At 39.8% G+C, this 72,089-nt stretch overlaps 1 protein-coding gene and 1 long non-coding RNA gene across 8 annotated transcripts; one reads left to right on the top strand and one right to left on the bottom strand.

The window, feature by feature from the left end:
• Nucleotides 1-14,408: 14,408 nt before the first annotated feature.
• On the bottom strand, nucleotides 14,409-66,534 carry BOD1L1 (biorientation of chromosomes in cell division 1 like 1). 7 transcript variants are annotated; one of them, XM_050947223.1, is made up of 28 exons: nucleotides 65,503-66,534; nucleotides 64,636-64,760; nucleotides 63,054-63,244; nucleotides 61,826-62,440; nucleotides 61,179-61,328; nucleotides 58,899-59,068; nucleotides 57,411-57,534; nucleotides 56,954-57,098; nucleotides 54,440-54,502; nucleotides 53,678-53,753; nucleotides 45,953-52,175; nucleotides 43,995-44,062; nucleotides 43,157-43,226; nucleotides 37,839-37,882; nucleotides 36,455-36,542; nucleotides 34,514-34,584; nucleotides 34,225-34,306; nucleotides 32,115-32,188; nucleotides 30,623-30,707; nucleotides 29,469-29,542; nucleotides 27,173-27,245; nucleotides 27,052-27,086; nucleotides 24,621-24,669; nucleotides 21,195-21,229; nucleotides 21,006-21,090; nucleotides 20,413-20,572; nucleotides 16,558-16,701; nucleotides 14,409-15,046 (listed from the first exon to the last, which is right to left on the bottom strand). In XM_050947223.1, exons 1-28 carry the CDS (start codon nucleotides 65,701-65,703, stop codon nucleotides 14,938-14,940), a joined length of 9,429 nt encoding a protein of 3,142 aa, XP_050803180.1. In that variant the 5' UTR covers nucleotides 65,704-66,534; the 3' UTR covers nucleotides 14,409-14,937. The 7 variants fall into 7 exon arrangements, 6 of the variants coding, with proteins under 6 accessions (XP_050803180.1, XP_050803181.1, XP_050803182.1 ...); XM_050947224.1 differs by having other exon boundaries at nucleotides 34,234-34,306; XM_050947225.1 differs by lacking the exon at nucleotides 54,440-54,502.
• A 2,375-nt stretch (nucleotides 66,535-68,909) lies between these two features.
• On the top strand, nucleotides 68,910-70,153 carry LOC127048399 (uncharacterized). Its single transcript, XR_007773645.1, has 2 exons — nucleotides 68,910-69,007; nucleotides 69,263-70,153. It is a non-coding gene; the product is annotated as an uncharacterized LOC127048399 (long non-coding RNA).
• Nucleotides 70,154-72,089: the final 1,936 nt, after the last annotated feature.

Below are 72,089 nucleotides of genomic sequence, written 5' to 3'. Positions count from 1 at the left end.
TCCTGAAATGTAAGTACAATATTTATATTCCAATTGATTTATTTTTATAATTAATGGTAAAAATGAAAATGTAAGCAATTTTTCAGTAATGGTGTGCTATGACACTTATATTTCTATGTCTGATTTTGTAGGCAAGTAGTTTTTAAGTGAGGTAAAACTTGGGGGTATATAGGACAAATCAGACTCCTGAAAGGGGTACAGGAGCCTGGAAAGGTTGAGAGCCACTGACCTATTAGTACATTACTTTTATCATGACTGTGCTCCTTTAAAGTTTTGCAGTATATGCAATGTAAAGGGTTCTGGACAGAACACCAATTTCACAATAAAGCATCAGGTCAGCCTCTTCTAAATAGGATAGGATTACATTTGATAAAAAATCATGTTTCCAGGGGAATCATTCCAGATGAAATGCGTGGTGATTGTAGTATGTATATTGTTTAAGTAAGTTACAAAAAAGATTTCTTACTTGTGTATTAGTGGGTCTTCTTGCATGATTAATGGTTGCAGTACCAACATGCTCAAATTGCTTTTACAAAAGCAAGAACCTTATGTTCCTGCCATTGTTGTCAGTGGTATGTTTTATTTACTTTAGTGGCTGCAGGAAAGGCTCCTTAATATTAATAGAAAGATTGTCATGATTTTTAGAATTACATTTAAACAAAGCAAGTATTTTCCTTTTAATATTAAACTTTAAACACAAATTTAATATTAAAAATTAGAAATTTTAAATTTATCAACCGCTGAGAATATACTTACGAAATTAGCGTTGGTAGGTTTTAATAGCCGGATTATAATCTGCTTCTTTTAGCCTTTTCCCCATATAAGGAAAATGAGATGTTCCTTTAAGACTGGGAGACACAAATGCAAACATTCCTATAGAAGTTTATAACTAAACTGAAAGTAATGTCTGAATCTTGCTGGTTGTTGCAGGGTGACGCTATTTGGCGTGGTTTAAATGCTCATAGCCACTGCTCCTGGAAACAAACTAAAACTCCTATTGTAACCTCATTTTTGGAGTAAAAAGTGGAATCCTGGCATGCAAAATACTGAAAAAACCCACAATGTCAGCACTTTGCAAATGGCTTCACAGTTAATCTCCCTTAACGCACCCCTCCCCCTGTCCACGAAAAGGAGACAAAGAAAATACTTAGTTAAAATTATCTGAATAACTCCCAGGAAAAAATTAGAGATGCACATTTACTTCCACCACTTATACAGTGTCACCGAAAGGCAATGGGATATTGACTCACTAAGGGCCCAATTCTGCATTACATGTTCAGGCAAAACTCTCATTCTAGTCAGCCTTTTCCCTCACTTATTGCCTCTAGTGCTGGAATGAATTGATGTATCTTCTTTATCTTCTGATATATTTGTCTGTTACACTCTGTACATCTTTCAGAAGTTTGGCTAGAATTGTTAATAATAATGACATAGCATGCTAATCCAAAGATCTGGGAGCACCTTGTAAATAGTAATTAAGCTTTATAACCTCTTATGAAATACATATATTACAATACTTTTCTTCTGGACTTAACTTTCCATGTGTAGTCTCAATGCTTTAAAGGAGGGTTAGTATAATTATTCTCATTTTAACAGTAGAGCAACTGAAGCACTGATGGATTAAAGTCCAACATCATATGTCAAGAATAGAATGGCTTCCAGAATCTACTGTACCTATTGGGAAACACCCTCTCTTATATGTTTATTAAGACATTCAAATTTTAATGTATCCCCACTCATTAAAGGAAATTCATTTGTCTTATTCAAGGCTCTTATGCTATCAAATGTTCTTGTTGTCTGATGCTACAATCTTTAATTAGGCAAAACTCACACTGAAGTCAGTCGTCTTTCCTCTTTGTTTCTGTTGCTACAATCAATTAACTCCTCACCTTCATCTTATATTTGTCTTCTATGTTCTGAAGGAGAATTCATCTTTCTCCTATGACAATTAGTTATGTAATTAAAGCCAATGAGAGTTTTTCCCATGGCATAATCACTTACAAGTAAAATAAGGTAAAGACCAGTTAAGTAAAACAAGTAAAATAATACTGGACTTGCCTGCTTCACAAGGTGTTATGAAGTTTAATTAATGTTTGTAAGGGGATTTCAGATTTTTGTATGAAAGATGTCAAGTACTATGGTCAGTTTTGTAATCACCTCAGATTCAGTTTTGCATCATTTTTAATATTCAAATTCAGTAATAAATACATAGACAATAACAACAGAAGAGTCCAAGATCCACCAGTGGCTACCCCTTGTAAGTGCAAGATCGCAAGAAATTATCCAAAAGATCCAGGATCTGGTTACAGTGTGTCACACATTCTTCACCTCTGGGTTTTTCTTTGTTGTGTAGACATACTCTGAGATCTTACTAACAAGGCTCTAGCCTGTTATCGTTTGATCCCCAAAACCTTAAGGATGTCTTGACAAGGGAACAAGACTAACTCAGGGAAAATAGGGTTTTAAAAACCCAGCTCCTAGAACGGAGGAGGTAGCAAACAGGAGCAGCAAAAGGGAATTTTGCAAGGCAGTTTAAAAGGGGAGTATGAGAGGTAGATACACATAACAAACATATTCTTAAAAAAAAGTAGGCCAATAACACCCCTTCCCCCCAAAACAAGCAAACAGACACAAAAAGAACCCTTCAAGAGAAAAATAATGCAGGCAGTAGTCCAGCCGCAGAATAGGGGTTACCCAGTTTATTGCACTGACTGCAGCAGTTACATCACTTGCCCACCAGGCAGGTAATTGTATGTGTGCATTCGATGTGAACAACTCATGGCCCTCAGAGAGAGAGACTGTATGGGCTCTCGACACCAAAGTTGCTGAACTGGCGGAGCTAAGGGAGACAGAGGTACACAGAGGAGACTTTCAGGGACACAATAGAGTGGTTCCACCTCTTGTCTGACAGCCTTTGTGCTGTTGAGAAGGGTGAAAGTCTCTGGGAAGGAGAAGATCAAGCTGGAGTAAAGGGAAACAATCCTGTAGTTCGGACCCTCCTTCCAGGTGATGTCATGGTATCTTCTCACACTGAGAATACTGCTCCTGGGGCATGAATCCTAGTTTCTAGGAAGAGCCAGGTAATAGCAATGGGGGATTTAATTATTAGAAATCTAGATAGTTGGGTTTTTTAAGACTGTGAGAACTGCCTGGTACAAATGTTGTGGATCATTACAAGACATCTAGACAGATGTATGTGCGGTACTGGGGAGGAGCCAATGGTTGTTGCACACGTAGGTACCAATGACATAGCGAAGGATAGAAGAGAGGTTCTGGAGGCCAAATTTAGTCTGCTAGGAAAGAGATTAAAGTCCAAGACCTCCATGGTAGCATTTTCTGAAATGCTCCCAGTTCTGCGTGCAGGGCCAGGAAGACAGGCAGAACTGCAGGGTCTCAATGCATGGATCACCCGATGGTGTAGGAAGGAGGGTTTTAGGTTGATTAGGAACTGGGGAAACTTTTGGGAAAGGAGGAGCCTATAGAGGAAGGCTGGACTCCACCTAAATTAAAATGGAACCAGATTGCTGGCATGTAAAATTTAAAAAGGTTGTAGAAGCATTTTAAGACTAAGGGCTGGGGAAAAGCTGACATGCGTATGAATTTTCTGAAATTCTGTAGTGTGCTACCATGTTATATATTATGGAATGGGATCTCTGACAACCCTAGAAGACCACACTAAATTGAAGCACAAGAAGTAGCAAAAATTGCATGAGGCAGGCCAGACAGGGAGGAAACCAGACCTACCAGAGGAAAAAAATATGAAGTGGTAGGGCTTCCAAACCCCTTATCTAGGCCCTAATGGTTGTGGTGAGCCACCACTGCTAGACCACCCTCAGAGGCCCCTCTCTTCTGCTTTCTCTGTAGGTACTTGCCTCTCCATTCCAATACTGGCTATGATTCAAGAAGGGAACTGGCTCTTCTCCGCAGTATCCAGGAATGCAAGATCTTCACTTTACTTTGATTCAGCCTTAGTAAAGAGTGTTTTGTAAGTATACAAGATTTGGGGCAGAAGAGAGTGCTAAGTTCAAATTCAGTTGAAAGAAGTTTTATCACTAGTTCAATGGATATTTTTTTTAAAATGGCCTTACCTGTTTTGAGAAATCCTTGCAGAATAGAGTTAAACCCATTATTAAGCAAATCTTAGCATTTGTTTATATTAGAAGAATAGAGTGAAACTATCATTGTCTCAAAAGAAAACCACATTCCAGATTTCTGCTTGCTTTGGGCTTTGAACAAGAAACAGGTATTTAATTTTGACATTTTTAAGCTTACACACTGGAAATGGTGACAGATTATTATGATTGTGATTGTTAACCATTTTCCCTTTCTTGTATTTCTTCTTCATTCACTTAATAAACTTTGACATTTAAAGAGAAATTATTGCATATGTATGTGACAGTCATAATAAAAATCTAGAAAAATGGAGGCTGCTCTTTCAGCACTGAACCATCATTAAAGAGTTAAATTACTGCACTGACAATAAAAGCAATACATTTGCCATTCCCCTGCTATGCTTGATTAGATCCCTAACACCTGAAGCAAGAGGAGGGCTGCAGTTCCATCCACTGATTGATGATATGCCCTGACTGTGATAAACTGGACTTCACAGTGTTTTTAGAAATTGTATTTACTGTGGTTCCAGCTAAACCAGTTCTTCCCATGATGTGGCCAGCCAGTGTGGAAGGAGCAAAACTGTGTTAAAACCAAGTGTTAGAACATGTTAAAATGTGGTTCTAATTCAGTTTGGCCCCCATTCCTACTGCTGGGCTGTACCAGGTAAGAACCGCACTTCATACTTGGTTTAGCTGGAGTCATGTATAAATGCTGTTGCTTAGTGTATTAGAAGCCCCAGCCCCTCAGGACTTTAGTCAGCTTTTACAAGGGCAGCACACAGCTCTGAACCTGACTCATGGTTGGTAAAAAGCCTTACAGTGCCCCATTGAAACATATATTGATGTTTTATGTATGTGTAAGCAGCTCTGAATGCACTCTCCTCTGACTTCTAATGATGAACTGGGGGAAAGAGGAGCAGACTGTATTTGCATGAGCACAGCTACTTTGCCTAGATGTTCAACAGATGGAATGGCTTTTGCCAAAATGATCAGTTTTGGCTGGGTTTGGGTTATAATTATTTTTAGTACTGAGTGCAAGGGTAATGAAATGTTGTTATTCTTATTGTGCGAGTAAAGGGCAGCAGAACTGTACTTGCCATGCCCTGATTGAGGGGGTCACCTTAAACTGAACTTCACTTGCTAAGTTGGGGGAAAGGAAGCCAAATCCTAGTGAAGGGGATGAGGGAGAAGGAGATGTTTCTCTCAGAAGTTGTGGAGTGTGTCTGAAGAGCTACTATTTAACCCTTCCCTTTGTTTAAAGATAGAGCTGATGGAACCCAACTGAGAACCCTTGTTTCCTTTCAGTGATTACTAGAGGTAAATTCCCTGATGAGCCGGTCTGTGAGCTAAGGTTTAGCATGCTGTGGGGACAATGTTACAGTGAAGAGGCAGCATCAGAGAAGTTCCCACTACAGAGTGAAATCACTGAGAGCTGGACTAAATGGTGAAACCTCAGAACACAGTATTGCAGAAGTGGCAATGATAGCAGCAGCAGCAGAGGTGGCAGTGAGCAGCCAGTGGTGAGAGAGAATACCACCACCAAGGGGCCAGGGGCAGCAGAGATAGCAGCAGCAATGAGCCAGTTGTAGAGATGGTGGTAGCAGTGGAGTTGTTGCTTGATGCTACCTACCCCTTTTCAGGGGTGGGATGTGAACCCATCAGAATGCACCTCTAAAATCTGGATCTTCACTGACCAAGGACAACCAAGTGCGAGTAGGGTGCAGCAAAGAGAAAAGGAAGTGGTGTGTTAAAGGGCTATTTGTTCAGTAGACTCTCTCACTGTGAAGTGGGAAACTGAGGCAAGGAACACTGCCCAATGTACTGTGGGTTGAGTGTTTGCTGATGGTTACATGACTTTGAATCATGATTGTGGCGTTTTACCATTATGATGATGTAGTCCGATCTCCTGCATAACATAGGCTATAAAATTTCACCCAGTAATTCCTGCATCAAGCCCATAACCTCTGATGGAGCTCGAGCAACGTTACTCAATGGGTAGTTTTGAGATGTTTAAAATGTGTATTACAATGTAAAGCAAAGGAAATCTTTCTCCCTGAACCCTCTTCCCCTGTCCTTACCTTTCAAAGTCAAGAATTTTCTGTCAGCATCTCAAAACCACCATACATTATGTAGACTTTTGTCCTTCTTACTAGAAATGTAAGAGTAACTGTAAGGGGATCACAAAATATTTGACCCCTAATCAAGGGTTGCCCATGTGAACTGAGCTAGAGCTTACCTTTTAGAAAGCCATCTAAGGTAAATTTTTCAAAAGGAGCTAATAAGTCTTTGGCTAAGTGTCTAAATCACATTTGAAAAGGGGACTTAAGACTCCAAAATCACTTAGAAGCTTTTGAAAATGTTACCTCTAATTTTGATTTAAAGACTTCAAGTGATGAGAAATCCATCTCATCCTTAGTTAAGTTGTTTGAAGGGTGAATCTGTATGTGGCTAGAAATGGGAAAAAAATCAGAATGTTATAGGAGTGGATGGAATGTGAAGTGAAAAGATGGGACAAGGACTCCCTTGGTAGGGTGACCAGATGTCCCGATTTTATAGGGACAGTCCTGATTTTTGGGTCTTTTTCTTATATAGGCTCCTATTACCCCCCACCCCCATCCTGATTTTTCACACTTGCTCTCTGGTCACCCTAACCCTAGGACTTGTCAGAGTAAGCAAGCACTAGGACTTCCAAGAGCTGCCATGTTCTGCAGAAACTCAGGTTAGCTGATGGGGATGTTTCCTGTGAATTTAAACTAAAAGCTGATACAATAGACCTGTAAACAGGCCTGGGGGGTTGTCATTAAGGCAGTTGTCTGAAATGTCTCAGTAGTCAGTGTAGAATCAATTAAAATAAGTCCACCTCTAAAACAATGAAGAAATTTGTGGAAAGCTTAGAATGGATGCACAGAGCAGAAGTATGGAAGCCGCATAAGCACTTACTGCAATTATGTCACCCCAGGATGGGATGCAGAAATAAAATTTCTAGACACCATTAATGACTGCTTCTTGGAACAGCTAGTTCTGGAACCCACCAAAGGAGAGGCAATTCTTGATTAAAGTCCTAAATGGAGCTCAGGATTTGGTCCAAGAGGTGAATATAGCTGAGCCGTTCAATAATAGCGACCATAATATGATAAATTTAACACCCTTGGAGGTGGGGAAATATGAAATAAACCCATCACAGTTGCATTTAACTTCCAAAAGCAGAACTCCACAAAAATGAGGAGGCTGGTTAAATGGAAATGAAAAGGAACAGTCACAAGAATGAAATGCCTGCAAACTGCATGAAAGCATTTTAAAAATACCATGCATACCCCAAATAATTTTTTAAAAAGGCAATAAGACCACCAAAGAGGCCATGGTGACATTTTTTAAACAGAGTAAAAGAGACAGCTAGAGACAAAAAAAGACATCTTTTAAAACCTGGAAGCTAAATCCTACTGAGGAAAATAGAAAGGAACATAAATTTTGGCAAGTCAACTGTAAAAGTATAATTAGGCTTTGGACAAAAAAGAATGCGAAGAGCAAATAGCAGAAGAAACACAAATTGAACAGCAATTTTTTTTTAAGTCCATCAGAAGCATGAAGCCTGCCAAACAATCAGTAGGGCCACTGAATGCTCAAGCTGCCACAGGAGCACTCAAGGAAGAAAGGCCATTGCAGAGAAGCTAAATTAATTGTTTGCATTAGTATTCACTGCAGGGGATTGAGGGAGATTCTCATACCTGAGCTATTCTTTTTATGTGACAAATCTGAGGAACTGTCCCATATTGAGATGTCAATAGAGGTGGTTTTGGAACAAATTGCTAAATTAAACCGTAATAAGTCACCAGGACCAGATGGTATTCACCCAAGAGTTCTGAAGGAACTCAAATATGAAATTGTGGTATATAATCTATGGCTTAAATCAGCCTTGGTACAAGATGACTGGTGGATAGCTAATGTGACACCAATTTTTAAAAAAAGTTCTGAAGGCGATCCTGGCAATTACACGCCTGTATGTCTAAGGGTATGGCTACACTTGAAACTTCAAAGCGCTGCCATGGGAGCGCTTTGAAGTGTGAGTGTAGTCGCAGTGCCAGCGCTGGGAGAGAGCTCTCCCAGTGCTGCATGTACTCCACATCCTCATGGGGTTCAGCTTGCAGCGCTGGGAGCTGTGCTCCTAGCGCTGCGGCACTGTTTACACTGGCACTTTGCAGTGCTGTATCTTGCAGCGCTCAGGGGGGTGTTTTTTTCACACTCCTGAGCGAGAAAGTTGCAGCGCTGTAAAGCGCCTGTGTAGCCATGGCCTAACTTCAGTACCAGGCAATTGTTTGAAGCTCATGGGTGCAGTTGGGGAGGGGCAGAGGGGCATTTCCCTCCCCAAACGGAGGAAAGGTATGGCAGGGTGCACATGGGGTCACAGGTCAATGTCCACCCCTACTCCTTGATTTCCGCCAGTGCTGAGCTGCTCTGCTTGGCCTGTTGGGGGTGGGAAGGCTCTGTCTTTTCCATGTTGCACCTCCCCCCAAGCACATTTCCATCTCATTCAGTCCCTCTCCCTAGCAAAACAGAGCCGCTTCTCCTGCTGAGGGTGGCCACTGCAGCTGAATTCCACCTCCCACCAGGTCCTAGTGGCTATTGCTGTCATCTTCTACTGGCACCCTGCCTGGCCACCATCCTGTTTCCTGTACAATGGGGAATGCCCATGGGAGCGGGGACAGGGATAGGGTGGAAGGAGGTGGGGTAGGTGGAAAAGGCAGTAGGGAAGGTGATGGATAGGACAGGGGAAAGGGAAGAGGGGACTGGGGCAGGGGACAGCAGGGAGCTCCACCAGGAAGGCTGCTATAGCGGCAGCACTGGTGCAGCAGAGTGCCACAACTCCGACACTCAGGTTGCTGCAGGAGCTCTCTAGTTAAGCCGGCCCATTCTCCCTCTCCTCCCGCCCCTGGAACCAGCAGTCCAGGTACCACTCCAGGTGGGGGGAGAGAGCCAGTGAAACGGGCTTCAGCATGTGCCCCCTCATCCAGCAGTCAAAACTATGTATATATTGAATCTACAAAACAGAATTATCAGACACACAGATTAACATGACATGATGGATAAGGGTCAACAAGGCTTTTGTAAAGGGATGTTTTTCTACATTTTCAAATATACTGATTTCTATTACAACACCGAATACAAAGTGTACAGTGCTAACTTTTCTATTATTTTTGCTTACAAATATTTGCATTGTAAAAATGATAAAAAATAGTATTTTTCAATTCCCCTCATACAAGTATGGTAGTGCAATCTCTATCATGAAAGTGTAATTTATAAATGTAGATTTTTTTCTACATAGCTGCACTCAAAAACAAAACAATGTAAAACTTGAGCGCCTACAACTCCACTCAGTCTTACTTGTTCAGCCAATCACTAAGACAAACAAGTTTGTTCACATTTACAGGAGATAATGGTGCCTGTTTCTGATTTACAGTGTCACTTGAAAGTGAGAACAGGCGTTTGCATGGCACTTTTGTAGCCGGCGTTGCAAAGTATTTACCTGCCAGATATGCTGAACAGTCATATGCCCCTTCAAGTTTTAGCTACCATTCCAGAGACATGCTTCCATGCTGATGATGTTCATTAAACAAATAAAAAGTGTGTTAATTAAATTTGTGATTGAACTCCTTGGGGAAGAATTGTATGTTCCCTGCTCTGTTTTACCCACATTCTGCCATATTTTATTTTATAGCAGTCTCGGATGATAACCCAGCACATTGTTTGATTTACGAACACTGTCACTGCAGATCTGACAGAATGCAAAGAATGTACTGTAGCAGACCACAGACTCATCAGTGCGGCACCTCCTGCTGGTCATCCTGGGAATTAACTCTTTTTCAGCTCTGGAGTGCCTCCTTCTGGCCAGTGTCTTGCCTGCCTTAGACCCCGTGTCCCTCATGGACCCCAGTGCCCTTTACCTCAGGGTTCTACCCCAACAGTACTCCCACACTCTGGGTCTCCTCTCCGCAGAGAACCCCCAACCCTCTAAACCCACCTTGCTTCAGTGGCTACTGCCAGTTGTCATCTAGCCCCTGCTCACTGGGGCAGACTGCAGGCTGTAATGGTCCAGTCCCCTTGCCAGTGATGAGTGGCCAACAGCCTCTGCCTATCCCCAGGCTATACTTCCATAGCCCCAGTACCTGCTGTGGCCTTACCCAAGGCCTCAGCCTGGGGAGTTGCCAGGCTGGAGCTCCCCAGCTCCCTTTGCCCTTCCCCAGCACTACTCTGCTTAAGGTACCTTGCTCCCAGGCAGCTAGCCCTTCCCATTCCAGGGCTAGAGTGAGACTCCTTCCAGCTCCTGGCTCATCAGCCCTCTTATCAGGGCCAGCTAGGGCGATTGAACTGGCCGCACTTATGGTCAGCTGCGCTCACTGCTTTTCCCAGCCACAGCCCTCTCAAGTGCTGCTTTTAACCCCTGCCTACCAGAGTGGGGCAGCCGCCCCACTACAGGTACCAATGTGAGATTTTTAAAAATAGTTACAGCACTCGACCCAAGGTTTAAGAATCTGAAGTGCCATCCAAAGTCTGAGAGTGATGAGGTGTGGCGCATGCTTTCAGAAGTCTTAAAAGAGCAACACTCTGATGTGGAAACTACAGAACCCAAACCACCAAAAAAGAAAATCAATCTTCTGCTGGTGACATCTGACTCAGATGATGAAAATGAACGTGCATCAGTCTGCTCTGGTTTGGATTGTTATTGAGCAGAACCCATCATCAGCATGGAAGCATATCCTCCGGAATGGTGGTTGAAGCATGAAGACATATGAATCTTTAGCGCATCTGGCATATAAATATCTTCCGACGCCATTTACAACAGTACCATGCAAATGCCTGTTCTCACATTCAGGTGACATTGTAAAGAAGAAGTGGGCAGCATTATCTCCTGCAAATGTAACCAAACTTGTTTTTCTGAGCGATTGGCTGAAGTAGGACTGAGTGGACTTGTAGGCTCTAAGGTTTTACATTGCACTCAAAAACAAGGTTTTTTTGGTGTATATAATTAGACATTTGTAAGTTAAACTTTCCTGATACAGGTTGCACTCCAGTACTTATATTAGACAAATTGAAAATACTATTTCTTGTTTTTTACAGTGCAAATATTTGTAAAAAAATAAAGTGAGCACTGTACACTTTGTATTCTGTGTTGCAGTTGAAATCAATATATTTGAAAATGTAGAAATCTAAAATTTAAATAAATGGCATTCTATTATTGTTTAACAGTGCGCTTAATTTTTTTAATCGCTTGACAGCCCTAATTAGAATACTTCAAGCAAGCCCACGAATGTGCACAAAGGGGGAGCCAAGGGATAATGGTGCACTTAGATTTTCAGAAAGCCTTTGACAAGGTCCCTCACCAAAGGCTCTTAAGCAAAGTAAAGAGTCATGGGCTAAGAGGAAAGGTTCTCTCATGGATCAGTAACTGGTTAAAAGACAGGAAACAAAGGGAAACAAAGAAATTGTCAGTTTTCACAATGGAGAGGGGTAAATAGCAAGGTTCTCCAAGGATCTATACTGGCACCTGTGCTGTTCAACGTTTTCATAAGTGATCTGAAAAAAGTGGTAAATAGCAAAGTGGTAAAATTTGCAGCTAATACAAAATTACTCACAATAGTTATGGCCAAAGCAGACTTCCAAAAGTTACAAAGGGATGGCTCAAAACTGGGTAATTGAGCAACAAAATGTCAAATAAAATCTAGTCTTGATTAATGCAAAGTAATGGACATTGGAAAACAATCCCAATTATACACAGCAACTGATGGAGATCTAAATTAGCTGTTGCCACTCCAGAAAGATCTTGGAGTCCTCATGGATAGTTCTCCGAAAACATCTGCTCTATGTGTAGCAGCAGTCAAAAAAGCTAAAAATGTTAGGAACCATTAGCAAAAGGATAGATAAGACAACAAAATATCATAACACTGTATAAATCTATGGTATGTCCACACCTTGAATACTGTGCAGTCTTTGTTGTCCCATTTCAAAAAAGATGTATTAGAATTGGAAAAGGTGCAGAAAAGGGCAATAAAAATTATTAGGGGTATGGAACAGCTTCCATATGAGGCGAAATTAAAAAGACTGGGACTGTTCAGCTTGGAAAAGATGATTAGAGAGAAGATAGTCTATAAAATCATCAATGGCGTGGAGAAAGTGAATAAGGAAGTGTTATTTACCCCTTCATGTAATACAAGAACAAGATGGTGGTGGTGAGACACCTAATGCAATTACTAGGCAATAGGTTTAAAAAACAAACATATAGAAGTACTTCTTTACTCAACACACAATCAACCCCTGGAACTCATTGCAAGGGGATGTTGTGAAGGCCAAAAGTATAACTGGGTTAAAAAAAGAATTAGATTAAGTTCATGGAGGATAGTTCCATCAATGGCTATCAGCCAAGATGTCAGGGATGCAGCCCCATGCTTTGGGTGTCCTTAACCCTCTGACTGCTAGAAGCTGGGACTGGATCAATAAATTGCCCTGTTCTGTTCACTCCCACTGAAGCATCTGGCACCAGCCACTGCCAAAATTTAGAATACTGGACTGGATGGACCATTGGGGTCTGACTCAAATCTGTTCATTCTTATGTTCACTTAAAGACATGTGCATTGAAAAAACCCAAAGTGGAGACATACTCTCCGATAGGAAGAGAATTAAAAGCTACTAGCCAAATTCAGTCCTGCTGGTATAAGTGGGTATTACTCCATTAAAGTCAATGCAACTAAAGCCACGTGTTGGAAGGAAGACGACAAGCCATACGGTCACCTACATTATCTGTGCTGCTTCCTCCTATGTGGGATCCTGCTCTGCAGGACAGTAGGTTTCATCAGTTGCTGCTCCACCAGCTCATATCGACTTGTTGAAATGGCAGCTTCAAGTGATCTTTTATTGACAGCCCTTTGGAATGTAGGGATTGTTAAAATTGCTCACATAGACAAGGCCTGAATGTTATAAATTGAGGGCAATTAGGGGATCTAAGTATGAATTTAGAAGCTTTTTATTTGTATTACTATCTCCCCCAGCAAATTCCCTTCAGCCCCACTAGGAACTTGTTTTTCCAGAATTGGCAGAGGGTAGTCTTATCTTTGGAACTTGCTTCCTCTGTTGCTGTGCCAGAGCATCACTCCATCAGTCTTTAGGGCACTGTGGCCCTCATTCTGCAGACAGTCAGTCTCTAGTCAGCAAAGCACTTAAGCATGTGCTTAACTTCCAGCATGTGTTCAAGTCTCATTGGCTTCAGTAGGACTTAAGCATCTGCTTTGATGCTTTGCTGAACTGGAGCCTAAGACAGACCTTAAAAAGTTTAAGGATATTCGGTAAGTCTGAATAACATAATCAGTTCACTGGAGGAGTTCTTTAATTTCAGGACATGGATTCACTTAATGAGTTGTCCAAATTATTTTTGTAGTAAATATATGATACCTAGATGGTGTGATACAGAGGCTTTATAAAGGGATTGATTATGCAAATCATTATTCATGTCAGTAAGTCCATCCAAGTCAATTGTAAATACAATACAAACAAATACAGTGACACAATTAAGAAATTTAAAGATATAACAAATATTGCAACTCAGAGTTTGGGAAACATTTTATAATTTATATATAAAATCTCAGTAAGAAATCAAGTAGAATATCTGACAAATATGCGCCTTACAATAAGTAAAAAAAAACAAAAAAACAATGCTAATTTTAATTATAAAACAAGAATATGAACAAAACATTTTAAAATAATCTTGGATTATTTGGCAACTCATCATATCATTGCAAGAGACAGATTTGATCTTAAGAAAAGCTTAACTATGTAAAACTTAACTTGAACATTTGCTCTTACGAGAGTTAATATATATTAAAAAAGATTCTGGTAATAATACCAAGTTCTACTTTTTTAATACCTGTGTATAAAAAGTAACACAAAATGCTGAAGCTCCATAGTTATCTGAAGTTAAATATCACTTCTATGGGTCCCTCTTAATTGAAAGACAAACACTGAAAGAACAGTTAAGTTGTGAAATATAACGTACTTCAGAGTAGTTTTGGCTGAAATGGTCTGAGTAAAGCTAAACTAGTACTATTTACTACTGAGGTTGGTACAAAATTCAGAGATGAAAAGTTAATCTGGAAAGATGCCTATTTTATACATAGTTATGAATGTAAACAGAAAAGGAAGAGAGTCCTCTTTACTATGCTAATCTACTTTAATACATGCAAGAGAATATTTTACCAGCTGTCTGAGAATATTTCAGAGAACTTCGGATTTTAGACAGCCCCCCTGACAGCCCCGCTTCCCCTCCCCCCCCCCCCCGAAAAAAAAAAAGATTTCTACTGATGGCTGCATAGAATTTAAAATATCATTAATAAAACCTAAGGTATATACTAAAGTTTACAGACCAGTCCTCTCCATACAATAAATAAAGCATTCATCATTGATTAGATTCATACACAGTAAAATACAACCTATTTTTACAAGTTTATATACATAGAATATTAGTAGGCCCTTGGTGCCTGGTGGAGTGGAAGCATCTGTATTAGCATGTCACATTGGGAAATTCCAACTTTCTGAGTCAGTGTTAAAATCTGTAATTGTTTTTCTTTCAGATACAAAGTAAACTTATTTTTTAATCTGTATAATATTCTGTATAAACCATAGTTTATAAAACTGTTTAAAATGTAACTTAAGTTCTGCATCTATTAACTTAGAGCTCAGAAACAAGCACATGCAAATACCTTTGCTTTAACACAACAAAACAGAAGCAGAGACCACTCTCTTTTCTTCCAACTTTTCCATGAATATTATCAGATGGTAACAATTATCGCTTTGTTCTCTTTAATGGCGTTTCGTCGACTTTCAGCTGGCCTTTTCTGCGTACCGCTGGTGGGCTGGCTTCCCTTTTACGCTTGCTAGTCTGCATCTTTAACCTAGATGTTATAACAATTATTAATAATACTTAGAATTTTTAGAATTGTTTATATTTTCAAAGGGGTTTTAGGTGCACTTGCTTAGAGGCACACTCCTCCATCCCAGGGTGAGATGCCAGGAGATACTGTCTCAACTCCCCAGCGCACACCACCTCCCTCAGTTGTCCAGCATGTAGGGGGACTATATCCACTCCACCATGCCTTAGAACAGGGGTAGGCAACCTATGGCACAGGTGCCAAAGTCGGCACACGAGCTAATTTTCAGTGGCACTCACAGTGCCTGGGTCCTGGCCACCGGTCCAGAGGGCTCTGCATTTTAAATGAAGCTTCTTAAACATTTTAAAAACCTTATTTACTTTACATACAACAATAGTTCAGTTATATATATATATATTAGACTTATAGACAGAGATCTTCTAAGAACGTTAAAATGTATTACTGCACACGAAACCTTAAATTAGAGTGAATAAATGAAGACTCGGCACAGCACTTCTGAAAGGTTGCTGACCTCTGCCTTAGAAGGATGCTACATATACTTACCCTCAATAGCCAGCCAGTTCCATTGGCTGGTGCAGAGAAGACAGGTGGTGGGACCATGTCCCTTTCTCTTCCCCCTTGTTTGGGGGATGGCTTGTGCCCCAGAAAGACATAAGCAGGGTTCAAGTTCCTTCATTCAAGACAGTAAAAGAACAGCAACTGACTCGTGTCTCTTGTGCAGGAAAGGGCATAATGGAAAGGCATCTTACCCACTCCCCTTTGTGCATGCACGTGTAGGCCAATCGTGCTTTAGCCCTACCCAGACATGACCATGGCCCGAACTACTGGCCATCATAAAGTACTTAATGTAAACTGAAATACAGCCTCTAACTGTCAATATACAATATGTGCTTGTCATTATTGCTGCAAGTTATTTAAGCAGTGTGCGTGCTCCCAATGCCACACACTGGAGGGAGGAATACTGCAGAGGTAAACGATACTGTAGAGGGTTTCTGTGGAGCTAAACAATTATTTGTGCCCTTTATTGCTCCCGTATCATATAGAGAGTTAGCCTCAAACTAAAAATGGAAAAAAATGCTTTCCTTCCCTCTCCTCCCAGTGCCGTTTTTTAAAACTTGAAATACTAAGAATCTCAAAAGGCTCCCTTCCCAAGTTCATCTGACAGAAAGAGGGAATCTCTTTGGAGAATCTGAGTAGGTCACATGCTGCTGAAACCTGAATTGCTGTTCTCCTGGCCTTGTGTGACATTATTAATCAGGCTCTCCCAAGTACTTTCCAAGATCCTCCAGCACAGAATGGGAAGTAAAAACCTGATATTTCAAATGTAAAAGAATACACAGAAAAAAAAATGAGGAAAAGTCCTCTGAAACAGTTTTGGGATATCAGAGAAAGGCAAAACTCACTTTTCTTTTTGCTTTGCAGTTCAGCATTGCAGTAAATTAGATACAGAAAAAAGGACTAATTTAATGACATCCAAAACAAATGGTAAAAGATGCTTCCATTTTCATACTTACTGTGCCAATGGAGGAGACTTGCTAACTTTTGCCTCACTAGGCGACCTCTTTTTTGCTGCTGAATTTTGCTGTTTTTTAGGAGAAACTGGACTTGGGCTGTTGCCTTTAGAAGCAGCACGGGTGGTTGGTTTGCTTGGCTGCTTTCTGAAACGTTAACAGAAAACTTTTTATAGAATGATGAATAAATACAGCAAAATAATCAAATCGTATTCAGCATGCATTTGTAATAAGTACGGAAATTAAAAAACGATATGGCATTTGCCACAAGTGGATCAATACTGTCAATGCAAATGACATCTGCAAATTTGAGAGTAAAGAAGAATACATTTTAAAGAAATCCAGAATTGAGGTTTGTCCTTTATTCTTGTAGTGCTTATCTTTAATTTTAAATTATGCACAGGGTATGGGAGGTGACTCTTCGTCTGACTCGGAAGGGGAACCCTACGTGCAGCCTAAGAGTCCTCCTTCGGTGACCACGGCGTGGGTCGCACCGTGCTGCCTTCCCCATGCTTGTCCTTTTTTTGCACTGGTGAGCACCTGCTGCCAGTGCGCTGCTTTTTGTGCTTCTTCTTTTGCACTGGGAGATGGTGAACGGTGCGGGAAAGAGCGCGGTGCCAGAGGTGCGCTTTGCACTGACGCCGAAGTACTCTGTGCAGAATCGGAGCAGCTTTGCTCAGAGGTTGGTCTGAGAGTAGCTTCCATTAGGATAACCTTGAGTCTTATTTCTCTGTCCTTTTTAGTGAGGGGTCTAAAGTCCTGACAAATCTGGCACTTGTCCCTCATGTGAGTTTCTCATAAGCACTTCAAAGAACTTGAGTGTGGGTCACTCATGGGCGTAGGTTTGCTGCAGGAGACACAAGGTTTGAAGCTCAGGGACTCTACATATCGAGGGACTCTCTTCGTCCCAGGGGATAATTAGTCCCTAGCTACACTATTTACACTACCTCTAAAGTACAATCTCTACATACACTAAAGCTATGCTTAAAACAATAGCTAAGAATCAAAGTCCAAAATCCACTGGGAAGAAGCCTTACTGAAGCAAGAGGGATCGTTCCAGCAACATCATGGGCGGTAGAAGGAAAATTGAGAACACGAGTGGCCTGCGGCGCCCCTATGCCAGCGCAAAAGCACACGACTCCAGAGGGCACTAGAGCTGGCCCAACGGATAACACTGAGGGAAAATCTCTGGCAATGGTGGACACAGTGTGCACACATCTCATGTGCAAGCACCTGAAGAAGAACCTTAATTACGAGCAAGTATCTGGTCTTGGGTGTGTTGATGTTAGCAGTATAGGTAACTCCTCCTGGAGGATTCACAGACAAACAACAATTGTATGACTGTTCTTCTGTTTTGCATATAAGATCTTGAGGGCCAGAGAGTATTGCTGTTAAAGGTGTGGTGTGAACACCAGTTGATTCCCATAAAGGTAAAAATGAGGTCCTCAGAAATGAAGCCAAGATAGTGATTACTAGAATCCCAATGAAGATGGTGGTGTCAAAGTACGTTGTCACTGAAAATGGAACCAAGAAGGATCTTCTGAGTTAGTCAAGCCCTGACATCTGATTCTGTGATTCCATGGGAATCCTATGCTCAACATAATCATCAGGAAGACTAGAAATGAACTTTTGTTGGCTGCACTGAGAATAGCCCTTAGAATTCACCAGATCATCCATCAGCACTGACAGAGATTGAGGTTGGTCTCTCGGGCAGTACTTTTGGTACCATTTAACTTTTGGCATCAGGAAAGAAGAAGATTTCTCTCTAATCTCAAGGGGTCACTAGAATGAAAACTTCTTGCTTTAGCACTGCAGATTGGCGCTGTGCCTCATTTTTTCCTATAATTCTTAGAGAAATGGCAGTTGACAATTGTGGTGCTGTCTCCTTTCCTTCTCATGGTCTCGAGGAACAAAAGAAAAACAGCATGGAACTGAGTCAGAGGCCTCTTGCTTGCCTACTAGATCACCCAGATTCTCCTGGCCTCAAACTTGGGAGAAATCCCTACCAGGAGGGCTATGAAGAAGGGCCTGGAATTAGTTCTTACATGCCTGATACAATAAGTGTCTTTTGGGAATCTTCAGGTCTTCTTGATTCTTGAGTGAGAGAGACTGTCCATCCAAGTTTGCTGATGTCATAAGAGACAGTAGCCTAATTGTCTGCTTGAATCAGAAATACCTTTTGGAATACTCCAATTTTGGACATGACCTCATCTTCAGGACTTTATATAAAGTTGGACTTCTGGAGAAATCAAGTGCCCTTCCCTTTATTTGGGCTCCTCATCCCAAGATGAGGGTTACTACAATTTGGATTGGAGTAGTTTGGCAGGCCTTTCCATACTGAAAATTTTATTTGCACTGCCACAACACAGAACATCTTGAAAGCAGCTAGTTTCTCAATGCAGCAAGAATACCAGTATGGCTGGTGGAACGCTGGTGTGTGTGTGTGGTATTATGACCACTATAGTAGCCATCAATTTCATCATCTAGAGCATGGGCCTTGCAGAAACTTGCTGACTCAGGTGAATTCTTCTTGTCACCTCTGTGATGTCCTGGACTTTTTACAGGGTGAATTAAAGCTTTTAGATGAGCCAAGTTTATCAGTATTCCTATATACTACATTATTACACAAGGATAAAAGGAGATTTTAGATCTATGAACTTATTAACTGCAGCACTCTAAGGTTGGCAAGAACAGATCTTAGGGACATATACTGCATGGGCGCCAGTCCAACAGGCAACAACTCACTCATTACTAGAATCAATTCCTTATCAGGAATCCAAGATTTAACAAGCAGATGGGATGCAGCCATTATGCATGTGAAGCGTTTGTCAACACATATCTAGCTGCCCTCCTCCAGAAGGGGTAGGACTGTACATCTTATGGTGGTTGAACATGTAATTTCTAGATAGTTTCTATCAGATACCACAAATAGAATTCTCTCCCCTATTGCATTTTCTTAACTTGACTACCATTAAGTAATATGACAGCACATGATAGAAAAAAGCCTGGCACTGTGATTCAGAGTCTCCGACTTCATTAAGCAAAAAGTCACTAGATACCATGACAATCTGAGAGAGGGCTAAACTAATGCCAACTTCATTACAACTGCTATAGATAATACCAGAGGCTCACTTTATGATGACATGAGGCACAATATTTACAAGGGACAGGTCCCCACACAACACACACACGACTTTACGTGTTGTAGCTAAAAAGATAACCTTTAAAGTATTAAAATCTCAGCTCTTTATACATGCAACCCACCAACATATTCGTTCCAGTTACTGGTAAACATGCTTTACCATTCCCACCATTCTCCCTGCCAGTTTCATTCCTGTGAGAACTGAAAAGCATGTCAGTTTCCAGGATGAGTGGAGGATGGCACAAAATATTAGCTTTCAATTGCAAAGACATTGCTTTGTGCTTGATCTACACATAAAAGTTGTATTGGCATAGTTACATTGGTCAGGGTGTGAACTGCCAGTGTAGATGCAACTATGCAGATGGAAGACTGCTTCTGTTAACATAACTAATGGTGTTCGGGGAGGTGCAGTTACTACACCAACAGAAAAAACTGTCAGTGTAGGCTGTGTCTATACTGGAGGCAATGCTGGCATAGCAGTGGTGACATAGGTTGTGTAGAATAGACAACCTTAGAGTTGCAATTTGTAGTTCAACCTGTTGAGGAGCTGGGATTTTTAACACTAGTGTTACTGTCCTGTTTTGTAGGGATGACAGATTTTTCAATATCAGACTTATTATTTTATTTTTTTTTTTAAAAGAGGCTAGTTAACTGTACATCTCTCATAGAAAATTGGTGGCAATGTCTTTTAAAAATACTTGCTAGCTGAATATTACTTCTGAGCCTCTAATCTCGTGGCTGATCTAGTTGTGGCTCCAGAGTGTGTTTCATCATCTTCATCATCATCATCTTCATCATCATCTTCCTCCTGTTCTTTCGTTTCCTCTTCAGCAGCAGATGCCAACTTCCGACGTTTTCTTTCCGGCTCCAGCATTTCTGTCCATGACAAATTTTACATGTGTTATAATTTCATGAAAGGCCCTTCAAAAGGATATAGACACTTAGTTTAGAAAAGGCATTTAAAATGGGACTTGTAGTAAAATAAGCAATTTTCCGTTTCCTTCATCCTTCAACACTTTTAATTCACACTTGTTTGACTTAATCTCTCAAACACATTCTCAATAGTTTACTTTGGCAGTTCACAGCCAGAATTCATAGAGAATTCATGGGGGTTTATAGAAGCATCTGGGATGTACCAATTCTGACATGAGATTACAGCAATTTACATAATATTTACACTAGCTGTAACCCAATGATTTTTTCCCAATGAAAGGAAAACACAATAAAGCTGATCTTGTTACAATTTAATGCATACCTAGGCACAGTAAACTCTTCAGTCTGTTAAGAGTAGCACAATTTCATGTCTTACCAGTTTCCTCTGATGGAATCACAGAACATCTGGGCTTTCTTCCTCTTCGACGCACAGTCATCTCTGCTTTTCCCGCCTCACTCTCCTGCGGTAATGAAATGAAAACAAACAGGATTAATGATATGTGAGAAAGTGGGCCATTTTTCAGTATACTGCTTAGAGGCTTTCTGTAAAAACGTCTGCACTTACATTTGCTGTTTCTTTCTTATTAGACGTCTCTTTAGCTAAAAAGAAGAAACACTGTAAGAACTCTACCCAAATGTAAAACTGAACTTCAAATCCCTTTACTAAATCAATCTTTTTAAAAAAGAAGTTTCCAAACTCAGTTTGTTGGCTTTTTATAAACATTACCAAAGTAGTCAGAAACACATTTAAAGGCTCTCTTTCCAGCAGGGATGCCAACCAACTGGAAACAAAAGGCAGGCTTTTTTGTTTTTGAAAAGAGAGATAGCTTATTCATTAACAATATTCAGGTCTTTAAAATTAAGATTTTTAGGTCACATTACACTATTTACTGCATTTATTGATTTAAAATGAGTCATTAATGACATTCCACTTTAATGAAAAAGCAAAGTTATTTAACTATTTCAATTGCTATCTAACAGATGAGGATGGCAGCAACAGAAAAGGACAGAGTTTTAGGGTCTGACTGCAACTCTTGCATGACTCAAAAGGGACTATTCATGTAAAGGTAGACTGGGTCCTTCATTTAATACTCCTGAAGGACCGTGGTGCATGTTTTAAAAATGCATATACAATCTCCACCATGCAAACTATCCTAAGAAGCAGCTCCCAGGCCTGAAAGGGAAACTATATATGTGCTGTCACTGTAGTGGGTGCTTACAACCTTTAATTTTGGCCTACCCAACTCTGTGTTGGAACAAAGTCTACTCCATCCCTGGGAGAGAATTTTGCCATCTGGCACCATCTGCATAATAGTGCAGATAGAAATCCCTCATAACAGAAAGGAGGCTCATGACAAAAGCAAATTGTCTTTTCCCCCCACCTACAGAACTACTAGCTCTCTTTGCTATCTGCAAGGCATGAGAAAATCCTACTCCCAAGCCTCAGCTTTGCCAGTTTGGTTCGACAAAGCTTGATCATCCTATTAGTCCATCTGCTTATCTGTCATAGCATATATAGAAAGGACATTATCCATCCATATTATTAGATTGTATGAGCAGAAACATATACTAAAACTATAAACACACATTTAAGTGCGTTGGAGTTGAGTCAATACATTTAATGAAAAAGCTCGAATTGTGAATGAAATTTATTATTAACATTCAAAGACCTGCATAATTATATTTAATATAGACATGCAACAAAAACCTATGACAATAGGCCTTTAAGAACATAAGAATGGCCATACTGGGTCAGACCAAAGGTCCATCGAGCCCAGTATCCTGTCTACCGACAGTGACCAATGCCAAGTGTTCCAGAGGGAGTGAACCTAACAGCTAATGATCAAGTGATCTCTCTCCTGCCATCCATCTCCACCCTCTGACAAACAGAGGCTAGGGACACCATTCCTTACCCATCCTGGCTAGTAGCCATTAATGAACTTAACCTCCATGAATTTATCTAGTTCTTTTTTAAACCCTGTTATAGTCCTAGCCTTCACAACCTCCTCAAGCAAGGAGTTCCACAGGTTGACTGTGCGCTGTGTGAAGAATTTCTTTTTAAATCTGCTGCCGATTAATTTCATTTGGTGGCCCCTAGTTCTTATATTATAGGAACAAGTAAATAATTTTTCCTTATTCACTTTCTCCAAACCACTCATGATTTTATATACCTCTATCATATCCCCTTAGTCTCCTCTTTTCCAAGCTGAAAAGTCCTAGCATCTTTAATCTCTCCTCATATGGGACCCATTCCAAACCGCTAATTATTTTAGTTGGCCTTCTCTGAACCTTTTCTAATGCCAGTATATCTTTTTTGAGATGAAGAGACCACATCTGTACGCAGTATTCAAGATGTGAGCATAACCATGGATTTATATAAGGGCAATATTCTCCGTCTTATTCTGTATCCCTTTTTAATGATTCCTAACATCTTGTTTGCTTTTTTGACTGCTGTTGCACACTGTGTGGACGTCTTCAGAGAACTATCCACAATGACTCCAAGATCTCTTTCCTGATTAGTTGTAGCTAAATTACCCTCCATCATATTGTATGTATACAATATACCTTGCAAAATAAACCTAATGAATAATAAAACGTGAACAGAGTTCATTCATTTTGCCGTGTTAAACTATGAATACATTAACATTTCAGTACATTTTGTAAAATCTTACAAAACACAGATGTGTTAAAAAGTACCCCAGAAGATAGTACTTTTTCTTTAAAATACAGAGTGGTAGAGTCATAGGACTGGAAGGGACCTCAAGAGGTCATCTAGTCCATATAGTATGGATACTCCAGCTCTGCTATAAAGCTTCAATAAAAGTATATAAACAAATTCTGCCCTGAACCTGTATAATAATCCAAAAAAAATCTTGATCCAGTAACAATCATGATAGTAATTGGTGCAAAACAGTTTCACTTATAAATCCAGTATCATGTGCTCATAACTTTCTGAAAAATTCTTGTGACATTTTCCATGCTTAAAGTTTTGCCCAACGAAGATTATTTTTGGGAAGGTTGTGGGAAATTTGAATCAACTGTTTCTCTCTCTCTGTTATACAGAAAAGCCCCCAAGCCCCATTTCCTATTGTGAACACGAAGTCTCTCCCCACAATGAACCCCCATGCAGATAGCCATTTTTAAGCCAGACTTTGAGGTTTCAAACATAGCATGGAACCAGCCTCACTGAAGTGTAATGCCTTGGTCAGGTTTGAAAAAAACCTGTTTTTATTTAATAGTTATATACATTTGAAAATACTACTTGGGGCATGGGAAGTAGTAGAAACAAAAATCACTTCATAAAAATTCTCCTTGGCTGTGAAGCCTACAAAAAACTAGAGAGTCGTCAGGCTCCTGGTTTGCTGAGACAACAGCCTATCATGCTGACCGATACCGTCCCATTGTTGCTTTTTATACCTCCCTTGGTCTATCTGTACCCACCTTTTGATCCCATTTCCACAGAAAGTGAAGTTATCCTATCTTTTCTCAGCTACGGACTTATTTTTCTATTTTTATTTTAACCTTCTTACCTTATTATTTGCAATTTTGGTATCTGATTCATGGAAAGAGATGGAAGCAAAAGAGGGAAACTGATCACTAGCAGTTGAGAGTCGGTTTTACTATAGCAGCCACTACTTCTGTGTTCTGTCCTGTGCTCCCCAACACAGTGCATATAGCATAACAACATTTTCTGTCGTGTATTATTCCTTACTTAACACCAGGAGCAGCACTGTTGAAGTAAGTCCTACCAGGATCAAAAGAGAATAACCTAATTGCTATCTTTCTATTCTATATAAAACTCATGTAAGGGAGGGACATCATGTTTCTACCAATTCATTTACTTAGTTTCATAGAGAGGAGAGACTCTTGAACGCAGAGGCAAAGCTCGGGAAGGACACTTTAGAACCATCTGGAAGGGTAAGCTTTTATAGGTCTCCCCCTTCTCTTTCCTGTTGATCTGTTAAGGTAGATGGATAATTTACTTGCTTACCTGTTTGAGAAAACTTTCCTCTAGTAGCAAGAATTGGAGACTGTTGAACCTAAAATTAAAAAAAGCCCCAAACATTTCTTAAAATAGAACTAGATAAACCTAGCAATGGATTAGCAAGCACTGAGATTTACTTCTATAGATATAAAAACATGTTTCCAAAACCAGAAACAATAGAAAAGTCTGATTGACATGCGGAACATTTTATATCTAATTTCTTGTAGTGACACTGGTCTGCATTTATTCCATGCATGACTGGACAGAGTTCAGAACAATTTATTTGTCAGGTTAGTCCATGGACAAATCAAATTACATCAATTATTGAAACATGCATTTTACACCTTGGAATGCTACTGCTTACCAAACACTTATTGAAAACAACCGAGATCACACAAGTTTCTGAAAACTAACCTTGCACAGTCAAGGCAATTTAACAGTATGTCATGATATGTAGGAAAGGAAGGTGTGGTACAGCAATTTTATGTAAATCTACACTACTACAGAAACTCACAAAATCACTACAGCCACAAGTTAGTGTTCACTCTGGATAGAGGAAAAACTGCATAACTACAATCTGCTATAAGAATACAAAAAGAGTTGCTTTTACCACTGGATTTAAGAGTCTGCAATAAGGAGTCTAAAGTTGCCTTTGAAGTGTGCATTTATCCCCAGTAGCATTAATGGATCAGAAGCAATCTCCCCTTTCTTATCTCCAATCACTAAGGCTTCACATTATAGGCACACTATTTCTGGTGGAGGGTAGATCCAGCTCCTTCTGGACCCAATGTATGTTGATTGATAAATATGCCAATGTGAGTCACCACACAAAGATGCAGGACATTTCCTTATAAGGGACTGTTAGAAATTGTCAGCTAACAACAAAAGTTGAGTGGGATTAGAACTAGATGAAGAACAGTAATTTTGTTTCACGGAAGATTTCCAAATTTGTTTTCATTCTGATTCGGAACAAAAACAAAATGATGAAAGATGCTCAGCAAAACAAATCCAAAAAGGGCTTTATTGAAAAATTGATTTGGAACAATTGTGCCAGGCAGGTTGAAGGGGATTTGGGAGCCTAGAAACTTTGGCTGAGCAGTGAGCCTCAAAGCTCAGGAGCTGGGGTTCTCAGGTTCTTCAGCAGCCTGCTTGTAGGGTTGCTAAGAAGCCAGGAAGATTGGGATTTTGGTTTTACATGGATCCTGGGCCAACTGACTCCTCAGGCTGCCAGACTCCTGTGGACCATTTCAAATTTCATGACTTGGCATTTACCTTTGGAAAAATGCTGAGCCAGAAAATTTCCAGATCAGCTACACTTGAGGTAAAAGTTCTGATTCAACATCACACCACACTATAAATTTGACTGGACTGTACTGAGCAAAAATGCATTCAACAGAATAGGTATCCTCTTTAGCAGCTGTTGCATGTGTTAGAATATTAATAAAATAGACAGCAAAGGCTCTTAGAAGTTAGAGGGTTACCTGGGGAGCTCTTAATTTACTATTCACATATATCTGTCTTCTGAGTAGGCCTATTAGCTTAAATACAAACTGAAATCCCCCATACTGAAACTCCCGACAACATATAGGGATCACACAACCAGCTTTTTACTAGATCATTTCTTTTACGTATATGAGGCGAGTGATACTTAGATGCACTGAGCTCACTGCTGGAACTAATAGGGTGGAAAAGGAGGCAAAACTAAGTCTTTTCCTCCTTTCCCAATACTTAGGCCAAAATGACCCCACCATAGGTTATAACAGCATACAAATGTCTGCAATCAGTATTTGAGTTGGTGTGTAAAATTATCTGTAAAAAGTTTGATATTTTTATTGCTGCTACAATTTTTGAAAGAGAATTTACATAGAATCATAGAATATCAGGATTGGAAGGGGCCTCAGGAGGTCATCTAGTCCAACGCTCTGTTCAAAGCAGGACCAATCCCCAACTAAATCCTCCCATCAGCATTTACAATGCTGGATTAAAAAAAGTACTGCTAGACTGCTGGACACTACTACTGAGTTCCAATTGGTTAGAATAACTTTTTGCTCACAGAAATCAATTATTATATTGGATTATATTTTCACATCAATACACTCAACCATTAATTTCTAGTTTATATATTTATTGATTTGTTTTTTACATGGTAAATTACATAAAAATAGTTTTAAATGACCAAAATGTGCGTACACTGGAATCGCATCATAGGTGCATTTAACATATGCGATTTTAACTATACGCGCTCGGCAAAACAAAACAAAAACAGAGAAAACCAACAATTTAAATACTGTACCTGCAGTGCGGGTGATTCCGCCCGCCATTCTACTCAATGAATGTTTGACTATATGCGATTTTCGCTTTACGCGCTGAATTCAGAACCTAACCCCCGCGTAAGATGCGACTCCCCTGTATCCAAATAAAATATTCAGACACTTACATTCCCAGTGTTTATGTCAGCTTCTGAATCCACCCCTGAAGAAGAAGAAAAAAAAAAAAGATTCAGAAAAATCATTGTTAACATTTTCATATTTTCTATGAAGGTATCACATAGTACTTACTACTCTGTACTGCTTCAAGAGGGTATTTACGAGGCCTTCCTCTTTTCCGCTTAACTATTACAGGTTGATTTTCCTAAAAAGAGGGGAGAAACAGGCTTTAGTTACTGTAACATCAGATTTTAAATTAGTACAGGTATTCATTCAAACAGTGGGAATAATAAGAATGACCATACTATCCTGGCTTTAAGGGAAATCTGAGACCTTTTCTAGTACAAAGTATCTTTCCAATGACATACAGAACAGCCTTCAAATCATAATAGCCAAAAAGTCTGCAGTCAAACAGCTGAGCCATTCAGATGATCAAAATAAGATTTTTATTTCTATTATTTAAAGACATATGTCCTGAGTAAGAATCGCTGCAGATGTAACTTACACTATATCACTAGTTGAGGTCTACATATTTCAAGGCTTTGGTAAAGAATGCAATCTTTTACCTCACGGTCATTGGCTTGAATCTAGCCCAGGTTGTAAACAACAAAAATCATCATCTGATTGCTTTATTATAGCCTCTGTGAAATAAGTTAGTGGGTGTCAGTCTAATTTTTACTGGACAGATGGCCAGATCCCAAAACCCACCACAACTGGCACCTCATTGGCAGTTCCACGAGAGAGACCAAAGACTGAGGACCTGATCCAAAGCTCACTGAAGCCAAAGGTAGTCTTTCCTCTGATTTCAGTGGACTTTGGATCAAGCTGTGAATGAGGAAGGAAACCTACTTCTCTCTCAGCTCTAGGATATGTCTACATTGCAGCTGAGAGCGTGAATGGAGCTTGTATAGATGTACCCATGCTAGCTATAGTCTAGCTACCTCACTAAAAGGAAAAGAGGATGCTGCAGTGCAAGCTTCATAAGCCCACTTGACATTTTTGCGTACATACTTGCTAATGCAGCCCACACAAGCCCACACTGCAGTTTCCTCACTTTTCCTTTTAGCAAGTTAGCTAGAGTACAGACAGCACAGATGTGTCTACAGAAGCTGCAATTCACATCTCCAGCTGCAATACAGATGTACTCTTAGGCTACATCTATACCACAAGCTAGAGGTGTGATACCCAGCTTGTGCATGCATATGTGCAACTAGTCTGATGAGAGCTAATGCAAATATAAATAGTTTTCTTGCTGCTACTGCGGCTACGCTACTATTTATACTCATGCAAGCTCTTCTCAGGCTAGCACAAATGTATGCACACGAGTTCAGAATCACACCTTTAACTCATAATGTAGACATAGCTTTAGAGATGCTTCTTCCAATTTTGGGTTTTAATACAATAGGAGTATTCTAAGTAAATTTGCACTGTTACTACCTGTGCTATGTCTAGGTAGTGATTGCAGTCTCCGGGACAGTCAATCAATGCACCTTTCACAAACAGTAAATTAACTTACATTTCTAAGCCACATACCTTGCAGACAGAAAACTATTTTAAATTTTTTTGTGGTACTATTTTTCATACCCCTCTGTTTGCAAAGCCAGACTGCTTCCTTAATTAACATAAATTCAACTCTCTCTCTCTAAAGAGGAAAAATACAAATATATTTAAACTTCTGAAAATTGCCTACAATAGCTTTTCCACATATCAATATGGCAAGATATGGTGCCCTGATATCAGAGCTAGAAATAGAGTCCTTATACCATTGGAAAGGGATAGTTATTGGCTTTTAACAGTAAATAGCAACAATTACTGTGATTTATAGTTTTGAAGAGTCATGAGATATCAGATCTCAAACCTGTCAGTGGTTCAGAATTTACTTTTGTATATATTTCAGGCCATTGTAGTTTGGAGGGAGAAATTCAACCTTTGTAAGGCTGGGGTCTGGAAAGTAAAGAAAAATGTTGTGCCAGGTTATGTTTTAAAAAAATTACCTGTGGCTGTTTTGCCTTTTGGGAGTAATCTTGGCAGAGATTAATTGGGAGGAATGCAAATGAAGTGGTCAAAGTTGCAGGTTAAATGCAATTTGTTACATATACAGCACCAGCACATACCGTATCTCTCTTCAGATTACTCTCTTATAAAAATAAAACACCATACAAGTGATATGACTTCTTTCCTGCATTTTTCACTCTGGTTGATGACAGAACTACTCATGGTTTATATTCTGGATTGGACATTATAGCCTGGCTATTTAATTAGTCACTCTACAATGCTCCAGGTGATCAAATCATTGTTTTCTTTTATGGCTGAGGTGAAATCAATATTGTAGTTTTATTGCTGCAGTCAAAGTAAAAGACAAAATATAATTTTGTCTTAATGCTAAACTTTCAAATGGCAATGAATTAAGATGGATAAGACTACTTGCCTCTACAGAACTTAAATTACACTCCAGGCTCTGCTTTGCTTTTTCACAGGTATCCTGCTTGCTGGTTAACTCATCTGCACAAAATACAAAGTCAAAGACACAACTTCACTGCATAGCTTCGCTTTAGAAACAAAAAAAATTGGCCACAGTCTCTGTACTGCTCAAAACTACTTATGTGCCTGGGGGTACTATAACTTAAATGTCAGTACAAATACTATTAATAAATCAGATATTTGTCTTACAATTTTTGCTGTATTATGTTGTCTAATGAAGCAGCCTAAACAAGTAGAAATTACTGTACTGGGTTTTGGATTTTAAAATAATGGAATTCCAAAGTTTGAGAGGGTTACACATTATTATAACAAGAACCCCAAAGTCAAGTTATTTAATGATACTACTATTAATTTTTTTCCCTCGACACCCACCAACCAGAAAGCTAGCGGGGTGAGCTGAATAGGTAGTTAATTGCAAAACAAACTCAGATTTGTCAGTGAGTTTGTTGATATTGAGAATTGAAGCCATTAAACAGATCAATCCTGCGTTAGTGTCTTGACACCATGCAAAGGAAGGTAGATGAGGAAGTCAAAGCCAACATTAATTCATAGGACACTATATAATTCTTTGTTTTTAATACAATGTATAAAATTAATTAATAGGGCTAAGTCATCCATAGTCAATGCAATTTATACACTTTGCTCCTACAGGCAGCTGACTGGAAGGGGGAGTTCCTCTCTGCAAGAGCAGGTTGTGGTTCTGTCAAGGAAAGGCAGCTCTAATTTATGGCCAGAGCTACACAGAGCCTCACTGGTGAAGTGTCCTGACCCTCCCACCTCTCTGGCAAACGGCCCATTTTCTGACTCCAGGTCATGCAATGGAGCAGAAGCAGTGGCTGGCTTACATTCCTGTGCACCTTCTCTGGACAGGCTTTCCAGGGGCCCCGAATCAACTCTTTGGGAATTTCAAAAGCCAACCAAGTGTTTTTCAATGGCTACTACACTTAACATTTTTATAGACATAACACTATTAATGGAGAAGATAAGCAAATATTTAATTATGAAATAAAGATTCTCATTTTGTTATCTCAAATATATATTCTAATTAAAAATAACTGTGTACAGTTTCAGTAAATTGCCCTGAACTTATATTTACATTACCTTTTTCTTCCACAGTATTTGAAAGAGGTGCATGTTTCCTAATGATTTCTTTGGATACCTCAGCTACATCTCCAGAGGTCACATCCTTAATTATTTTGAAAAAATAAAGAGTATTTTATTACAACTATAATGTCACTCCCAGCTACTCTTAAAAAATATGAATGTAAATGCAGGGCCCCCAAAGCCCAGCACCATGCAGCCCCTAAAGCCCCTGCGTTCCAGAGGCAGAGAAGAGGAACTTGTGCAATGCTCCCTTGTAAAGTCAGCCAAACGACATTAAAAGGGAGCATTGCACAACTTTAAAAGAGTACGTTCCCTAATGGAGCAGCGATGTAACTTCGAAACAACGTTAAGCAGGAAGATGGTAAATGAGGAGTTACTGTACCAAGCAGCGGGATAATCTAGTCACACAGAATATACTCAGACACACTCAGATGATGGCTATTTTTCCATCAAATGTAGAGGGAAGAAAAAATAACCTGGTATATTCCCAACTGGATTATACAAATTTCACAGTAACCAGGTGTTGTTCAGCTCTGTGACATACTTTGATTATGAAAAATAGCTACTGGTTTCCCCATCCGGGTCCTCCACAGCCATACATGCAAGGGAGACAGGAGCCTATTCCCATTAAACCTCAAAAGCAGGGGACTGGGGCAACCAATGGAGAATGGGGTGTTGGAAGGAGAGTTTAGAAGGGGTGTTTTCTTCAGGGGGAGAAGTTGAGATAGCCTGGACTATGGATGGGGCTGTAGAAGAGGCTGGCACAACCTAGGAGAGTTGTTGCATAGGAGGAAGATTTTAGGGGGCAGTGAGCCTGGAACACGCTTCACCAAGCCGTCCCTCTCCAGTCATCCCACAGTTGTGCCCCAATCCTCTTTCAGCCTTTGTATCCTGCTCATTTTCAGCTCCTGCCCAATCTCTGTCCCTGCTCCCCATTCTAATCCACTGTTTTGTTGCTCCCTTTCAGTATTCCCCCATTCTGCTCCTTCCCCCTCATTTCCTCACATCTCTGCCTGCAATATATAGCACTAGCCTCCTCCTCTTCCCCCAATTTCAGAGACCCAAGCTGGCAGGGCACCAACAGGGGGAGCAGAGAGAGGAGAAGCAGAATCTTTGGTAGCAGCAGCCTGCAATGGTTGAGAGGGAACTGGTGTTGTATGCCTGCTGTCCAGCCATATGTACAAGATTCTGCTCCAAGCAGATTATACTGAAATGAAGGAAGGTGCGAAGAGCTGCCAAACGTGTGGATGTCCCATCTGATGTGTGACACTTAGCCGCCTCATAACTTTGGAAGAGTTCAAAACTGAGGCTTGAACAGTTTGAATCTTTTCATGGTAACATTTAACAGTTAAAATATTATTGTAAGAATTTACAATTACTGTAATTATGGAAATCATTCCCCAAATCAAAACATATATATCTACAGCATCAGACACCAAAATTCTCTCAATATCTTTTTGACTACAACAGTGAAAATGGACAAAAATACCTTGATCTCTTTTATTTTGGAGCACTGACTCTGTTTGTTTCCTTTTCTCAAATCCTGAGTAATCGGATAATCATCTGTAAAACAGTTTAAATGTTTAACTGAAATGCACCTGTCTATGCTTACGAGAGCCTGATCCTCTTCTCATTTACACCTGTTTTGCATCAGCCAAGTTGTCCCACAAAAATGTAAATGGGGGGGGGGGGGGAAAATCAAGTCCTTTCTCTTTGAAGGAGCAAATACATGAAATAATGAAAAGAGACTTTCAGTTCTATATTACTCATCATAGTTTTTTTAAAAAGCATGACAAACCTCAATTTCATAGCTGCGGCACACTAAATTAAACATGGACCTCAACTGCATTCCAACCAGATTAAACAGCAAAACTGCTTTATATGCTATATGTTTTCATTCAATATATTTATAAATTAATCATTTTGAAAAAATTTATTTGTTCTCTGGAGCAACAGAAGAAAAACAGTCATCAAGAGAGGAAGTAAAAATGTCCATTAGTCCAATATCATTCACATATTTTTACTCTTCTACTATCATTAATATGTAGTGTGTATAAAATAATTATGGTTAAGAGGTGCAATATTATCTTCTTTTTGTAAAACTCTTCAGCGGTAATTGAAGCAGTGCTTTATCAATATTACCGAGGGCAGATCACAATTCTTGGATGGATATTCCCATATAGATTCTGACAGTAGATGCTAGGACTAAACAGGTGAAACATTTGGGGGGATATTATTAGAGTGGAGCTCCTTTTCCCTCTTTGTCCTCCCCGCCGCTTCACCTCCCAGATCAAGCTCCACTGCCCTGTCCATCAGGGCTTGAACTGGGGGCGGGAAAAAAAAAAAAGTGATATTCTCCCAAGCTTTACCAACAAGCTAAGCTCCACCTACTTCAGATGCCAAAATGAGACACCACTCGCAGAAGATTTTGTGATGTTCAAAATATGATCGTGTGTGTTCTGCTGGGGTCCTCAGGCTTCCAGGAGTTGGTTCCCTCTCAGTACGATTCACCTACATTTATGGGTACTGCTGGACTCGTCTCTCCCTTGGAGGAAATGGGGATTTCTTGCTGGACTCTATGGGAGTGGCTGCCCTTTGATGAGGATGCGATACCTCCCTTGGCTCTGTTCCTCCCCTCTGGCCTTTCAGCTCCACTGGTCAGATTGGGGAGAAAAAGGCAGTGGTACTCTCCTATGTGCCATCCACTCATAACACCAAAATGAAATGCCACTCAACAGATTATGCAAGTCTTCCTAATACATTCCTCTGCTTTCTTAACTGCTTTTAACAACAGTGAAATAGGTAATGTTGACATTTAACATCTGAGTTAACAGTCCACGGAGATGAATAGGAGTGATGCCCACTTGTCAGAGTAATTGTTTTTGACTCTCTGCAAACTCAAGCAGACAGTACTGCATGGGTCACATGCATGTTTTCAAGGTCATCTTCTCAACCATAAGGGCTATTGACTTTTTTATTTAAATTAAAAACAGCTATTGGAGAACAAATAAAAAATACAGTATACTCCTGTTTATCTGAAACTCTATTATCCAAACGTCTGCCCTGAGGAAGATGAGCCCCCAGTTCCAGGGAATGCTACAAGCTGATGAATGACTTCTGCAGCAGCACAGGGAGCCCCCTGTAGCCCTGCTGTCATGGGAGTGAGTGGGACCACGATAATGGAGCTGCAGAGGGCTCCCTGCGCTGCCTCAGAGCCAGTAGCACCCAATTCCCACAGATGCTATGTGCAGGGAAGGCTGTGGTTCTGGCTAGACAAAACAAAGTCCTGGCTGGGTGTCTCTCCTCCTGCAGGGATCGGGTGCCTCTAACCTGCCTCTGCTACTCCCTAATGAGACAGTTCAACAATGATCAGTGCCAGGTACGCCCACAAATTTCTTGGAACCAAATCAGCCTCTGAAGGTAGAGACTAGGACTGGAAATCAAACCTGAGCCTAATGCATGGCTGCGCAGAGCACTAGGATCAAGTTACCCAACTGGCCCATGAGCCATGATTACATACACAAATTTGAACACAGAAGTATAAAAAACCCTTAAGATTTATGAAGATAAATGTGTGTGTCTGCAGTTGTTTCAGCTACCTGATTCACCTTCTCGAGTAGGCGATTGGTTTTTTTCCATTCCTGGCATGCTGCTTACTTTTTCCTGATCAGGTATTTCTATCTGTAATTAAAAAGTGGGAGTATGTCAGATTTACCGCATGAGAGAACAAGAAAGGCAATCCTGTTCCCAGGCACTGGTAGTTCAAAAGTATCTGTATATGTGCCAACTTCATGTTCCATTTAGAATGTTGGTCAGAAAACCCAAGGTACAATGGTTATGTATGTTTTGCTTCCATCTGTAAAAGCTGAATATAATAAGCATGCTTACCTCTTCATCTTTTACTTCAATCTGGATATTTGCTGCTTCTGTCATGTCTATGGTATTTGAAGTTTCCTGTGCTGAAACACACAAGTATAAATATATAAATGATCAAGTCCTTAGTATACACTGCACAGATTGGATATAAAATGCTCAGAGGAAAGTGAGTAGTAAGTGTAGTTCTGAAGAGTGTTTATGCACTGTATGTTGCATCTTGCCTGAAGCTGGACTGTGTAGAGCAGAATTCAATATTTAAATCTCCATTCTGAAGTTACACTGTGATTGATTTCCCTCAGTCCAATTCCCAGTGGACACAGTACATCTGTTGGCAGTTCCAGGAGACACGTCTAGTGATTGGGCACGGAGACTGAACTATCCTGCTAATGATAATCCCTCCAAATCAGGGTTCTAAGGCACTGTGAATAAGCTTGCACTGCAGCTGCATTTACTATACCCGTTCTGTGAATATACAGAGGACTTCACTCTGTAGAGATATCAGAGAGATGCCTTTTATGATCACTAACATTCACACACAAGAAGAAAAATAAAGGGCACATTCAGACTTATTTTTGTCTCTATTCTAGCAGTAACGAAAATCTAGAGGAAGGCAAGGCTTTTTTTTTCTGGTGTTCAGTCTTTCATCTATATGTTCTTCCCCTGTATTTTTAAAAAAGCAAGAGTATGTAAAGATTAATTCTTATGACAAAAAAAAAAGTATGTTTGACCTTAATTTGACCATAAATTAACAGTTGTACAATATGCTTGTGCGTGAGATTTTTCATTACAGGCTGCCATTGTACTGTAGAAGTTACAGTGGATAACCCAATAGAAGCTTTGCCTTCAAGTGAAGCCGAGTTTGATTTCTCTGACCAAAGGTTAATGGTCACTAGTACCATTGATGCATCATGAGAGGGAGCTAAACAAAAAATGGGGGCAGGGAGGTGAAACACTGAGCTATCTGGGTGTGCAGGGAATTCTTATCACTTGTGGGCCAATGCAATATATGGGAATGAAAATAGATTTGTAAAATCTTCTTAGCTTTATTAAGTACACTGCTGTTGCACTGTTCCTCCTTTATTTTGGGGAATTTGCATGCATAAAAAGGTTTGTGAATTCAAAGAATTACCCAACTTCAGTATACCACTACGGTAACTGCATGATGAAACTTCCTGAAAATTCAGGCCTAACTTTTTTGGATTCAAAATGTCCAATAGTAAAAACAACTGAAATATCTATCTGACCAGATAATTCAGTAATATCTCTGAAGAGAAAAATGAGGGTAGGACAGTGATTGTTGAGCCACTCTGATGCATCTGAGTGTTGAAAGTTAAAGAAATAAACTGTGTATATTAGTCTGAACTATTGGTCCCAAATGGGATCATACAATCACCCTTTGCTGGTATATCCCAAAGCCAAAAATTAAAAATAAAGTCATGGTTTAGTAATTTCATGGTGAAACAATCAGTAAGAGAAATATATTTCACAAACACGTTTAGCACGGAACTCCGCTTTTTGTTTAGCTGTGTGTGTATACAGTAGAGCGGCGTGGAAAATGGAAATTCCATTTTGAGGAGGATTTCAAGATTTTGAAAATTTGTTTTTGTTCTAACTCAGAACAAACCCCTAAAATATTGAAATTCTCCATGAAAGAAAATTCCATAAAAAAATTGGTTTTGGTCAGTTGAAACTTATATTTCAACTCTGACTTAATTATAATACACAACACAAAATAAAAAAAAAAAGTGAAGCAAAAAGTTGTTTCAAAAGGAACTTTTTTTGTCCCAGAAAGGCTGAAATGCCCCCTCCCGCCCATTTTTTCTTTGAAAGGAAATTTTGGCAAAACTGATGCTTTTCAGTTTTCACGGAACTACACTTTCCAACTGAAAATGGTTCTGTCAGTGTCCTGCTAACCAGCTCTGTTGTACAGTATACAAGAATATACTTACTTACCTGTTTCTTTACCTGCAGTTACTGAAGATTTAGATTTCCTTTCTTTGCAGCTATACTCCTCAACTCTTTGTGTGTCAGAGTTTTCCACCTAAGTGTAAATTACAATTGCAAAGTTAATACACTTATTTTATTCACTGAAGCTATGAAGGCTGAAAGAGGAGAAAGTTTTCCCCAATTGCTACTCTCAAAGTAGAATATGCAGTAGAAGGAAAGAACTGAATGAACACAAACAAGTTTGTTCTTAGAGCTCCAATACCTATAATACCACAGAACAGCAACATGATGGAAGAACAGTCTAGCTCTGTTATAACTATTAGTATTTCCAGAATTTCTACTTACCATATTTTTAAATGAGGGCTTTCCTTCAAGCTTCAATTAAAACATATTTTTATATGTTTTGAAAAGGATGTAATAGGATGGACTACATACTAATCTGCATTAATGGGACAGCACTCAGCTATGTGCCGATGCTAAATTTATAAATAGCAGTTTTAGGATGACCAGAAATGCAGTAAATCACCATCATAATACAGAACTGGGAAATAATTCTTACAGAAAGAAAGAATCATTCTCTAGCAATAGCTCAGACAGGTAAATGCTTAGTGATTCTAAAATTTTTAAGTACATTATAGATTATAAATTTTTATACTTTAATAAATTATTTTGTCATCTGGGTTAGCCGCTTTTGGTTATAAAGTATGTGCCTTCAATACCTTATGACATTTTACATCTGCAGTCTTTTCAACTACACCCTATTATATTTATCAACCTACAAATCCTTGTATGATCACAACGGATAGTATGTAACAGAAAGCCTGGCCTTCTTAAAAGTTTCAATTATCATCCCCATTTTTCCTCTCAGGAGATTTAATGAAATTTCTCATTTCAGTCTATCAATACTGGTCCTGAAATGGCCACAGACTGTTGCAGAATAATGTAACAAAACCTCTTTGCTAAAAAACTCAATGTGCTTGCATCCACAATGCTCTCAACACCTAACAGGTTGAGAGCACAGGTTCAAAGATAAGAACCAAGCTCTGGATGGTGAAGTCAAGAAAGGAAAAGCTGAGGTACTCTATGCATATTTATGTGGCAAATGGATAAATAGCCATTTTGCATCAATTTGCATAGCTGTATAACCTCATTATACACAGACCTTCTATATACTAGAAATAACGTTTCCCTTTAGATTTTGGCATGCAATTTTGTCATAGCCATGTTGGTCCCAGGATATTAGAGACACAAGATGGAGGAGGCTGAACTTCTGTTGAAGCTGGTCCAATAAAAGGTATTTTCTCACCTACCCTGTCTCTCTTACTTCCCTTCAGAGACTGCTCAGTATAAATCCAAAACGTAAAATAAAGTAAATGTAACAAGAGCTTACATCTATAGGGTCTTTCTTGAAAGAAGCATTCTTCAGTGGCAAATCTGTTAAAATAAAACAGAATACTGATTTTATGGAAAACAAAAAGCTCAGCGAAAGCTTTTTGTTGCCTCATGATGTATCCAAAAAAGTTCCAGAATATGTAAAGTTCATGTACTATGTAATGCAATGGGTTTTTAAAAAAAAGAATAAAAAAAATTCATTTCTAAAGGGTAACGTAGTTTAAAATTACTAGTGTTTTATGGCTAAAGATAATTTAGATATTCATGGGTGAAATTCTGGCCCTTTTGAAATCAATGGTGCACTGCTATTTACTTCAGTGGGATTAGGATCTCACGCCATATATTTAAAATCACAAAGCTGGATCATGGGATAGTACATAACAAATCCTGGAGCATCAGGCTCAGTAGGGGAACCTAAGCTCGCATGATTCCAGTAGCAAGAGCCAAGTATGTCACTTCTGTAATCTACTAAAAAGAGAGAGAGGAAAGCATAGTTTAGCAGTCAGAGCACAAGGCTTGTGTGCTAATTCTGGATCAGATAAAGCTCACTCTGTGCTCTTGTACAAGTCACTGACCCTCTTTGCTTCCTGACAGGGAACTATTGGAGCTGCTGGGTATTTTTGAAAGTATTTTTGAAAATCTGGCCATTTTGTACAGATGTGTAAATGAGAGCTGACATCTTTTTGAAAGTGGTTACCATCTGTAGGTGCTAAGCACTTTTGAAAATCTGGTCCCTGAAGCACTGACTTCATATTTTCTTATTAAAGGTTTAACGCAACTAAAAGCATTCCATGCAATTTAAGTTTCCTATCCTACATTTAGGATACAAGAGCCAGTATCCAGCATAATTTAAATGATCCATGGTGGCAATATTGTTAACCTATTTAAAAGTATTCCACAGTCAAACTTTTTACTGTTACACCCTTAGCAAAATGGTATCTTTCAATTTTTAAAAGCACTGTCAATTGAAGAGTTAGATCCTAGCCACTCAAACAGCAAAGATATGTTTACATTCCTTGGAATCTTGGACTACTAAACTACTGTGTCTGCTGTTCATACTCAACAGTGACAGAATACACATTTGTCTTTTAAACAACTTCCTTTTACGTATGTTGAACTATACCAAACACAGCAAAGAGATTATTTAAAAAAAATCTCAACCCAGCACAACACAGCATTAAAATCTTGAATGTGTGTCATATCTAACATGATTTACACAACAAAGGGATTCTTTTGTGAAACATTTTACATTATGAAAGATTACTTTAGCCAGTTCAGTCCACACATTTTAAACTAAGTATTGTGCATCTGGATGACTGAGTAACTAAGTGCTTTGAAGTGCATGTTAAAAAGTACAGCAATCTCAAAGGACAAATTAGCATGGTAGCCTGAGACCAGAATTAGTAGTAGTAGTCATAAAGAACCAAAGAAAAATCAGTCTTCTGAAGATAATACCCTGCAGCCAATATTCACGGTTTAAAAACCTTTTGTATAAATGCATATCTGAGCAATACCTATTTCCTTACATGCATTTATGAAGCAAAAGTTTTTAACATCTTTAAAGCTGTCTGTATGAATTTGATCCCCTAAAGAATAAATCTACAATTACTTTTATACCTAATGTCATGTCAGCAGGTATTTGCAGATCTTGTAATCTAGAACATTACAGGTCTACAAAAAAATTAAGCACTGCATGAGTGGCAATCACCCAGCGTACACTGTGACCTTGCCATCTACGTAGCACTGGTCTCTATGAAGCACTGGTCAAAACCTTCAAAACAACGATTGCATTTTTTATATTAACCAGCACCACATAATCAGACTTTCGTACACACTTGTGAAGCGTTTCATTTCCCCCTTGATCATTTATTAAAAAATAACAATTTAAAAGAATTTAGGATCAGCAGAATAAAAACATTTCCTGGACAGATCAAATGTCACACGAGGGCTGCTGATGATTTTTCGAAATAAGTAATTAAAAAAAAAAGTATATTGTACACAAGGAAGGGACCTGGATTCCTAATTTCCTTCTAACTCTCCAAGGAGGCAGACTTCTGTCCTATGAGGAGTCTCACTGACTTAGACGGGGATCTGCATAGCTATAGTGGGAATGCCCCTGCAGAGTTCCTGGCAGGATTGGGACTCTTAGGCCTGATACATGTTAATAATTATGGCTACTTTTATTCTGTTTTTGAGGAAGGGCTTTTGGGGAGGGGGAGTAAGTGGTGGAAGAACACAAATAGAAGCAGAAAAAAATTCAACTATACAAGTAGGTTAGCTGAGGGCTTATCAAAGGCTCTGCCATGTTACTCAACACAACAGAAGCAGATTGATATTAAAGTCTATATCTATCTACTTACCTATATTAAGAATTGACTTAAACCCCCATATTCTATTTTAGGTAAACCTACCTCTGTCCTCCTTGTCAAGGTTATCCTTCCGGTACATCATGCAGAAGCATAGAATCACAGGGTTAGAAGGAACTGCAAAGGTTATCTAGTCTAACCTGCAGCCAACTCACCTGAATCCTAATCATACCTAAGGATTCAGCTGGCTTCAAAATCAACATGGGGGAGGGCAGGGGAGGGGTAACTGTATACCCAGCTGTAACACATTACTGACTCTAGGCCTTCAACACTAAACTATTTGGGGAAGGGACTGTTTCTTTAATTTCCTTGGACAGTGCCATGCACACCTAGTATTATCCCTGTTATCTTTTGTAATTCAGCTTAGTCCTGTTATCTAGTTGTTGCAATAATTGAAGATGATCTCTGTGTTTAAGTCATGTGGCAAATATCCTTACAAAATTACCTGGAGCACAAACTCCATCAAGAAGACAGGAAAAATATATAAAAAAAATTCTAATCAGATTAGTACTGTTCTTTTTCAGCCTTATAGGCAAAACAACAACTGCAATAAATATTTAAAAATAATACTTGGAGAAGGAATTAAGTGAGTGCAGAAACGTTTGCAGTGGAAGAGATTTCTAACAGGTTACCTAGTCCTAAAAATAACTCTGCCTTTAACTCGAGAAAATACAATTTTCCCATCATTCAACTTATAAATGCTCTTCAAACTATGGGAAATGGATATGAACTTGCTATCTTCTAGCTAGCAAGGAAGACACATGAAATTTTCCTTTGAAGCCAGTACTAACAAGACACTCTGACTCAGCCATAATAGAAATGCCATCTCTGCAAAGGACTTGTTAAAATACTAAAAACAAGGACATTCTAAGTTTAGTCCTACATTCCTATGGGAAGGTTGCTGTATTTTACCTGAATACTGACAACATTATAAGAACATTAACAGTTTGTAATGTGCTTGCAATTAGAAATCTTCCATAGAGGCCAACATGGAAAATAAGGGGATGGAAATGAGAGAGAGAAAAACTACCTCTGAGATTGCTGTCTCAAGCAATTAATAGTAGCATTTAAAGATTTATGAAGCAAATTTCTAATGTATTACCGCGACACTTTGATGCTCTGATTTAACCTTTTAGAAAGGCTATTTCCATTCAATACTAATTCATAGGATAAGTCACTTTTGTCACGTTACAATAGCATGTTTCCAACCCCCAACTCAACATATTTATTGTATTCCATTGAAAAGTGTGGCTCAGAGCTGGCCACCAAATGATATGGCAATACAGTTACCTGAGTGTGAATTAAATGGAGAGTTGGGGGGGGGGGGGGGGAACTGAGCCTAAGCCAGGCTCAGTTCCCCCGTTAACTCTCGAATTAATTCACACCCAGGAGTTTTCATTAACTGCTCCTCTTGGGGTCTGTTTTATTGAACCATTCTAGTTACATAATAAAAGTGCGTTTTCTTGGCCCTTCCAGGTTCAAATCATTCCTCGCTTGGTCAGCAGGATTCTCTGCAGCCACACTTCAAGAGACTGCAGTTCTTCCCCAAACCAAGCTGTGCAGATTCCTCCACAGTCTTCCTTCTAGGGCCTTAGCCTAAATTCTGACTAGCTTCCCTAGCTTGCCACAATCCTTTCTCTACTACCAGAGCCTTCCTGCTCCTCATGTCTGTCCAGTAAGTAAACAGATAGCCTATGCAGCCCAGCTTATAGGAGATGCTGCGTCATGTGACCCTTGATCACCTGACTTCATCACAGGGCAGAGCTTGGGGCCTTTAACCCCCTGTGATATTATTATTATTTTTTTTAATTTTATTTATTAACTTAAACTGCTTTTCCTTGGGTATTATTTCTAAAGATTATGTCAAGATGATTGACATAAGGCAGTTTTAGGATGACTAGTTTATCTGATTCTGATCCTCCCCCCCCCCCCAAAAAAAAAAAAAAAAAAAATCAATGGAAAGACTTCAAATGGGCTTCAGTGGCCTTTGGTTCAAGCCCTCTATGCATAGTCTAAATTAAAACTTATCTGTGCAGGAATTAGTAGATTAAGTACTTAAACTCCCAAATATGAAAATGTAAACCACTGTCATCATAAAAATGTAGAGACACATAACTAAGTACAGAAATAACCATTCTTATAATCTAGTTCAGGGGTTGGCAACCCTTCAGAAGTGGTGTGCCGAGGTCTTCATTTATTCACTCTATTTAAGGTTTTGCGTGCCAGTAATACATTTTAACATTCTTACAGGTCTCTTTTTATAAGTCTATAATATATAACTAAACTATTGTTGTATGTAAGTAAATAAGGTTTTTTAAATGTTTAAGAAGCTTCATTTAAAATTAAATTAAATGCAGAGTCCCCCGGACCGGTGGCCAGGATCTGGGCAGTGTGAGTGCCACTAAAAATCAACTCGCGTGCCACCTTTGGCACGTGTGCCATAGGTTGCCTACCCCCGATCTAGTTTGTCCAGCTGCAGAACAGAGGCCATAGGACTTCCCTGAATTAATTCCTATTTGAAGTAGCGCACATCTCTTTCAAATTAAGACTGGTTTTTCTAAAAAGTGCCAGAGATGGAGACTCCACTGCAAGCCCTAGTAAATTGTTCCAAAGGCTAATTATCTTAAATGTTACACATGTACACCTTATTTCCAGCTTCAACTTCCAACCATTCCCATAAATACTTCTGTCTGCTAGACTGAAAGGTTCATTATCAAATTTTTGTTTCCAGTGTAGGTATTAGACTAATCATCTTTTTGTTAAGCTAAACAGAGAATGACACTAAGGCATGTTTTCCAATCCTTTAATCATTCTTGTGGTTCTTCTCTAAACCTGCTCCTATTTGTCAATATCCTTCTTGAATTGTGGACCTGAGAACTGGACAAAATATTTCAGTACTGGTTGCACCAGTACCAAACAGACGTACTAAGCCACAACAAAATAAATCTACCTTTTAGACACTCTTCAATATGAGGCTCCTCATGCAGTTCTTCCCTTGTTGGACTTCTAGACTTTTGTGGCTAAAAACAGCATACAAAGGAAACAAAATACTTCAGGTCTATAGGGGGAAAAAACCCTGTCTTGTATCCATAGCAAGAGGTATCACTGTATAGCCTCAGCGAAGCAGTCGAGAGAGCTTTGAATTACAAGATTTTAAACAGCTTTTCAATCAAATATTGATACATCGTATTAGTTTAGTAGTGGGGATTAGCAATATTATATAACCAGGAAGTTATACAGCACCATTAGTTCTACTTAACTGTTAAATCTGCCACAGAACCAATGGATTATTGTAATGTAGAGATCTCAAGAGAAAAACACTTGAAATCCAGATGCAGTTTCGAGGGATTATTCTCCCTGTATGTGAAGTTCTCTGAAGGTTCTTTAGTATAAATCTAGATTAGTGGTGTATTCCATCTACAAGTCCTTCTAAAGTAGTTATCACCAGAGTATGTAGCTGTTGTGGTAATAAAAATATCTTCCTTATACATTCAATTTTTCTAGTCTTCCCTGGATTTCTCTTGAAACAACTGATTTTGCAGCTCAGCACAAAAACGTGGAGCAGAGAAAATGAACATCAATACCATCTGTTCATTTCAAAATACCTAACTAATGGATATTAAGGATTACAAAATGTATGCATGCATAAGTATGTTCAGAAGAACTATTTATCATAAGCAGCATATTCACATTTTATTTAAATATAAAATAAATATAAAAAAGGAAATTTCAATTTAAGATTGTGCACAACTACACAGGAGAGAATGTTATCGCTATTTTCAAAATACCTCTTCAGTTTTCAAGTTCATTTTCAGTTCCAGTTCTTCAACCAAGATTGGTAAAGTTTCTTTCTTGCCTGATGAAATATAAGTAGATTAACAATTATTTTATTAATTAAAATTGTATAGAATCACAATAGGACTGCTGTTCCCCAGGAATATCATATAAACTTGAGGCATCTGATGTAGCTACCCCAGTGATGAAATGAATTAATCATTTTGAAAATAATCTGTCTCCCACAAAATAAAGTTCACTCTCCCATCCACTTTTTAACATTTTGATGGGAGAGTTGGGGTAGAGAACATTGGATCCCAGGTTTCTCTCAGCTTAATTTTGATGCCTGATTTCGAAAATTATGGAAAGTATTCAATATTTTAAATACTGTTAGTAATATCAGACTTCATTATGTAAAAATCTAAACAGACCACTAAAACTGTATGAGTCACTAGATAGCTCAGGAGTTGCACTAAGGGACATAAATCAAGATTTTATTTTAATTTTTTTAAAAAAAGGTGTCTAAAGTTAAAAGTTTAAGTCCATAATTAGGCATCCAAATAAATGACCAGCTTTTCAGAGAGGCTAAATATTCAATAGCTCCAACTAATATAATGATTGTCTTTTTGTAAGATCCTGAAGAGTCTCCCCCCTCCCCATACTCTTCAAATGGGAGCCACAGGGTGCTCCACACCTCTGAAAATCAGGTCAATTAATTACATATCTAAATATGGATTCTGAAGTCTTCAGGAACTCATTTTTGAAAATTGTATTAACCAAAAGTCATTACCATCTGAAGGCTGCTTGATGATCTATGTGAAATGACTCACTGGTTGCAGTCCACCAAATAAAATGAGTACAACTGGCATCCATGTAGGCTGTTTCAGTGGAGAACAAAAATTAAATAGGAAGATTGGACTACCCAGTATTGCCCAGATGAGACAGGGTTGAGGAAGATTTGCAGGGCAATGAGTGGTAGTTTGCATTGTCACGGCCCATGCTTGTCCCTATTCTATACACAGTGAACTTCAGTCTTCAGGTTTATCAATTTGACATATTGTCTGGAAACTAAATTTGTCTAACAATGTTTAATGTATTTCTTCTATCTTTATTACTGAGAAAACCTGAGAGAACAAGAAAGCATTTATAAAAGGAAAATTACTTGACCAGTATTTTCTGTTTCCTTTACTATTTAATGAAGATACAGTATTATCTGAGAGCTTTCTTTCTTTTACAGCCCAATGTTTTCTGAGTCTGCAATGAAGTAACTGATGCTGGCAGTTCATGTTGAGGTCCCCATGTCTCAACTGACCACTGACAAATACATAGCTGGAATCACATGTGTGTTACCATTGTTAAAAGAAGTATGAAATATAAGAATGTGTTGAGACTTTATTGAATGCTTGTCAGTTGCTGCATGCATTAATTTCATTCTAACATCTGTAATCCCATACTGAAGGTAATATTTGAGCAGTTGTATTGTGAGCCTCTGTGACTGTGTAAGTCAGTAGACAGGAAAGAGACATTACTTCGGGTATGTCTACACTACCCACCAATCCAGCGCGTAGTGATTGATCTATCAGGGATCGATGTATCGCGTCTCATCCAGATGTGATACATCGATCCCCGAATGCGCTCCCCGTCGACCATCGATCCCATGCCGCAAGGATGCGAAGGAAGTCAATCTAAGTTAGATCAACTTCAGCTACGCTATTCTCGTAGCTGAAGCTGCGTAATTTAGATCGCTCTCCGCCCCTCCCCCCAGTGTAGACCAGGCCTTAATGGGAGAGGCTGATTTTCATGAGGTGTTACACCCTTCTCAAAAGATCCATCAGTACCAGAAAGACCATTATAGGGCGTTTCAACAGAATTTCCCCTACATAGGTAGATTCAGGAACTACAAAAAGTATGTTAGGTACATGCAGTTTATAAATCAAAGGGAGTGCAGAAGGAAAGAGAAAGAAAACCTTACCTGAATTGAAGCTTGTATTTTGTTGAATAGAAACTTTGATTCCAAGGTTATCATCTACTTCCACAGTGTTCCTTTTGCCATCATTCTCAAATTGTTTATCCATATGATGAGGGAAGTCACTCTTTTCTCCCAGTTTTGCTTCTACAGTTATTTCACCCTGATTGGTATTTACAGTTAATTTGCTTTCATGTTCAGAAAGTAGCGGAAGAGTTTGTGCCATAGGAGGTGAAGTCCTTGCTTCAGAAAAGTCACTTTCTAATAATAAGCTACTGTTAATATTATCGTCTATGTTTTTAAAATGATCATTCCTCTTTGCTTCTTCTGAAGGAATACAAGATTCTGATGTAACTTCCACATATGGAATATACTCTTCAGCTCTTTCACCACTTGCACCCATCTCTGTAGAAGGGCTAACAATGACTGTAGACTCTGTACTAATTTCCATACAGAGGGCTTCATCTACACTTATGAGGTTCACTGTAGTCTCAGGGGTTTCTGCAACTTCAGTGTCTGATGTGATCTTAGCTACTACTGATTCTCCCATCATAGCATCCTCATGAATCTCCTTTTCTCCCCTATATATGCATTCATCACCCACAGGCAAAGAACTATCACTTTTTTCTGGGCCTGTAGATGACAGGATGCATTCAATTTCTTTCGTACTATTAAAGATGACATTTTCATCTTTTACTTCAGTGTTTGCAGCAACGAGCTGACTTCCCTCTATGACTGAGAAGGTGAAAAGACTGTTACATTCTTCCATTGTACTGAGAGTGATCATAGCACCTTCCTCTTTATCTTCTATACTTGAAGCAATGTGTTGATCTTCACTGCTGCTGGCAACTCTCAGCGTTGGAGCCCCACATTCTACTACCTTTCTAACAATAATCATAGAACCACCACTTTTTCCTTCTGTGTTTAGAGCAGTTATTTCACGCTGCTCATCTCTCACTGCACTGGTCTCAACAACCTCACATTCTTCTGCTGCATTTGGGGTGATCACGGAACTCTCATCTTTTTCTTCTATTTCTGCTGCAATTAGTTGACTTTCAGCTTGTGTGGCTGCACTGATAAGGACTATCTCACATTCTTCTGTCCCACTTCTGGTGATCATGGCAGCCTCCAGTCTTCCTTCTGTTCCTGAAGCAGTGAGCTGATCCTCATCTTGTGTGGCTGCACTGGGCATAGGAGCCTCAAAATATTCCATACTTGTGGAGATCATGGCAGTGTCATTTTTTTCTTCTGTGCCTGCAGCAACATGCTGAATCCTATTCTCTGTGGCTTCACTGGACACGAGGATCACTTGTTCTTCCATTATACTTGTGGAAATCATAGCACACTCATCTTTTTCTTCTTTGCCTCTTGCAGTCGGATGATCTCCATCATCTCTAGCACTGAATGCACTGGGCAGGGCAACCTCATATATCTCCATGTCTATACAAAACATAGTACTCTCATTCACTTCTTTTCTTGCAGCAGTGACCTGGCTATTATATTCCATAGCTGCACTGGACATGGGAGCCTCAAATTCTTCCACGATACTGGTGGAAATTGTTGTACACTCATCTTTTGCTTGTTTAGTGCTGGCAGTATATATATTCGCTTTGAATTCTGTGGCTGTACTAGGCATGGGAGCCTCAAATTCTTCTTTGTCTATTAAGACCACAGTACTTTCATTTTCATCTGTTCTTGCAACAGTGAGGGAACCTTCAATTTCTGTGGCTGAACATGGCATGGGTGCAACGCCTTCTTCTATGGTACTGGTAGAGATCACGTCACCTTTAGCTTTTTCTTCATCAGTAGAAGCAGGAGGACTCTCATCTTTCTTTGTGACTGCACTGGTTATTGGACCGTCACATTTTCTGCCATGACTTCCATCGGCACTATTGTCATTCTTTTCTTGAGCTGCAGCAGCAGACTCTCTCTCTGTCTTTCCCTTTCCCTTATCTTTCTCTGTCACTACACTAGTCATTGGACCCTCATACGCTTCAACATCTATAGACATCATGGCATCCTCATATTTTTCTGTATTTGGGGTCAGAATGTCTTCATCTGCTATGCTTACACTTGCCACGCTGCTCTCAACTATCCCCTTTGCACTTTTGCAGATTATGCCACCATTAGCTTCTTTCTTTGCACCAGTATTGCTGTCAACCCCATCTTTATTTATATTTGTGGCAGCCATACCAGACTCAGCTTCTACTTGTTCTGCAACTATGCAGAAAATGGAACTTTCACCTTCTTCTGACGCTATACAAATGAGTGCACTTTCACCTTCTATTCCTGCACAGGTTGAAGCATGTTCTAGTTCTTCATTTCCTCTTCCTGTACTGGTCACAATATCCTCACCTTCTTCATCCTCTTCTTTTGCACCTGTGCTAGTCACAAAGCCTTCATCGTCACAAGGCCCTATGCTGATCATAGTGATAGTAGCTTCTTCTTTTGCTTCTGTACTGTCCATTGCACTTTCACATTTTTCTACGCCTAAGCCAACTGCAAAACCTTCATTGCTATCTTCTAGTCCTGTGCAGATTGTTGCAGTCTCAGCATCATCTTCTCCTATTATGCCTGTGCTGGTCACTGCACTTTCACCATTTACAGTATCTTCACCTTTGTCAGCACTTGTTCCACTCATGATACTGTTGTTCAAGACCATTTCAACACATGTGCCAGTTACAGCACTGTCTTCTTGTGCATGCACTGAGCCAATTATGAAACCATGACCTCTTTCTTCTGCACCTGTACAAGTCACAGCACCCTCACTTTCTTTTAACTGGTCAGCACCAGTTACATTGCTCTGGCATTCATCTGAATTGTTGCTGCTCATGGATCCTTCACCTGCTTCTGTGCCTGCACTGGTTACAGCACCATCACTTTCAATTTCACCTATACAGGTAACAGAACCTTCAAATTTGCCTGTATGTCTACAAGTTGAAGTCTTGCACTTTTCTTCCAAGCCTGCACTAGTTACAGCATCATCTTTTTCTTCAGTCCCAGCACTGTTCACATTATCTTCAATTTCTATTCTGCCTGCATTGACTGAAACTTTACCATTTTCTTCTGTATAAATCATGGTGCACTCACCACTTTCTCCTTCCTTTGTACTGGTCAGGAAACTTTCCGTTTCTGCAAATCCTCCAGTGACAACACCGCCACCTTCTTCAGCTGCTGCAACAGTACACTCACCATCTGCTTCTGTGCTGAAACTGACACTTTCGTTACTTTTCGCCCATATACTTGTCGTGAAACCTTCATCGGCTTCTATGCTTGTGCAGATTAAAGTAACCTCACTTTCTTCTTCTGAGCAAGTAGTTGTGGCATTGCTTTCCTTTTCAGAGTGTATTGTAGCACCCTCACCTTTTCCTTCTCCTGTACTAGTGGCCATTACACTGCTCTCAATCATTTTCTCTGCGCTAGTTCCTATTGCAGTGGCTTCAGTTGTTTCTAGCCTGTTGTATATGTGATCAACACTTCCTGCACTGGTGCCCACTACATTGCTTTCACTTTTATCTTCAGTGTCAGTTATTATGCTATCACCTTCTCCTGCTCCACTAACTATAAAAGAGTCTTTAATTATTTCTTCTGGAACTCTTATAACATTCATTGGCACTAGCAACAAAGATGATTCTACTGTGTTACCCATATCATGTCCTTCACTCTTTTTGACCACGTCCACCATGGTACCCTTTTCTTCCTTTGCAGCAGTGCCTATATTTAAGTTATAACTTCCTTTTTTCTCCAGGTTCATCAAGACAGATTTTTTCATGCTTACACCTCCATGATCTGCAGCTTGGACAGTCATCGAGCTTTTGCCTTCTATTCCACCAGTTACATTATATGCACTTCCTCCTTGCACACTATCTAACATAGTCACTTGATCATAACCTTCTTGTATACTTACGTCACCCATGTTTTCTCCTAATGTTTGTACACCAATTAGACGAGTCTCACCATCTTTTTTTTCACTGTTTATCATGGTGACCTCAGCTTCTTTCATAACACAACCTAGCACAGGGCTACCCTGTTGTTCCACATATGCAGTTTGTGTTGCATTATTGTCTAAAATAAAGGAGTCTTTCTTCAAAGAAATCTTATCTGAAGTATGAGATTCCTCTTTAGCTACATTAGGCAAAGAGTCTGTGAAGTCTGAGATACATATATTCATGGACTTTTTATGGAATGCATCTTGTCTGGATGAATTAATTGCTAAAGAAATACTTTCTTCAATAGGATTGACTTTGTTTAAATTTTTTGGTTTTCTGACATCTTCTGAAGTCTGCTCCTTAATAGGAGCATTAAGTAAAATTCTGCCACTTGTTTCACACACAATGTTCATTTGATATGCCCCCTGTTTAATGGGTCCTTGATCCTCAGAAGCTTGTTTGGACATAGTATCTAGTGCATGAACTCCTTCAATAGGATTTCTTTCATGTTCAATGGTTTGTTCAGAATTTCTATTAGCTGGAAACTCTGATACACATGCTTCAAAATCCACCAACCTGTTTCTTAATTCATTTTTTGAATTACGTAGGTTCATATTTTCTTTTGCAGTATTTTCAGAGTCCATGTCTAGTAGTGAATTACTACTACTTTTTTCTTCAATTTTAGATGCTTCATGTACCTTTGCACATGTCTGTTCTGAATCAACTTCCATTGGCTCTTCTCCTTGTTCAGAATGTAACAAGTCATCACTAGTCCTGAATGGTCTTTGAGTGGCTGGAATATGACTGGTTACAAATATATCAGTTGCTAATTTTTCCTCTTCCATTGTCATTTCATGGGCTGACAAGCTTCCTTTTTTATTTTCACAAGATAATTTTTTACTTGACTTTTTATCCATAATCATAATCCCTTGCACCTTTTCATGGCTACCATCCATTTCTGTAATATCTTTGTCTTCCAATTTGTTACTCTCTTCCTTCTTCTTCATTTCCTTATTGCTATGCTTTAAGTTTCTGCTTTTGTGACCTTCTACTGACAGCTTTCTTTCCAGTTTGGAATAACTTAAATCTTTATCACTCTTATTCTTCTCTTTTACAGTTACCTTTTCGCCTGCTTGTAACTTAACTCTGTGACTAATGTCTTTTTGTGAACTATAAATTGAGCGCATCCCACTTTCTAGCTCAAAATCAACAATGCTTTCTTCAAAAACTTTATCTTCATTCTTGGATTTGCGTTGTTTATCTGTGTCATTCTCTTCCATGTTCTTATCTTTGTCTGGTTTTTGAACAGTCTCGTGTTTTGTAAAACTTTCTTGTAATTCTGTTTCAATTGGTTTGGATTGTTTACTGTGACTCTTAGATTTAGACTTTAACAAAAACTTGTCTTCTAAGAAGCTCTTCGATCTTCGTCTGTCTCTGTAAATACTATCTTCTTGCCTTAAATTACTATCTGAATTAGTTGATTCTATTTCATGTTTATCTTCTGAATAGCTTTCACTCCTTCTCTGTGATGAAGAAACAAGTTGCTTAGAATTACCCTGAGAATCCTTCTGGGGCCTAGAATCACTTGATGACCTTTTGGTCTTGTATTCCGCTCTTGACTTCTCTGTTGAAATGTGTCTGTCTTTTTTGTTATTTTCTTTACGCACCATTTCTTCATTTTTTAAAGTGTATTCAGAAACATTTTTTCCATCTTTGCTAGTTGTTATTTTCCTTTCACTTCTGTGTTTACTTTTTCTTTCAGATTTGTCATCTGATGGAACCTTTGTTTGTTGATTATGTTTTTGAACACTATCCTCGCCTTTCAAGCTTCTTTCAAAAGAATGGAGGTCAATATCATCGCTTATTTTATATACACTGTCTCCTTTACATTTATGTTTTACTAACAATTTCTCTTCTGAAAGAGTTCTCTCTTTTTCATTTTTATCTCTAACTGATTTGAGTTCTTTCTTGGCAACAATTCTTAAATTTTGAATTTCTGTATCATCTTTTTTCAGATGTTTTTCATTTTTAAAGGCATATTTCTGCTTCTGCAGTTCATCAGTACTAATAATCTCAGCTCTCTCCAGCTGCTTTTTGGGATCCCTGGTTTCCGTGTCCTGCTGCGTTCCTTCTATCTGAAGAGAGGTAGATGTTTTTCTTTTAAGTTCTCTTTCCACTTTAGGATCATTTTTGCTTTCCTCAGTTGAATGTATTGACTCTGAAACTCTTCTAACAGGCTTAGTCACTTCGCTTTTTCCATGATTATGCTTCACCTCCTTTGAAGAGATTTTTTCACAGGTCTAAAACAACAAAAAAATCAGTACATTCACTACACTGAGGAATCCATTTATCATCTTAATTTAGATCTTTGAAATAATTAATTACATAATATTTCCTGTAAGAACCCCAAATTAATTTCCCCCTTCCCAATAGGTAAAAGTATGAAATAATCATCAGAATTAGCAGGCCTCCCTGAATTATTTCCTGTTTTAACTAGAGCTTATCTTTAAAATAAATCCAATCCTGATTTAAAAGTTTCTAGTGATGAAAAATCTCACCACCTTTGGTAAACGGTTCCAATGGTTAAACACTCTATTAAAAAATTGCACCTTATTTACAGTCTGATTTTGATAAGCTTCAATTTCCAGCCATCAAATGTTGTTACAGTAAAAGCTTTGTTATCCAGCATATTGGGGGAATGGGGAGCACTGGTAAGTCAAAAATTCTGGTTAACTAAGAGGGAGGAAGTTTGGGTGTGGGAGGGGGCTCAGGGCTGGGTGGCGGGCAGGGTGTGGGTAGGCTCTGGGGAGGAGTTTGGGTGAAAGAGGGAGCACGGGGCAGAGGCATGCGAGGGGTTTTGGGGTGCTGGATCTGGGCGGTGCTCACCTTGGGTGGCTCCCTGGAAATGGCAGCATGTCCCTGCTGCTCCTAGGTGGAGGTGCTGCCCCCGCAACTCGCGCTGACCGCAGTTCCCAGCCAATGGGAGCTGCGGATGGAGCGCTCGGGATAGGCACCCTCCTCTGCCTGGGAGCAGCAAGGACATGTTACCACTTCCAGGAGCCATGCGGAGCCACGTAGGGAGCCTGCTGGCCCCGCACTAACCAGACTTCTAATAGCCTGGTCAGCGGTGCTGATCGGAGCTGCTAGGATTCCTTTTTGACCAGGCGTGCCGGTGAAAAACTAGACACCTGGCAACCCTACTGAAGGTCAGAGCTTTCGGTTGGTAAAGATTCAGTAAAATCTGTGTTTTCTGGCAATCTGTCTGCTAGAAGAGCCCTGTTATCAAATTTGTTCCCCATCCATAAACTGATCAAAATCACCCCTTAACCCTCTCTTAGATAAGCTAAACAAATGACTCTCTCCTCTAAGGCGTGCTTACCAAATCTTTTATAATTCTCTTGGCTCTTCTTTGAGCCCTCTCCAATTTTTCAACGTCTTTCTTGAAGTATGAATGTCAAAGCTGGACACAGTAGTCCATCAATGTCAAATACAGAGGTAATATAATCTCCCTATCTCCTCCTACTTATTGAAACACTCCAAAGGTTTTCTATATTAGCTGTTCTAAAAAGCTGCAAAGCAGCATTACCAAAATAACAAGGCTAGAAAATTAAACCAAGAGAAAGAATTACAAGGAAAAATAATTCATAAAGATTAATCTAGTAGTAGAGAAATTTAGTATATACAGAATCATTTTTCCAATTAAAAATGAATTAGAGACATTTGATAATTTCTGTACAGTAAAACAAAGATGTTTTGATATGAAATTTAAAATAAAGTTTACTAGTTGATTTATGACACAAACCTCATTTGTCTTTTGTGTTTCTTTGGAATCTTCTTCAGGATGCTCGTATTTCTTTTCCCAACTATCTTCAACATGCCTAAATAGATAGTCAAAACATTAGAAAAATGTCATAACAATTCAGTCTAACTCATCGACTCACAGACGATCAGTTTTTAAACTAAGAAAAAAATAGACATTTGCAAACTAAAGCATCTAACAAGAACTTGCTGCATAACCTTGGGCAAGTCATTTAACACATTAAGCTTCTATTTCTCCATATGCAAAACGGGACAATACTTACCTACTTCACAGATGTGCTGTGAAGATTAATTAATGTCTGTGCAGTGCTTTGACATGTAAAGTACTACACAAGTATTAGTACTGTTAAGTATGACTAGATGTCCCCTGTAATTTGGATGAGCAAAGAAGACCACTGCACAGGCAAAAACAAACATCCCTCCATGTATCCTTACTCTACTGCTTTCTACAGAAAAGAATTTTTAAAATACTGAATTGATCCTCCACAAACTTGGCTTCTTATGTATGTCTCGAGACTTAAAAATCAAGCCAAATCTGGAGACTGTACTGATACTCTTTGTAAGGATGCAAAAAACATTCCAGTTTGCACTGCACCATGCATTGGGAGGAAGGAATGCAAGCCAAAATAGGGAAAGAACATGTTAAAGAATATTAAGATGAATTAAATGCTTTCAAGTCAGCAGGGGCTGATGAAATACACCTTAAGGAACTAGCTGAAGCAATCTCAGAAGCCTTAGAAATTACCTTTGAGAATTCATGTAGAATGGGTGAAGTCCCCGGGTATAGGAGAAGGGAAAACATAGGTACCTATTTTAAAAAGAGAGGACCAAAGAGGACTCGGGGAATTATATATTTGTCAGTCTAACTTCAACACATGGAAAGATACTGGAAAAAAAATTATAAATCAATTTGTAAACACCTAAAGGATAGAGTAATAAGTAATAACCATGCCAAACTGACCTAATATGTTTCTGTGACAGGGTTATTGGCCTAGTGGATAGGGGTGGGCTGGGGGGAGCTGTGGACATGATACATTTTGGTTTTAGCAAGGCTTCTCACAGAGTCGCATTTTCATAAGCAAAACTAGGGAAATGTGGTCTAGATTAAATTAGCATATTGCAGGTGCACAACTGGTTGAAAGACTCAAGTGTACTCAAGAGCGTTTTCAGTGGGTTTCTGTCAAACCGGGAGGACATATCTATTAGGGCCCCGAAAGGGTCTGTCTTGAATTTAGTACTATTGACTATTTTAATTAATTATCTGGATAGTGACATTTGATCACTATCTTATAAAATCTGTGGATGAAATCAAGCAGAAAGGGATTGCTAGCACTTTACAGGACAGATTAGAATTCACAACAACCCTGACAAGTTGGAGAATTAGTCTGAAACCAACAAGGTGAAATTCAATAAAGACACTTAAAAGGAAAGAATTCCAATGCACAACTACAAAATTGGGAATAACTTGCTAGGTGTGGTTCTGTTGCAAAGGATCTGGAGGTTATAGTGGACCATAAATTGAATATAAACCAACAGTGCAATGCAGTTGCAAAAAGGGCTAATATAATTCAGGAGTGTATTAAAACAGGAGGGCTGTATGTAAGACAAAGGAGGTACTTGTCCCACTCTGCTTGGTACTGGTGAGGCCTCCACTGGAAAACTGTGTTCAGTTCTGGGTACCAAACTTTAAGAAAGATGTGGACAGATTAGAGAGTTCATAGGAGAGCAACAAAAATGAAAAAAGGTATAGAAAACCTTACCCATGAGAAAGAGTTAAAAAAAACTGAGCATGTTTAGGCTTGAGAAAGACAAATGAGGATGGAACTGCTAATAGTCTTCAAATGTGTTAAGAGCTGTTATAAAGAGAACAGTGATCAACTGGTCTTCATCTCCACTGAAAATAGGACAAGAAGTAGTGAGCTTAACCTGCAGCAAGGAAGATTTAGGTTAGATATAACTATAAGGGTAGTTATGCTTTAAAATGGGCTTCTATGGGAGGTTGCAGAATCCTCATCTTTGTCAAACCTGTTTTTTAAAACCTCCAAACACTTGTCAGGGATGGTCTAAGTATCCTTGGTCCTGTCTTGGCACAGGGGGCTAAACTAGATGAGGGGTTCTCAATCTTTTTCTCTCTGAGATCCCCCCAACATATTGTAAAAACTCCATGGCCCATATCTGCCATATCAACTGTTTTTCAGCATATAAAAGCCAGGGTTAGCATTAGAGGGTAGCAATCAGCCCCATGCCGCCCACAAAGCTAAGTTGCTCAGGTTTTGGCTTCAGCCCTAGGTGGTGAGGTTCAGGGCCCCAGGCTTTAGCCCCATGGCATGGGGCTTCAGCTTTCTGCCCTTGGCCCCAGAAAAATCAAATACTGGCCCTGCTTGGTAGCTCCCCTGAAACCGGCTTGCAGCCCCCCAGGGGGGTCCCAGAACCCTGGCTGAGAACCACTGGACTAGATGACCTCTTAAGGTCTCTTTGAGTCCTACATTTTTATGGTTCTATGACTATATTAATTAATAAATAATTTATATTAAAACAGTTAGTAAGGCATCAGCCCAAGGGGAAAGAATTAAAGTACAAATCTCAGGCTTAACTCTCCACTTCATGATTACCAAGTGGTGAATTTCTCAGCCTCAATTATACCCTATACACTTTTATTTTCAATGTATGTTTTAAATTGAAAGTTTGTGAAAGGTTAAAGAAATATACATTATCAGGCAGTGAATTAGTTTGGTTGTGTTATCGATTGAATTGACAGTGGAAGACTAATTCACCCCAGCACACTTCACTGGTTAATTCACTCTTCTCACACCCAAAGTGCTCAGAGGCATTTAGGACTGGAGAGAGAGAGAGACAGAGGGGTGGTGAGCTGGGGGCTGGAAGTCTGACATTAGAAAGATCACAAAAAAACACACTTAAATGCACATGAAAGAAAGGTTCAGAGGCATTCAGAATACACACTTTAATTATACTGTAACATAGCCAGCTCCTGCTACTAGGGTGCTAACAATACATTAAACTAGAAGTATAGTAGTTAAATGGGAAAACTACATGATAAATTAAAATAAATATCTTAACAAAAATAAATCATATTTTTTGTCTCAAATTAAGCTTACTTCCCCCAAATATTTTTGCATGCTTTAAGGGGAAATTGTTATAATGGGTATGTGTTGACTGCAAAAGTGAAGAGAAGTTTTTTTTATAAGCAAAAGTGAGTATGTATTAACCTAATTTCTTTAAAAACAAATATAAGGAATACCTTGAATCTCTTTTTCTTTTCCTGCTCAGGGCTACTTTTTTTTCTAAAAACTTCTGTTCTTTAAGAACATCCTTAATGCTGGTACCAGTAAGTTTCATTTCAAAATCTTTTGTCGAAGACTCTTCCAAGTTCAGGCCACTTTTACCTAAAATATACAATAAACGGTTAGGGTGTTGGAGAAGCATGTCTTTTTATTTTTTGTAAGTGACATTGTAAACAGTGTGGGAATTACTAATCCTGTTTTTTGTTATGTTTCAGGAATGTCACTGTGGACATGAAAAAGTTACATATGGAATTTTGCACAATATTTTAGTTACTACAGACTTAGTTATATTATGATGAGTGAAATTCTGGCCATACTGAAGTCAACTGCAAAACTCCCAATGACTTCAGTGGAACCAGAATGTCACCTTATTTGGTTAAAACACCCAAGTCTAACTTGTAATTTTAACATCACCTTCAGCACCCTGACTCCCACTTTTCAGAGACTTTGTTTTCTCTGCAGCCTTCTGTTTACGCTTCTCTTCAAGTCTCTCTCTATTAATCTGCCTCCTTAAGAGTCTCTCTTCTTTTTCTCTGGCCTGAAGACAGAAAAACAATGAAAAGAGTGATTTATTTGTATCATTAAACCAAATGAAGAATGATAGAAGTTGTTAAAAAATAATAATCAAAAAACGTTATACAAGTAAATTTCTACGTCTTTGCAGAATTCAGCGTTTCAGTATAAGAACAAAAAAAAAATCAGTAAGTTCTCGAATAGTGCTGTTTACAGTTTACAAAGTACTGTACACACTTTAATTAAAAGTAAACCTCATAAAATACTTTGAGATATTAACCCCCTTCCAAGCCTATAAGGTTTTATCCCCATTCTGCAAGTGGAGAATGAACAGGAATGGAGACTATGATTCTATGTCAGAAATAGCATTAATTCTAGGATGTTCCTGGTTCCCAGCTCCAATTTCAGCCCACTAGACAAGGCTACCTCCACTTTCAAAGAACTTTACAATTCTTTTCTTTCATCCCTCAACTCTGTTGTACATAAGAATTACATGGCCACACCCAGAGCCCAATTTAAGCCAGCGGTACTGTGGTGCAGAAACCCAGAGAAGCTGCATAAAATGAAAGTCCAGCAAGCCAGTCTATCCTGGAAAGGTTAAGGGATGGGAGTGGGGTGTAGAGGATGAGAAACTCAGTAGATTTGCTGGTTGAGATGGGAAGGTTTACCCCATTCTACAGGTGAAGAAACAGGCACAAAGACTATGAGACTTGCTCCAAGTTCGTGTCCATAACATGGAAATGAGATCCCAGCCCTCCAACCAGGCCAACATGTACACCTGAACATCTCTTCCCCCTCATGCTGGTCAGAGACAGCAGGAATTACTGCAGCTGAAGGGCTGTACTAACTGCATCACATGGAAGAGGAGTGAGGAAGATGGTTGGGGCCAAACAGGTACCAGTTCTAGTTATATTAAAGATACGTATAATCCACTTTGATAGATGGTGGTAAGTAGATAAGGGATTTCTTCTCTTTCCCCTTCCCTCAACTGGTAGAGTACACTCAGCTTGCTGGCCCAAGACTCTCCTATCTGTGCAGTCTCTTTCACTTCATTCTTCTCCAAATTATTCAGTTAGCCAAGAAAGAACCCATCCTTTGCTGAGATGTTGGGGAGACACCACACACTAAGTGCTTCATCGGACATTATCATCAGCCAGAGTTTGTTGTAAAACAGGAGGAGCTGGATAGTTAGATAAACCAGTAGTTCTCAAAATGCCTGTCAATGGATCACTGCCATGAAATATTGACAGATCACATGGTGCTGGAGACAGTCTATGGAAATATCAGCAGCATGCAGGAAAAAACAAAATTAATAAAGGGCATAATTTTTGTATTGAGAAAACAATCAGATGGAGTTAAAATGTTAATAGTGATTGTATTAAAACTTACAATAGACTGACGGCGTTGCTCTACAGTCCGTTCATCATCGGAATCACTGTAGTACTTGGAGTACAGAAAAGGCTTGTGAACATATGCATGACGGACAGGTTTGGCTTTTCCATCGCAAACCTCATTAGTCTGAGGCTTTATTTTACTCTGATTGTTCTTCTCTTCTTCATCTAGTCAGTAAAAAAGCAGACGTAAATTTAAGTGACATTGTTATGGTAAAATTTAAGCTTTGTAAAAACTAACTTCCATAAAAAGACCAACAGAAATGTTTCCTTTAAAAAAATGGTTTCAGAGAGATTTCAATTCAGTGTTTACAGCCAAATGTTACTAAAGTATGAGAAGTGATCAATCCATTCACATTGTCAAGAGAAAAATGCAAAATATAAATAAACTGCACAAAGTGAGAGAAGCAATTAGATTTAAAAATTCATTCTATTTTGATACTATAAAGGTGTCATTTAACATAGTTAAGGACATTTTATATATAATTTTACCCATGAAAAATTATGTACAGCATTACATCAACTATGGCTAAATTTTGTAATGAAGACAATCCCCACGTGTATTTTAGGGATGCAGATATACTGCATTGGTAAAGCCTCATCTGTAAAAATCAAACATTATTCATATACAAAAAAAAATAATCAGCACACTATTTGTGGATTTAGAAACCATGGATTTTTTCTGTACAGGAACTATACAAGTGACCTAAGCTCATGTATGGATCAGTTAATGCTGAGGTACTATGCTGGTTGAAATAACACAGCAAATCTATAATTTTATTTTGCCAGGTTTATTCAGTAAACATACATACTGTATGTTTGGGCTTTACCAATGCAACAGAGCCGCATCTCTGAAAATACATTGCAAAATTTAGCCACAACTGACAATTCTGAATCCAATTTGTCATGGTTTACGTTGACTGCAGTTACAGACAATGTCATGTTAATTAACTCAATTCTTCCCACTCATTTCTTCCCACTCATTTCTGGGCACAATGAAATTTTACAGTGGTGACAGGCTTACAGAAGACTACTGAAATGGTTCCCAAAGTAGTCAATCCGAACCAGGAGAAAATTCTGTTGACTACAGGAGCCGCCATATTCCCTAAATCCTCAATGTATCAAAGAATTTTAGAGCTGCCCAGGACTAGGAGAGAACAGAAAGGAAAAGATGACAAATGAGAACCTTCCACATCCACTAATCCTAAATCTGGACCTATCCCACTCTTCTCCACCAAAATCATGAAGCCTTTTGGAATTCCTGCAATCCTAGGGTTGTGACAACTCCCTGATCCCCAAATGGTCTGCTCACACAACACCTCGGTTCAAGTCAGAATATCAGTCTAAGGCTACATCTACAATACGCACCACTGGCAGCGCCACATAGTGTACGTGCAGCTACACACTGCAGTGAAAAGCAGGCTGAGTCCCACTGTGGTGCGTAGTTACATGCCAGTGAAAGGCTCGAACAGGGGGAGGCAGCAGGGAAAGGCTTCAACAGCTCCCAGAGCCTTTCCCTGCAGCAAGGAAAGGCTCCAACAGAGGGGTGCTTGCAGAGTCATTCCCTGGTGCCTTCTCCCTGCCAGAATCTTTTCCTACAGCAGCGAAAGACTCCAGCAGTTCCCTGTGGTGGGGAAAGGCACTGGCAGCAGGGAGATAGCAGGACACTACACTGCTAAAAGCAGCAGTAAGACTGACTTCTTTGGAACCATTTCGGTACTCTTCTGTAAGTCTGTCATCACTAAAAACAGCAATGTAGATAAGGAAGACACAGGCTTGAGAAAATAGACATCTTGTAGGATATGTACTTGGGTACATACCCACATCTTCAGGCATGTCTCTACTCAATTCACCTAAGCTGTGCTCACCATCTACGCTGCTACTTACATTCATACTAAACAAGCATGCAGTGCAGATGTACATTTACACAAACTTCACATAAAAGGAAAAAAAAATAAAAAGCAGCACAAAAAGCAGAGGCATTTTTATGAAGTGTCACCACTACATCCTGAAATAATACACACAAATAAAGTAATTTTAAAGTACTGGACTATATAAATACTTTTTATTTTAAAATGCCAAATTACCTATTTTGATTATTATTTACTAACAGCAGAAATGCTATGAATTCTACCACCAAAAGAAATATTCTCTATTATCACCCTACACATATATGATAAAATATACTTCAAAATAGATCAGTCTGTAAGGTACTATGTATTCAAATGGCAGGGAAATACACCACCCAGGATATAGTTAACAAATGTATTATTTTTACCATCTGATGTGATCTCTCCTTCCTCAGTGCTATCGGAAACCACAGCTTCCTCTTCACTTTCTTCTTCAAAGGAAGAGAGGTCACTGGTATGGACAGAGCTAACAGTGATATCACTGAGTAAATCCACATCTGAATCCTCCAAAATATGTTCTTTAGAAAAAAAAAAAAAAAAAAAAAGAAAAAAAGTTATACCATTCATTCAACTTATCAAACCAATTTGTTTAGCTCATTTCCTAAGAAAAGTTTATTGTTATTTTTAGAACTCTGGTACACAGAAGAGAGACATTATTTCTGACCTCAGTTTGAATTATAGACCAAAATTTTGCTTTAACCACAAGTATAACCCCACTGACTACAATTGAGCTATTCATGTTGTGTTAGTAAGGTAAGCAAGATTTAGTAAGGTAAGTAAGACTTCTCTTACAAGTCCACCTGTTCAGATGAGGTTTCTGACCTTTGTGGGGGAAAAGCTAGCATTACTATTGGCTTTATACTCTTACTGTTCCATGGCTAGTTAAAGAGGACTACAGTTACCAATATTGTTGGCCCAACATCTTTTCACTTTCTAAATTCACCTTTGAAAACCCCCACATCAACACAAAGTGCCCCTCCATCCCACAATACTTTTTAAGTTGCCTTTTCTATACCTTCTTTTACACCTTCTGTTATCTTGTGTTTACTGCTGCTTTTTTCAGGAGCCAACTGTTTTATTGATTCTGCCTCTCTCTCTTTCACTAGCTTCTCTTCTTTTGCTTTTAGGGCATCATCATTCTTCTTTGAATGGTCAAACTTCTTGTCATTCTTTTCTTTTTTCTCTTTTTTTCTTTCCCCTTTCTCAGTGCTCTCTGGTTTCCTGTCACCTTTATCTGTTAATTTACTTTTCTGGTCATCACTTTCCTGTAGAATTTCTTTGCTTGGATGAATTAAATTGTTAACATCTTTTGTTGAATTTTTGATTTCTTCACTTGGACAGGGGAGTTCATTTAAATCTTCACACTTTGCAACTGCTTCACTTCCTTCTGAAGAATCACAAATGGGTTTCTCTTGGTCTGGCAAGTCTTCTGAGTTTCGCTCTCTCTCTGTGCTACCATCAACACTCTGTTGAGATGATAATCTTTTTGAAGTTCTGTCACTGTTCTTGGAATTTGTATTCTCTGTTGAAGCCCTGGCAGCACTTGCTTCCTGGTTAAGAGAAGTTATTGTTTCCAAAATGGACATGGCATCACTAGCTACATTAGCACTAGGAGCAGTAGTAGAAACGCCTTAAAGAATGAGAAAAGAAATAAAATGTTTTAGCTAACCAAGTTTTCCATAACATTTGTTAAAAAGAAATATGTATTTCTACATTGACTGGTTATTATTTTTGAAGGGGAAAGACTTTTCAAATTAAACTGGAATCTCAGAAGTCTGTTAGGGGAAAAATTGAATAATTAGTCTATTATAATATGTATGCAGAAGGGACAGAATTAAGGTATCTTAAGGACAGCCTAAATGCCCCAAAATCTTTCCAAACAAAAGAACTGCATTAAGACAGTTACATCTCAGTACATAATTGGCTACTCATCTTTTATAGCCTAGATCCTACTTGATCCTGTTGTGAACGTCCGTATTTAACTTTGAGACTGTCACTTCTAGGACAGACTGATTTCCTGGACACTTCAAGTAGTAGTGAAATTGTGATAAGTGTTCGCCTCTTCTCCCCACCCCTCACAGCAGCAACAAATCGGAATCCTGGGCTGTTCTCTCTCACAAAGGTTATCTTGCTGACACCACAAATATTTAGAGCTAACAGCAGAACTAGTGATGATCAATAATACCACTTGCCAAGAGGAGAAAACCAGGTAAAAAACAGACAACAGAGTAATGGCAAAATACCTTGTACTGTGATGGAAGCATCTGCTTTTTCCTCACTAGGGGCTGTACTGGGGCTTGCTTCCTCTTTGTGATTTAATGTGGCTAAAAACTCATGAACAGCTTTTTCCACCTGAGGTCTGAATGTGTGGTTGATCTTTGGATCCACAACCTGAGAAATAATTCTGTCAATTCCAGACTCCAACATTCCAGACCTGAAACAAAATCATTTTAATACTTAAATATAAGGAAATTTATTCCCACAAGCTACCTTAAACAGATCTGGCTTATCTAAAGGGTGTTCCTTCCACACACACAACTTTCAATAAAGCACTAAGTTCTCGGAAAGTAATTTTTTTCCCCGCTTGCTTCAGGAACACCCATAGCGGACTTGTGTCTAGGTAGTACTCAAAACATCTATCAACACACATACGAATAAACAGTTTCTGTCCAAAAAAAAAGCTTGCAGAATATGAAAGATAGCAATAAAATCTAAACCAGCAGCCCTTTTACCATGCCATTACTAGCTAACTTCTTGTAGGCACTGCAGTAATAGTTGGTTTTGGGCAGGGACTTAGATAAGAAGGCATTTATCCTTATAAATCAGTTTGAGGAGGGATTCCATGCAGAAGGGGCAGCTTGGAATGTGTCAGCACTATATCATTTGTCTTCATAGCCCCAATGTCAAAATTTCTCAGTATGGCATTAGGTGACAGCTACTAAACAGTGGAGATCAGATAATTAACTTACCTGTATTTAATAGAAAGGTTAAGTGTTTAATCAGTTAGCTTCCGAATGGCCTATCTTTTGTTCATCACACTCTAGAAAACTCATTCTACACCTCACTTGAGACCTGGTTTCCATTTATGGTGTTATCAAGTCTGAACTACAAAACACTTGTCTTTGCTCTATCCTCAAGTGCTGATTCCTACAATCAACTTGTGCAACAGGTGGCAAAGGCTCACTATTCACACAGCCAGTACTTCTGTTCTCAAGTTCCTCATCTGTCACTAAAGTTGACCTCATCTGACCCCTAATTGACACATTAGTCTGGAGCAACATTAGGCTGCTTCTTATATTAGTGTATCTGGCAACAATATGCAGAGAAGGTAAATGTGTATATAGCACAAATTGTGGTCACTGTAAATGCTTATTCTAAGTTATTTTGATATGACTGTTTACTGGCAGTCTTACAAAACTTTTTGCTGTCTGTAGAAATAATGTCTGTCTAAGGATTCTTGTTTTGTGAACATGACTTTGAGTAAGTGACTTGTGCTTCAACATACATGGATTATCATACCCTCAATCCTATTAATAACCAAATATTTAACCCAGAAAACCTAACAACAACTAGTAATTTGTTGAATCATCTACTTATGAGGTAGCAGTGGTGCTAGAATCCCTACATGTGAGGTTATTACAACATATCACACGACTGACTTTAACCATTATAATCTGATGCAATGCCAACCCTTCAAGCTAAGAAAATATTCTCTCTTCGTAGAAGTTGTGGAACTTCTTTGTCTAATTAGGTTTCCATTCACGTGTCACTGGGGGATGAATATCTTTTAAAAACAGCAGAATATTAACATAACTTGGGACTTACTTGAGAACCTGCTGCCTAATATTATTTCTCAGCTGATTCTTGTTGAGATGAGGACTCCAAGTGTGAGTTGCCAGATGGTTGGAAACAAAGTTGTCAACACGTTGTCTCAGATTTTGATAGGCAGGCTAAAAGGGCAAAAAAAGTGAGATCAGATATTAAAAAAAAAAGAGGTGCTTGAAACTCATTTTCCTACTGACAAGGGCTGAGAAACTTAAAAAAAACAACCTAGATCTTAACTGCTGAGTTGATACAAATACCAGGACACAGTCTTCCATCCTCTGATGGGCAAAAACCATATACGAAAACCTATTTACCTATAACTGTTTTATGACCCGTATTGGAAGCATGTTTATATAACCTACATAAACAGCATGTTCTTCTAAAACCATGGACCAGCCTCTCTAAACAAATGACACGATCTTGCTGAAGTCAGTCACTGGCAACTGATTTCGAGGGCAGCACACGGGAGAGCTCATTCCTTGGGCAGGTAGAACAAGGAACCGCCATAGATTTGTCGCTAACGAGGATGTCAGCGGTCTAGTGCAAGAGACAAAGCGCTGATCTGTGCCTACGATGTGTCCCCTGCCCATGGGGAGCGATATTCCCCGGACACTTTATCCAGGCAGGACTCTCCGCAACGCTGCGAGTATCCGCCGGCTCCGTGTCCTGGGCAGCCCTGCTTCGCCTCCGGCAACACTCGCGGCTCACCAGAGAGGACCCTGCTGCGCGACTCGGGGAGACAGCCGGCCCCCCTCCCCCGACCAGGGCGGCCCCAGCCCAGCCAGCGGAGGCGGATGTTCCCGCAGAGCCGGCGCAGGTCTGTGTCCCTCATCCCTTTCTCAGACCTGCCCAGCCTCCGCCCCGTACCTTGGTGTCCACGTCGGCCAGGCAGTCTCGGCGGAACTGGTCGAACAGCCCCTGGCTCTTCAGGTGATTAACAATCACGGACACCAGCTCGGGCTCCACCGCACCGCCCCCTCCGGAGGCCCCGGGCAGCGGCGGCTGCTGTTGTGGGGGCGGAGGAGGGGGCGGCGGAGGAGGGGGCTGGGGCTGCGGGTTACTGGCCATGGGGGGACCGGGGCCTTCAGAGAGCGCGGGCGGCTGCCGGCTCCGTTGCCCGGGCTCCAGACAGAAACTGGTTACCGAGTAGCAGCCGCGGCAACTCTGACCCCGGAAGTGAAAGGGAACGGAGGGAGGAAGCGAGAGACAACGAGCGGGAAAGAGCAGTGACGGGGAGCGGCGCCAGGGCTGCGGGAAGGGGCTGATTCGCACAGTGAAAGGGGCGCTGCTACTAGCCCTTTAAGAGACGATGGGGAGGAGCGGCCGTTCCCCCTGGTCCCACGGCGGGAACATCCGAGCCGAGCTCTGCGGCTCTGGCTTCCCCCGTCACAGCCCCATCGCTGTCCGCAGCAGCGCCGCCTTTACCAGCCGGTTGAGCTAGCGGCGCTTCCAATCCCCGCCCCGCCCCTGCCTGCTACGATGCTGGTTGCCGGGGTGCCCTGGCAGCGAGCACCGGAGAGAAATAGGAGGGGGCCGGACAACTGGTTCTGAGCATGCGCCAGTGAAGTGAGCATGCTCACTAACGGCTGCTGAAGCCGCTGCCTTCACGCTGCCCTGACTTGGGAATTGCTGCTCTCCGGAACCTAGAGCGGCAGGTCTCCGGGGGGAGGGGCCCGAAGCGGTGGCACTGGCTGGCCAGGCACCTGGAGGCGGGGGAAGGGCCGAGGGGCGCGATCAGGGATGGGAGGTTCGGAGCTGGGGATGAGCACGGGGTGCAGGCCGGGCAGAGGGGCTTCCCCCCATTGCAGGGCAGCATGGCCAGGGCTCCGCTCTGCAGAGCTCAGCGCATCCCAGTGCCTAGACCAGGCAGCTCTGCCCTGTCTAATACCCTGTGCGGAGCGGGTAAGGGAGACGCGTCCTACCCGCCCTCCCTCTGGAAATCAGCACGGGCACTGTTTAAACGCACCCCGTGTCAGTTTCCATGTCTGTGTAAAGCCTCATCGCGCTTCACAGGTGTGTCCGGACTGCGTTTCTCACTGCCTGAATTGGCCTGCCCTTTTTCTTGTGCTCGCCTGGATGTCAAGTTTCGCTCCTTTAAATTCTTTACTTTTAAACTGTTCATTTTTATTACTCTGAGCAGTTCATTCACCTTCCTTAACCCATGGCAGAGGAATGTCATTGTGCTGTTTAGATGATATTTTAGGAGCAATAATCATTTTAAAGTGTTCATAGTTGCTAGTAGGTTCAGCAATCACATCTCAGTGTTTCTGTTGTAGCACTTCCTGTTTATATTGTGACATTAGTTTTTAATTCTGTTTTTTAAATACATCTGTGTATTCTTTAGGATCATATCACGTCAAGGCTGACTGATTTCCACTGTTGATGTCAAACTTCAGTTTCTTTTAATCCACCAGTCAAAATTGCTTTTGTCACCTTTATTTTGCCTTTTTATCCAGCACTCTCCTCCTTTGTCACATGTTACCACTGGTGTGTAGAATATGATTTGCAAACAGTCTCTACAGGCCAGGTTTTTAAAGGCTGAAAGTGTCTCAATGCTTTTGAAAGTCCCACTAGTCACGTAAATACCTTTCAAAATCTGGCCCAGAGGGCACTATACTATCTTCTGTGAAATCCTTCTCAAACATAAATTTCTATTGTAATTTTTTCTAAATATAAGTATACAACCACAAGTATTCAAAAATCATGAGTTATGCACCCAAAAGTCACAAAATTAAAATACATTTTAGGTTCTTTTAATTTGCCTTTTTGTTTCTGAGCCTTTAGGTGGCACTAGCTTCATACTTTTTCCATTACCTCTCCCAAAGAATCCATATACCTAAACCAGTTGTACATTCCTGTAACATTCAGAGCTGTTTTGGACTTCCAGTAAGATGTGATTTTTTTTCTCTGCGCCTTTGTAAATGAAAACTTATTAAAAACCCTTATTTCTGCAAGTAATTTGCCATCCTGCAAACACTGAAGTGCACACTTCACTCTTTTATTGCTTTATTGGTTACATACATAAATCTTAACATTTCTACTGAATTGTTTATGCATATTTTAATTTCATAGCCTTTTATGTATGCTTCATATTTTTATATGATATATTTTAGTGATGTTCTTCATTTTGACAAGTTTACAAGGATTTTTTTTTTACAATGAATTATCCTGTTCCTCCTTTGCATTGGGGGGGCATGGAGCTGACCTCACCTAATTTGCCTTTTGTTGAAACTAACGTGTCCTGTCTCTACTATGTTTTTACAGTGGGATAGCTAATGCACGTTAGTTATCCCATGGTAAAACCCCACATTTTCTTAGCACTGAGGACACAGGCTATATTGATGACTGAGATGTTAAACGAACTATTATTATTCATTGCTTGACAACTCTGATGCTGATTGTGTGGCTGCTCCTTTGCCAGCAGAGAGATTTGTGTCTGAGGCTACGGTTACACTAGACAATTCACAGTGGGGAAACTGCAGCAATGCAGCTGCACTGCTGTAAGCTCTCTAATGTAACAGCTCTGTGCTGACAGGAGAAAGCTCCCCATCAGTTTAACTAGGTCAGCCCCATGAGCAGCAGTAACTATATGTCAGCAGGACAAGCTCTCCCACCAGCATAGCACTGTCTACACCAGCCCTTAGCTTGATGTAACTTGTGTTGCTCAGGGAGGGTGGCCTTTTCATACCCCTGAGCAATGTAAGTTAATCCTCAGTAAGTGCTAGTGTAGACATAGCCTGAATATCTGTAGACCCCCATTTATGCAGGTGTCATGGAAAATCAGTTAAAAGCATTTTATACTAAAGGAATTAAGATATCCTCCCCCTATTCTCTTCCCTTATTGAGTGATTATCTAGATGGTGTAGCAGTAAAGGTGTGAAGTTAAGGTGCATAAGTTACAGTGCAATACCAACAGCCCCTGGTCATTGCTGGGTGGGATTGAAGCTGAGGTCTCTGTAGCTTAATGCATGAGCCGCTACCACATGAGCAAAAAGCCAACTGGCTGTTAGCTGAGGCTGTAGAGCAGACTCATTTTATCTCTCCCTCCTCCTCTTTCCAAGTGGTCTCGGTGTCACTAGATGGGCTAGGAACACCACATCCAGGAGGTCTGTGGGTTACAACAGCATCTTAAACCTCTGTGTGGATGCTCTCATTCAGAAGTAAAGTGGCCATTTGTTGTGTTTGCACCTTTCTTACATTATGATGGTAATATTAATTAATCCATTATTGTGATAGCCACAAAGTTGTGGAGACACAGTCTGATAGGCTGCAACAAAAATAATTTCAGCTTACCTAAAACATTTTGATGTTGTGTCTCAGTGCATCTGCAGAGTGTAGGACTGATCACCTGGTCCAGGAACATCCACAAATGGTGTGGCAGTCAGAGGCGCCGACTTACCAATGTGCTGGGGGGGGAGCGGTGCTTGACCCCTGGCTCTGCCCCAGGCCTCGCCTCTGCCCACACCCCTCTCTTTCCACCTCCTCCCCCCAGCACACTGCATCCTCACTGCTTCCCCCCTTGCCCCCTGAGCCTCCAAAACGCTGTGAAACAGCTGATCGCAACGGGCAGGAGGTGTGGGGAGATAGGGGGAGGCACTGATCACCAGGGCCTGCTGGCAGGCAGAAGGCGCTGGAGGGATGGGGAGGGCCTGCCAGTGGATGCCCAGCACCCATCTTTTTTTTCGTGTTGGTGCTCCAGCCCGGTGCACCCCACGGAGTTGGTGCCTATGGTGGCAGTTACTACATGTGCTCTGTATTGTTTCTGAAGCTGTATAGGATGTTTTTTATTGTAGGCAAGCCACTTGGGCAGTGTGATGGACTATATCTCTGTATTCACCCCTGTACCCCTATATTTACACTATTGTAATAATCTTTGTACAAGGTATGCTTGTGAGGTATCATTTCAAAACTCCTAATTTTCTTGTCATTATTGTCCTGGTAAAATGTGTGGCACCATTTTATGTAAAGTTATAAGATTCCACTTGGTGTTGTTACTAAAATATTTCCCACATCTGAGGAGTGGACAAACCAGTTCCTCAGAGACAAAGGGCAAGCTGACACCTCAGTCTAGTGTAAACAAAGTCAATAGGCAATTATTGTTAAGTGGCTATTCTTTGGCAGGAAAGGGGACAAGAGTGAAAAATCTTAGCAAAGAAACAGCATGGAGTTCCCGTCCATGCAGTCACCTGTCACCATGCTCCCAGCCAGAAATGGTTCTCCAAGGGAAGACAAGACTATAAAAAGAAGGGGCAATGTACCCCCTCCTCCTCGCTCTCTATCCATTGATTCATTGCACCCGAAGGAACAAAGGAAGCAGCCATTAAATAGAAGAAGGGGTACTGGCCTAAGAAGTTTGGTCAGTAAGACTGTTCAGAGCATGTAGTGAGAAAAACTTAGATTAGACACCGGTTACTTATCTTTATTTCTTGTAACCATTTCTGACTTTTATGCCTCATTACTTGTACTCACAATATCTATCTTTTTGTAGTTAATAAACTTGTTATATTGTTTTATCTAATCCAGTATGTTTAAATGAAGTGTTTGAGAAGCTCCATTTGGGGTAACTAGATAGATGCATATTATTTCTGTTAATTAAATGATGGATTTTTTATAAGCTTGTATTGTTCAGGAGAGGGCTGAACAGGACGTAGGTTTCTGGGGAAAAATCTGGGACTGGGAGTGGGCTGGAGTCACCCTGCAATGTAGTTCAGGCTGATAAGAGACTAGATGTGATTTGTAGGCTGCAGATACACACAAAGCTGAGAGTGACTTACATGTTGGTAGTTATTTTGTGAACAGTCCTGACTGGAGGCTGCAGCAGCAAAGCAGTGTCAAGGGCACCCCAGATTAGAGGGCAAGGGTGGCACAGATTCTCACTAGTCTGTATTGTACCTCACATATGTCACAGCAGGTCACGCCTTATTTACTCACTTTATAACTGAGAAAATCAGAGTTTGAGGGGTGGGGGACATTTTTTAAATATCTGCTGAAGACAGCCCTTTCACATCAGTGGCTCATTGATGCAAGCATATGCACATATCTGCTGTTGGATGTTTTTGCTGACAACACTGAGAAATGTTTTGAAAATGAGAATGCAGATATTCTTACAAAGATGTGAAGAAGCTATGAATTTATGCTACATATTATGACCACTTTATAGAATCAGAAATGTATGGCTGGAAGGGGGACCTTAAAAAGTCATCAAGTCCAGCCCCCTGCACTGAGGCAAGACCAAGTAAACCTAGACCATCCCTGACAAGTTTTTGTCAAACCTATTTTTGAAGCCCATTCTGGAACGCAACTACTCTTATAATTTGAAAGTTTTTCGTAATATCTAACCTAAATCTCCCTTGCTGCAAATTAAGCCCATTATTTTTTGTCCTATCCTCAATGAACACATTAACCCAAATTTTGGACCCAAGGTACTTCAATATTGGTTTGCCTATAATTCTAAATTGATTTGTTAATTCATCTGCCCCCTCCCTGCAGGTGTTTTGAGTCATCCTTCTGAACTTTGTTCAACCCTTGTTTATGATTTGCTATTGGTCAATTTACTCTGTGTCTCCACTTTGGGAATTCCTAGTAGAAAATAATAGCGGTAGCCATGTTGGATTTTTAACTATAAACTATCATTAATTATAATTTCCCTAAAGCATCTAGCCTACTAACACTACCTTTCTGTGTTTGCCTTCATTGTTCTTTTCATTACCATCTTCTGGGGTTTAATTGTGGGTTCTATACCTGAATCCACCCTCTCTTCCACACAATAAATTTGGTGAGTGTGCAATTATTTTTAATCCTTCTAATAGTGCACACTGCCATGGTCCTACCCTAACTACTCTACCATGTGTGGTTCCTATTCCTTCATCAGACTTCCATGTACAACTTGAAGGTTGTGGTGATTTCTCGTCAGACCTTTGCCACATCAATACTCCCTTTCCTTGGTCTCTGAATAAAATACTAAATCTGTGGGTATCATCTGTGATGAGTACCATACCCATATAATTTTGTGCCATAAACGCTATAATTCGAATAGGTCGCATTACTACTTTTATTACTGTATTTCTTAATTTAGGAATTGAGAAAACACATTCCTCTATACTATTAACTAAAACCTTGTCATTGGGCTGACACTTGGCCCATCAGATCATTAGTGTTGTGTCTGAATTCATACCACCATAGTAGAATCCTGTAGACACAAATACCCAGAAGAGCCAAGATGAATAGAACCACATCTTCTACCATTTGGCTTCTCTTTCTGAATGATATAAAGAGTGAGAGACACTTTTCCTTTCAAAACAATTTCATAATTTATTTTAACCATATATATATATAATGTATAAAATATATATATATACACCTCTACCCCGACATAACTCTATCCTCTGAAGCCAAAAAATCTAACCGCGTTATAGGTGAAACTGCGTTATATCTAACTTGCTTTGATCTGATGG

Source organism: Gopherus flavomarginatus, chromosome 3, assembly GCF_025201925.1.
Source record: "Gopherus flavomarginatus isolate rGopFla2 chromosome 3, rGopFla2.mat.asm, whole genome shotgun sequence".
Taxonomy (NCBI): domain Eukaryota; kingdom Metazoa; phylum Chordata; order Testudines; family Testudinidae; genus Gopherus; species Gopherus flavomarginatus.
Note: the sequence above shows the minus strand (reverse complement) of the source record. Positions and strands in the feature narration are given on the sequence as shown.

What these genes read in the sequence shown, in the direction of transcription:
- BOD1L1 (XM_050947223.1), bottom strand. Translation starts at nt 65,703, where the DNA reads ATGGCCAGTAACCCGCAGCCCCAGCCCCCTCCTCCGCCGCCCCCTCCT. An exon ending in AAACACAAAAGACAAATGAG is followed by an intron (nt 52,176 to 53,677) that starts GTTTGTGTCATA and finishes TTGTTGTTTTAG; the next exon opens with ACCTGTGAAAAAATCTCTTC. An exon ending in TGAACTTGAAAACTGAAGAG is followed by an intron (nt 43,227 to 43,994) that starts GTATTTTGAAAA and finishes TGCTGTTTTTAG; the next exon opens with CCACAAAAGTCTAGAAGTCC.